The sequence below is a fragment of the Eucalyptus grandis genome, chromosome 2, assembly GCF_016545825.1.
Source record: "Eucalyptus grandis isolate ANBG69807.140 chromosome 2, ASM1654582v1, whole genome shotgun sequence".
NCBI lineage: Eukaryota > Viridiplantae > Streptophyta > Magnoliopsida > Myrtales > Myrtaceae > Eucalyptus > Eucalyptus grandis.
Genome location: NC_052613.1, coordinates 38,859,166 through 38,931,254, shown reverse-complemented (window position 1 = coordinate 38,931,254; position 72,089 = coordinate 38,859,166). Strand labels below are relative to the sequence as shown.

Genomic DNA, 72,089 nt, shown 5'->3' with positions numbered 1-72,089 from the left:
AATAGAGGCGATTACCCGTGTGAGTGGGCTAATCTTTTATCTGTCCGACATACTTCCTCAACTGAAAATAATACACTGAGTATTAAGATGCATAAAGATCATACAAAGATTCATAGGCATTAATAATGAAACAACACTAGTTCATAAATGTGAACAACTCAGGGAAATTACAATCCAGTACATCAGACTCTATGCAATCCTAGAGATTTTACATGACCACAAAACACATCTCTAGGTATTGGCTTTGTCATATGATCTGCTACCATTCTATGCGTAGATATGTACTGTAAGTTCACATCCTTTCGTGCAACCATATCTTTTACAAAGTTATACTTTGTATCTATATATTTGGTCTTGCCATGATACTTTGGATCTTTGGTGTATGCTATAACTGCTTGGCTATCACAGTTAACCAATAATTGATTTGCAGCTTTCTCAATAACACCTAAATGATCCAAGAATCTCTTAAGCCAAACTGCTTCTTGTACTGCTGCTGATAATGCCACGAACTCAGCTTCCATTGTGGATAAGGCTATGCACATTTGCTTCTTACTACTCCATGATATGGCACCATTGCTCAGTAAGAAAGCAAATCCTGAGGTAGATTTCCTTTCATCTAAATCTCCTCCCCAATCAGCATCTGAATATCCTTCAAGTCGTAGATCATTTCCTTGATAATTCAACTTGTAATCAGCAGTTCCCTTCAGATACCTCAGTATTCTCTTAACGGCCTTCCAATGTGCTGGACCTGGATTGGATTGGTATCTACTCACCATTCCAACTGCAAAACATATGTCGGGTCTTGTACACATCATAGCGTACATCAAGCTCCCAACAGCACTAGCATAAGGAACATGTTTCATTTGTTCCTTCTCTTGTGGAGTCCTTGGACACAATCTATGGCTCAATCCTTCACCTTTTGCAATAGGAGTGTCTATGGGTTTACAATCTTGCATATGAAATCGTTCAAGAACCTTATTTATATAAGTTTCTTGCTAAAGAGACAACGATCTCTTCGAACGATCTCTTGAAATCTTAACTCCAATAATGTATGCAGCCTCACCCATGTCATTCATCTCAAAGTTGGAAGACAACCAACTCTTGACAGTCTTAACAAACTCCATATTGCTTTCGGCAATTAGTATATCATCAACATATAATGATATGATCACAAATTGATCTTTGGATCTTTTGATATATACACAATGATCCTCATCAATCATTGTAAAATCATATGCCATTATGGCATTATGAAAACGTATATACCATTGTCTTGATGACTGCTTAAGACCATATATCGACCTCAAAAGTCGACATACTTTTTCTTCTTGGCCTTTCACTATGAAACCAGCAGGTTGTTCCATATATATTTATTCCTCTAATTCTCCATTGAGGAAAGCAGTCTTTACATCCATTTGATGTAACTCAAGATCCAGACTAGCCACTATTGCCGAATAATGCGAATCGAGGTAAATCTCACTACGGAAAAATGTATCTTCATAATCAATTCCTTCTTGTTGATTATACCCCTTCGCCACAAGGCGAGCCTTATGCCTTTCAATCGAGCCATCAGCCTTTCGCTTTATTTTGAGAACCCACTTGTTCCCAATAGCTCTGCGTCCTTTTGGAAGATCAACCAGTTCCCTGACTTAGTTTGATTTCATTGACTCCATTTCCTCTTCCATTGCATTAATCCATTTTTCCTTACTAGGGCAATTCGAGCCTCATTAATATTTCTTGGCTCATCCTCATCTTGTGGAGCAACCATAAAAGTTTCCCCTTCAATGTCAAAACGTCGACGGGGAATACTTTGGCGACTTGTTCGCCGTATGGGAGATTGTACACTTTGCACATCATTCCCCATCATGCTCCCACTTGGATTAGGCAATGATGATGTCATCTCATCATGTGGTTGCAATTGAGAATGAGTTGAATTCAATTCATCACTTCTCATATTACTCCCACTTGGACGAACTCCACTAACATCATTATCCTGATCCAAGGTCTCAAATAAGGAACAATCTTCTCATATTTCGTCCTTCTTAGGAAATTCATCCTCTAGGAATGTGACATCTCATGATTCAAACTCAGTTATACTCCCACTTTCCTGCTCACCTATGAACACATATCCTTTCAAGTGTTCTGAGTACCTTATGAAAATACTATTCTTTCCTCTGGGACCCAATTTCCCAAATTTGTTAGAGGACTCATGTGTATAGGCGGCACAACCCCATGGCTTAAGAAAACTTAAGTCCGGTTTTCTACCTGTCCATAACTCATATGGAGTGGAAGTAACTGATTTGGATGGCACATGGTTAAGTATATAGGCAGCAGTTAACAACGCATCACTCCAAAAGGTAATAGGTAAGTTAGCATGCGCCATCATGGACCTAACCATTTCCAGTAGGGTTCTGTTTCTTCTCTCCGCAACACCATTTTGTTGAGGAGTATATGGAATAGACAACTGTCTTTCTATTCCTTTTTCATCACATAATTTTCTGAACTCATCGATAAATATTCTCAACCTCGATCGGATCTCAATGCTTTTATTTTCTTGTCTAATTGATTCTCTACTAGGTTCATAAACCTTTTGAAACAACTTATTGCTTCAGATTTATGAGAAATCAAATAGACATATCCGAATCGAGTATAATCATCTATAAAGGTGATGAAATAAACAGCCCCATGCCTTCCTTTCACATTCATTGGACCACAGACATCAAAATGGATTAAATGCAGAGGAAATTCAGCTCTTTTACCTTTCCCAAATGGTTTCCTTGTCGTTTTCCCTTCTAGGCAATGCTTACATATGGGCAAATCGACTTTTTCAATGTTGCCTAACAGGCCCTCTTTGGCTAGCCTATTCATACGTTGTTGGCCAATGTGACCAAGTCTAACATGCCACACATTCACATCATTATCATATTTATTAGGAGACGTGAGAAGGGAATAACAAACATTAGCATTAACATAATCAATATCTAATACAATAAAACCATCCAGAAAATAACCACAACCATAGTAATTTGTATTCAAAAACAAATTCACACCTCTTTTATAGAAGTTCATATTAAAACCTAATTTAACCAACACTAATACAGACACTAAATTCCGACGAATCTCCGGAGCATACAACACATCATGTAGGAACAAAGTGCGTCCACCACGCATATTCAGTCGGCATGTGCCAATTCCTTTCACTTCAGCTCTGGAGTTGTTTCCCACATAGATCCACTTAGTTCCAATTGGTACTCGTCGAAATTCCACGAAGGATCCTCTATCCTTCGCTACATGGTCCGTCACTCCTGAATCCACAGTCCACAAAGGATTAGACTCAGTTAAGAACACAGAACTCAACACAAAAGTAAAGTTCTGAAAAGTACAAGGGGTGCATACCTTCTTTGGCTCACGATAGTCGCGAGCATAGTGACCCTTCTTGTCACAGTTGTAGCATTTCACCCTTGCAAGCTTCTTCATGCGAGGACGCTTTCCTCCTTCATATTGGTTAAACTTGGGTTTATTCCCTGAAGGACCTTCTTCCTTGCCTTTCCCTTTATCAAACCAGTTAGGACGCTTGCGCTTGGAGCTCGAAGCTCCATTTGAGCTAGAACTAGCATGATAGAGTTCAGCATCCGGCTTAGCCGCCAAGAGGCAGTCATCTTCCAGCTCAAGATAGCGCATTGCATCCTCGAAGGTTTTGATATTTTCATTATGAGTCGTGCACCTTCATATGCTCCCAACTCTGAGGCAAGGAACGAATCACTGCTTGCACCCGCTGCTCATCTGTGAGGACATGGCCAGCATCTTTTAGCTCATTTATCATGTTTGATATCTTTCTAAGATGTTGTTTCATGGTCTGACCATGAGGCTTCTTATAGGAGTCAAACCTAATAGTGAGCTGTCTCAGTCTGGTCACCGAAGTATGACCAAATCTAGCTGCCAATGCCTCCCACATTTCCTTGGCATTGTCAAAACGCCTAAACTCTCGCATGACGTCATTTTCCATGCTGCTCAGCAACGTGATGCGAGCTAGAGAGCTCTTTCTTTTCCACGCAGAAAAAGCTTCCTTGTCTCTTATGCTGTGCAGTGGTTCCCTCTTCAGGTTCTACCATGGTTAGGTTAAGAGCCTCAAGTGCTTCTTGCTCTTCCAACACATACTGGATTTTCATTTGCCAAATTTCATAGTTGTCACTATTGAGCTTTTCACCTTTGTTCAGCTCGGCAACTATGCTCTTTGTAGCTGAAGCCATTGATCTGAACACATCAGACAAATATGCACGAATTATTAATGCCTATCATTTATGCATCCCTATTTGCATAGACCCATCATATTAATAAATAATTTCAAGTAAGGCTTCAGAATCAAAAGGTCACTATGTTTCCAATCATCCTCCAAAAAATCCTAACTTAAAACTATCATTAATATGATTGTCTTATGCAAAATCAATTCTATGAAGTTACAAAAACTTCTAAAACTACCCACAGCCAATTACCCACAGCAACCAGCAATAACAGAAAGCAACATATAATAGACATCCAATAAAACAATAAGGCTTTCAATTAACACAATTAGGTAGTAAACAATACATAAGATGTCCATAAAGCACACTTAACTAAGATCAGCCAATACAACTAACACCAAGTCAGCACACGAACTAGGAAGGATCCTCTTTTGTTCAATTTCTTGATCTTTTCCCTTGTAACAATACAGTAATATTCATTTACAAAATCCATCACAATTTTCTTATATGAAGCAGCTCTGTTGACGTCCAATATGCGATTCAACACATCTTGCCATTCTGGTGGAAGAGTATTTATGAAAAATCACACCATCTCTGACTGTGACATAGGACGACCATTCCATATGACCAGTTGAATCATCCCATTGACCTTAAGGACATGATCAATTAAGTCTCCACTCTCCCATCGATGATCAGTCAGCTCAGCTATCAACTTAGACAGCCTATCCTTTTGTTCATCGGTAATTGCGCGAATAGGTGTGTGCAATCTCAGATGAGGCATTGTTCCTGCAACAAATGCAGAACAAATAAGGGATCACATTATAATCCACATAGACTTAATTGAAAAAGAAACACATTCTTTTCCTCTCTTTTTTTTGGGTCAACGGTCAATGGTCGTCGGTCGGGTCGTCGGTGGCCGGAGTGGTTGGACGAATCGACGGCACGTGCCGCACGCGTGCACGGGCTGACGTCACGCAGACGTCAGCCGTCATGTGCCGCCCGCATGCCAGGCGTCCACGGGTCGGTTCAGGTCGGGTCGTCGGTCGAGTCGCCGGCCGGTGACCGCCCGGCGAAACGTCATCGTGCTAACGTCATCGATGACGTCACCCTAGCGGTTACTGACCATTGGGTGACGTCATGCTGACGTCAGCACGCGTCGGTCCGTGGACCAGCGCGTGCCGGTTCGCCCGCCGGCGGCGAGCACGTGCCAGTTCGTCGACCGGCGCGTGTGTCGCACGCGCTGGGCGAGCCAGCGCTTCCGGGCGCGTGCGGCGTCTCCCGGCGGCGCTCGACGTATCGCCAGACTCGTCTCGACGTCGCCTTTCTTCCTATGCCATTAGAATTCGATTTTGACTTACGAAAACTCGGAAAAATGGCCGAACAGCGCTCGGGTGTCGGGATTTCTCGCCCCGATCCGTACGGCCGAATTGCTTTTGCGAAAAATCAATCAAAAAATGTCAAACAGGTCAGGAAAAAACGTGAACTAGGGCTCTGATACCAATGTTGGGAATAACGGATCCCCAAAAAACCGAATTCGACATTAAATCGAACCCCTAAATCAATGCGGAAGCAAAGCCCGGGAAAAACAACACGTATCACCGATCCTAAAGCACACCACGGATTCGAGCGTACCTTTTAACCCACAGATTAGACACCGACACCGATAGAGGAAGAGAAACTTGGTTCTGTTGATCCGGTGAAGCAAATTCGCCTTCGCGCCTCACTATTTGCCTTTTTGGGAGAGAAAGCGAGAGATAGAGAAAAAAAGAAAAGATGCGTACGTACGTTTTCTGTTTTTTTTTTTTTTCAACCAGTGTCTTCTCTCTCTCTTTCCTCCCTTTTATATGTCCCCCCATCCACGGGCCGTATTCTCGTGGGCCGGGCTTTTTGGGCCCAACTTGGGCGGACGGGCCTTGAGCCCATTACATATAAACCATCATTTCCAAATAATAGATTTATTAATATTATTAGTGTAAATTCATTGTAGGCTCTTTTTTAATTATTTATTTATTTATGAATTTGAATCAAATTAATTAAAAATAAAAATATTCATTTAATATACGACGTATCCCAACGTGTCGAAATTCTCTATTTTTGATAAATGACTTATCGACTTATCTTGTCGTGTCATGTCGTGTCGCGTGTCTCGTGTCGCCTGTCAATACTACTTAGGAAATGAGAAGCAAAAAATTTCTACTTCTCTATTTTTGGAATAGAAATAAAAAATAAAAACTCTTCTTATCACTCATCCTCGCTACTACCCAATCGCCTACTTACCGTTGCCACCTGCCGTCCGCCGCCCGCCGCCTGTTGACCGTTGCCCCTCACCCTTCGCCATTGAGGCAATCAATGGCTACCCCCACCATCCGCCGCTATCAAGGAGAGAGAAATTTTGTGTCATTATCAAATGAATTTCTATTCTGATAACAAAAATTTTGTGTCATTATCAAATGCACATTTTTGCTCAAAAAATCCTCCAGGAATAGAAATAAATCTATTTCTAGAAATCAATTTTTGATTAGAATGGTTATCATTCATGTCACAACTTGACCTTAGTTTGGACCATCTAGGATTTAGCTAATGGATTACTAAGTCTAAGCTCACTAATTCACAATTTAGGTTCAAGTTTTAGCATGCAAATGAATTTTATGTAAGAGTTGCCACTGATCAATTTATTGTAAGTCGATTAGACACTTAAGTAAAATAACGGAAGAATTATTTTATTCCTACGAATCAAAAAATTTGAGTACGGGAACTTGTTACACTAGATTTCTCCAATTTCCTTTTGATACTATTCTTTTCATGAAAAAAAAAAATGTTTATCTTGTATTCATTTTATTACTCCCTAACATGTGATGTAATCATGTGGGTGCACAATTCATCAATTTAACACCCAATAAAAAATAAATAAATTACAGGACTTACCTTATAGCAATAAAAGCTTCTACAATATTAACTCAAAATTCACACCAATATCCATACATATGATTTGTAATTGGCACGCAGTTACTCAATCTTTTAAGATTTTCTCTTATTTAATGAAACTCAATCTACATGCAATGCAATATGATGACATACAAAAATTTATCTATACTAACATGACAAGCAACCTACAACCTAACGGGTAAACTATATGTTATGCGACAAATTATATAATCTAATAATGACGGGTAAATATTAAATAAAACTATCATAATATGTCACATATTTAAATGATCCTAAAAATGTAATGACTAAATGGCATGCAAGAGATGGCCTAATTCTACATGACATGTGAATGATAATTTTATTTTTCTTTTATTTTAATTAAATTTCGAAATTAAAATTACCCAATGTTTAAAAATGGAATTTTAACTAAGAAAGAGGAAATCTAACATCCTAAAGCAATGTTTTTGGTATTTTTTTAAATTCTGAATAAAGAAATTACCTAATCTAAACATGCAATCTAGCATAAAACAAGCAATATTCTAGCGAGAATCAAATCCTACTCAAATATTTTATTTTATTTTTTGGGTTTTCTTTTTTGGGAGCAAAATTAATTCAAACAAAGGTATCAAGAGCATGGCAACAAATCAAACAAGATATCGTCCATGCCCATTTAATTTTGAAAATAAATTGACGAATCGCATCTCGGACATGAGATCGGATTGGGTAATTAAAGATATCAAGAACAACACGACAACAAATCAGACAAGATATCATCCATGCCCATTTAATTTTGAAAATAAATTGATAAATCCATCTCAGGCATGAGATCAGATTGGGTAATTTTTTCATGAAATTGCGAGTCATATCTCGCGAATGAGATTGTACTGATGATTTTCGATGCGATATTTCAAGCATGAAGTTGGATTGTCAATCATATGCACGTTACAAAAATTAGGGAATAATCCCTAATTCAAAAGGCTTTTCGGGGAACTTCATATAAGATGCATCATTCAAAGATTTGAATTTAATTGCAATATTAACGAATTAAGTAAGGAAATTACCAAATTAAATTCGGATAATATCTTTATCTATTTCGCGAATATCATGTTAGAATTTGGACTCATCGGATGGTGGCACCGGCAATGGCTAACGGTGACACTCGACAATGGCTCGTAACGTTCAATGGTGGTAAGTCGGGGTTGATGTGGCTGACTCACAATTCATGATCGAGAAGAGTGTGGCTCGGTGGTTGCGGCGGCTGCAAGTCAATGGACCTACAAAATAAAAACTTCGCAGGGATCGCTCGGTTCAAGGACGAGCTCGGTTGCAACTTAGCTCGGCGTCAACGTTGATTGGGTGGCTCAAGAGCGGTGGTTCACGGTGGGGAGAATAGGGAGTCTCGTGATGAGAGACGGCAACTCCAGCGTTTGTCGAGCAAACCGTGGGACTCGTGGTGATGAATCGCATGAAGGCAGCGAGCCTCAGTTTCGTTGGAGCTGCGTTGCTGAGACTTGACGCAGTGGCAGGCTGGCAGCTAGAGCATAAAGTGCAGTAATAGTCAATGATAAGGCGAAAGCTGCGAGCACAGAGGGAGAGTACGTTCTTCGCCCGTGTCATGCGAGGGACATGAAAATCCCCCAGGTAGGCGTCTAGAATTTGACCGCAAGGGAATGCTTGACCAAGTCAAACCATTCGTCACAAAAAGAACACAAACATCAATGTTGGATCGCCATAGCTGCCATGTCTCTCTCTCTCTCTCTCTCCAGTTTCTTTGCTCTCTCAATGGCTGTGTGCATCAATAGGTGTGGCCTCCTCTCTTTGTCGTGTAGTGAGTGGTTTTTATAGAGAAAGGGCTTGAACAAGGAAGGAAAGCCGGCAAATTTTATCTCCTCTATTTGACTCTCAAGATATTTGAAACATTCCTTTTTCCTCTCTTGCGCATCATGCATTTATGAGCTGATTTCTCTTTAATTCCTGTTTCTTTCCGTTCCGACTCACGCACGAAATCTCCCTTGACCATGCAATTTTTCTTGGCTCAATATATCCCCACGTGCAATACTTACTCTTATTATTTCGATATTTCATCCGAAATCTTTCAATTTGCCACAAAATATATCACTTGATCACTTGATGAATATATGAAAAATTACCAAATATTGGAAGAATTATACACACCTATTTTGAAATATATCAATCTTCTAACTCGTCATTCCTTTCAAGTCAATTCCTGGCTATCAAATTAAAGCTCATCCAACCAAAAATAAATAAATAAATAAAGCTCAACCACCACCGCTACAACATGATGCAATTAATTGAAAATATAAATTAAATAATAAATGCTTCTAAAATTATATGTTATGCAAATTAATTTCAATATTTTTGTTTAGAGGCTAAAAGTTGATCCCTAGTTTTTTATGTAACAAATGAATGATTGGTCCGCAAAATTTAGGTGTTATCAATTCATGCTTTTGATGTCTAAACTCTGATGTGGTCCACAGCTTTTGCAGCTGTTTTATGGAGCTGATACCGTCTTCAGACCAATAGCAGGGACATATAACTTAAGTCAGCAACATTAACGTAAAAAAATTGGCGTGGGTGAGCTGGACTTGATTTTATGGGTAAATGTGTTTTCCCATCAAAAGAAGGTGAAGATACGTCCTTGCATTATTCTGTATCTGAAAAAGAGAATCACTCAAAGTACAGGAAGTTCAGGGGTGTATGCAATGCATCTCCTGACTTGTGAGCTTCGTTCCATTGAATCCTCCTAAGAGCTCCAGATTTCTTCCTTCGGTATGCTACTCGTAGTTTTTATCTGTTTGTCATTGTAATTGCAGTTTTTGATTACTCTCCCCAGCAATTTGTTACAGTAGTTCTACGTTTCCTGTCACTGATTCTTCGCTTTATTTCCAACGTGGAGAGAAGCTAGATCACAACTGTAGAACGATTCGAATTTTCGTGTCCCATTCTGTTCATGCTTTTGAACTGGACGCCGTAAAATTATTCCTTTGTTTTTCGTTTATAAGTCCCCAGATCTCTGTAGGAATAAACTTGAATCATCCTAGACCCTAAGGGGATTCGATTACCTACGAAAAAGGTGAATTATATGCAGATGAAATCGTCTTACATGACGGTTAAAGTACAACGCCAGGCTTCTCACGAGCAGTCGCTTGATACTATACATCAGACACTCATTTGAGACGGCGAGCTTTTGTAGGATTCTGAGACAGAGATCACAATGGAGTTTAACTTCCCGGAATTCTCTTCCTCTGTTGACAGTTTCGAGGACAATAGCCTAACTCACCCAGCCATTTCATCCCATTCCCGAAATCTCTGTAATTCAGTCAAAATCGATGAACCTCCTGTTGTTTCCAACTCTGCAGAAATAACCTCTCCGCCGCACCGACCCGAACCCATGTATTATGTACCATCTGTTCCCATTAACCTCGATGCAGACCTGAATCTTCCATCAAGAGGTACAAGACCCAATTTAGAGATGCTTCGCCATTCGACAAGCTCCAGTGAAAGTGCGAATATAAGGGGGGGCTCTCTTTCCCTCTCAGATCACAGCAACTCAATGGATCCTGTTCTCAAATACGTAAGTCAGATTCTCATGGAAGAGAAAATGGAGGAGCAACCATGGGCGGTTCCCAATATCGTGGCTATACGGCACACAGAAAAGTCCTTGTATGATGCACTTGGCAAGAAATACCCAGATTCCCCCGAGCAAACTGAAGGGGTTGGTACCAATCAGGTCATTAACAGCTCAAGCTGGAATCCTTGGGGAAGAAGAAGTGATCAAGGCAGTAACGGCACTACCATAACCAGCTCCAACTCTTGCCATCCTCTGGATCCTAATTCACATGACGACCGAGAAGGAAACAATTATGCTTCCATTCATGCCAAAAGTCCTGGTGACGTGGTCTTGCAGTCGAAGGTGGATTGCAAATTTCAGTCCTCCGTCAATTCCGTAGACAGCTTGCCTAAGAATGGGGATAACTTTTGTTACTCGGGTCCAAGTGAGGTCTTAATTAGTCCAATCTTCAACAACAATGAGTCTGTCGTGCAATTTAATAAAGGGTTAGAGGAGGCCAGGAAGTTCATCCCTAGTGGCATTCATATAACTATCGGTCAGGAGAAAGATGGATTGGCTCCAACCATCAGAGACAAGGAAGAAATTGGCATCAAAGGGAGCCATCAGTCAGAGAATGGGTCCAGGGGAAGAAAGAATCATGAAAGCCATTCTGCAAGGTTCGAAGAAGGGCCGGCCAACAAGCAGTTGGCTTCGTACAACGAAGACCCCGAGCTTTCAGATTTGCTTGAAAAGTTGTTGCTCAGCAACAAAAATGGGGGGCTTCTATCATTAGAGTGCAAATCGGAGAAGTTAAGTGAAATCAAGGATCCTCAGGATCCTAATGGTACTGGGGATCATAGTTATAAGAAGGGAAACGAGAGCACATTGGATTTGAGGAGTCTTCTGATTCTTTGTGCACAAGCTGTCTCTACTAATGACTTCAAGACCGCTCGTGGACTGCTGAAGCAAATAAGACGAGATTCATCCCCCTCCGGTAATGGTTCCCAGAGGGTAGCCCATTACTTTGCCGATGCTCTGGAAGCACGCCTTGCAGGCAGTGCCGGTAGAAGTCAAGCATTTTACTATTCAGTTATCCAGAAGAGATCAGTAGCTGATAAGTTGAAAGCATACCAACTTTACTATTTAGCCTGTCCATTCCTGAAATTCCAGATCCTCTTCTCAAACTACATGATTTTGAAATCAGCAGAAACAGCAAAAGTGCTCCACATCATAGACTTTGGTATTGATTGCGGTTTCCAATGGCCAATCCTTATCCAAGAGCTCTCAAAGAGAACTGGAGGGGTTCCAAAGCTGTGAATCACGGGAATAGAACTTCCACAACCTGGATTTCGTCCCAGCGAAAAAATTGAGCAAACAGGTCACCGTTTGGCCAAGTATTGCAAGCGCTTTAATGTACCTTTCGAATTCCAAGCGGTAGCATCAGCGAACTGGGAATGTATTGAAGTTGCAGATCTCAAGATTCAAAGTGACGAGGTGGTTGCCGTGAATTGTCTTGCTCGACTTGAGAATCTCTACGATGAGACAGTTAAGATAAACTGTCAGCGGGATATGGTATTAAATCTGATCGGGAGTATGAAACCTCAAATCTTTATTCATGGTATAAAAAATGGATCCTACAATGCGCCATTTTTCATAACAAGATTCCGCGAGGCTCTTTTTCACCTCTCTGCGATTTATGATTTGCTTGACACTACCGTAGTTCATAACAATGTACAGAGGTCGGTTCTGGAGAGAGATGTCTATGGACGAGAGATAATGAATATTGTGGCATGTGAGGGTTTGGAGAGGGTTGAGAGGCCTGAAACATATAAGCAGTGGCAACTTCGTCTTACCAGGGTTGGTTTCCAGCAGCTTCCTCTGGATCAGGAGTTGATGAAGAAGACAAGGGCTAAGTTGAGTGGAAACTACCACAAGGATTTTGAGCTTGAAGAAGAAAACAACTGGATGCTACTTGGCTGGAGGGGCCGGATAATTTCCTGTTGCACTTGTTGGTTATCAACAATAGTGTAATAGGTTTAGAACTTTCTAGACAATTTTTCCTCAATTTGATATTAGGACCAGTTGTTGGAAGACACTGTTGCCAGTGGTTAATAGAGGAGAGTTATCCATGTAGTGCAGAGCCAACATGATAGGTCCTTTTGTTAGTGATATCATATACTTCAAGCAAAATGGGGTCGTATGTCTGATAATTCATTTCAATATCTAGGACTCTATTGCGATACTGGCAGATGTGCTAGTAATTCTCTTTTTATTTCTCTCTGAACGAAGGGAATTTTCTTTTAACTTCTCTGCAGCAGTGATACTGATATTAGCGATTTTGCAGTGTTATTTCCATTTGTTTTTTTTTAGCAATTTAGTCATTTCATTTTCTAGTTGGAGATGATTCGACTGGTTAGTGCTCTATCTTAACATCAGCTGAGGTTTTGAAAACTTCATCAATTTCCTTTTGGAAATCTTGAAACAATATAATTGATCCTGTGCATTTGTTTTAATTTTCCTCTCCAGTTGTTCACGTACAATAACTTTGAGTCAGGTTAACACATGTCCTCAACTATACTGAAGCAATCAAATTCTCTCTGGATAACCCTCACATCGTCTCAGTAAACTCAATCATCTCTACCAATAGTCAACGGAATGGAGATTCAAGCTATTGTTGGGTCCCAATATCTATTTCGGTGTATGATAAATGTGACTGCCCGTCGAGTGTGAAAGTGGGCTCTGATCCATGTTTGAACAAAGCTGGATCTGCGAAAGGAGTGTGATTCGACCCAAAAAAAAAAAAAAAAAATTGGGGGTGCAAGTCCAAGCACGCCCTTCTTCCTTTAGAAGTCCTCGAAGTGCATTTTAATTCGTCGACTTTGTGTACGTAGTTTGCCGTCATGGAGATAAAAGAGCACTGGTTCTTGGGGTATAAGGATTCAAAATGGATCAGAATACCTATTCTTACAAGGGGCAATAACATTTAAGAATGAAATGTCGCAAATTCCTTCCATTTTTCTTCGGATTATGTTAGCTTTAGAAGTCACAAGTGTCACATCCTGAATCCTAAGAGAAAAGAGGGTGACACAGCCCTCCTTTCACGAAAAGGACATGATCTCAATCCACCAAAATCCAACTTCCCAAAACTCCAGCAATAAGTTCTCGCTCTAATTTTCACTAACTAAAGAACCTGAAAAGATTAGGAAAGAAATGAATGAGTAATTATAGCTCAGTAAATAATATATTTTTTCTAAGTAAATTGAACAACTACTATGTATCCATACAAAGCGATACCAGAACTCATAATCCAAACTCGAGATGTAAAATACATATCGAATAACGTATGAGTTGTTTAATTTCAACTAAACTTTGTACAAGTCAAAGATACTCATTTCCATAGCAATATTAAAACAATTCAATCAATGGTCCAATCCATCGATCTATCTCAATAACTCACGTATCAATGGTCTATTATGTTGATTAATCTCATCAATTCACATGTTGATGGTTCTTTCCATTGACCAATCTGCACCTAGCAACAAAGTGATCAAGTTTTTACTTGGCAAGGTCTTCTCCCACAAAATCGGTAGCTCAGCTCAGAAAGATATCATAATCCCAGTATGTATACCCACAAGCCTCTTAATGGGTTCACAGCGATATTAAGTACCAAACCCACATCTTCCAATACCAATAATCAAATCTAGAATCATCATCACCAATTGAATTCACTAGCAACCTGCATAATCTTTCTCCATTTTGTTCGCATTTCACAATACATTTCTCAAATCATTTCAAAATTCATTTCATAAACCTTCGATATTTTGAAATGCTTTTTTTGAAGGTTTCTCAAATCATTATAAAACTCATTTCATAAACCAGTTAGTAACGCAACACAAATATGTATCCTTTCACAATATTTTTCTTAAAACTATTTGCAAATCATTCACAAGTTTTAACAGGTAGTAAATGCTCAATCTAACTTTTTATACAACAACAATACCATTTTGTAGCTTATACAATATATAATCCATAATAATTTTGGAAGATAAGTTTTACAAACTCAAAGCAGAAATAGTATCATTCGCCCAAGATGCCTAAAATCAAAGAATGCAAAGTTAAACGAGCCAACAATCTCGTAATCCTAGTCATTAAAGAAGAATCAACATTAAAACTAAGGAAAACACTACCTTAATTACGAAACAGTTCACCAATGCTTAAACACACACACACACACACACACACACACACACACACACACACACACACACACACACACACACACACACACACACACACACACACACACACTAACAAATCACACACCCAAAGTAATTATTCAAGCCGTTCGCAAAGCAAAATTTGTACGTAAAACCCTAAAATTCTCACTTTGACCAAACTATTGTTTCTAAATGACTCTCATCAAACCTCACGACTTCACAATGCCATTAATCACAATTTTTATGAAATCCCAAAGCTCAATATTTCAGAAATCGGGCCATGGTGGTGGAGTCATGTGCTAGCTTCCCCCCAGGTATAGTCACTGCGTTGGGTGGTCGGCTGTTGCCAGTTGATAGCCCGACGGCGCTAGGTGGTCGGCGAAGTCGATAGCCTGGTGTGCCACAATGGTTGGCGCTATTGATAGCCTGGCCGGTGGAGTCCTGGGTACCAATATATATATTTCAAAAATCAGATTTTGTGAGTCGAATTTCACGTAATTTTAAATTTAAGCCCTAAATGTGACATTTATTCCAATCGGAAAAACAATGGGCGTGAACTTTTTTCCAGGAGTCATGATACGCAGATGATTCCGCTTAGCAAGGTCCCCACAGCACAGGTGGACTCTCTCTTCTCCCTCTCTTTCTTTCCTTTCTTTTCCCTCGTTTCTTTTTCTTCCCGTCCTCACACGAGTTCTCCGTTTCCTTCATAGCTCTCGGTTGACCAAGTCCTCCTCTTCTTCTTTTTTTAATCAAGGAAGAGCTTTACTGTAACAACTCTTTTGATTCATAGTGAAATCCAGCCAGTGAGCTGTTAGTGCGGAAGAGTGGACGTAAGCTTGGATTAAGCCGAATCACTATAAACCCTGTGTTCTTATTCTCTTCCATACGCTCTTTTACTTTGATCGTAATTCATTTTGTCTACAAGAGTCTAAATTCCTTTTCATAATCTATTGTTGATTAGTATTGCACACTTCTCTCGGGAAATTTGTTTTTGCACCTATTCATCCCCCTCTAGGTGCTCGTACTAGCTTTCACAATTGGTATCAGAGCCTGTGTACTCACTTAAGTTGAAGTGTTTTACTTCAGAGTTAAAGATCTATGGCTAGTATGTTGGCTCCAGGTCTGGTTGAAGGGCAAAGGAATACCAGACCGCCTTATTTTGATGGAAATGAATACAACATATGGAAAAAACAAGATGAATGCATTCCTAAGATCAAAGGATCCTCTAGAATGGGATGTGGTAGACAAAGGAATCATTCCTAAAACTGCACCAGTCTTAGAAAGAGGAAAAGATGCTGTTGAATCTAGTGAAATGACTCAAGGAGAGATAACCAAGAGATAAGCTCTTGATACAAAAGTAATTTATTCTTTACATTGTGCATTATCTCCTACTGAATATAACAGAATATCTTCTTGTGAAACAGCTAAAGAAGTCTAGGATAGATTACACATCACATATAAAGGAACTGATCGAGTAAAAGAAACCAAAATCAACATTCTACTCGGTCAATATGAAGTATTCAAAATGAAATCAGGAGAATCTATCACTGACATGTTTAGTCGTTTTACAGAAATCATGAATGGTCTTGAATATCAAGATCAACCAATTTCTGGACCCATGAAGATAAATAAGCTACTGCGTGGACTGTCCAAGGATTGGAATCACATAAACCTCAATAAGGGAGACACAAAGCATCATGCTACTCTCTGTTGACGAATTGGTTGGGACTCTTCAATCTTATGAAATGGAGCAAATCAATGAAGATGAAGATCCTAAAGGTAAGAAATCCATTGCATTAAAATCTAATGATGATTCTGATGTCACAGATTCTGAAGACGATATGGATGATGAAGAGCTCGCTCTCGTGATAAGAAGATTCAGAAAACTAAACATAAATGGGAGAAGATTTAATCCAAAGAAACAAAGTTTTTAAAAGCAACAGACTAAGTCAGTTGAGGATGATGAATCCAATAAAGATGTAGTCTGCTTTGAATGCAAGAAAAAGGGACACATCAAACCCAACTGTTCCCTTCTGAAGAAAAAGAAAGGAAAAGTTGAGAAATATCGAAAGGCACTTAAAGTAGAAACTTGGAGTGATACAGAATGTGAGGAAAGTGATGATGATTATGCCAATATTTGTCTCATGGCACAATCAAACTCAGATTCAGACTCCGAGACAGACTCAGACTTAGACAGTGAAATCGAGGTAAGTAATTTGAAAATCCCTACTAAAGTTTCTAGTTACATTGATGAATTATGTTTTAGTCTCAAAACCTCTCTCAAAAGGATTTCCGAACTTAAAAAAAAAAGGAAATTCTGCACTGAAACAACAAGAAAATGTTTGGAAAGAAAAGGTCAAAATTTTAGACAAAAGTGTTACTACTTTGAAAGAAAATGCAGACAATCTTTTAAAAGAAAATGCATTATTAAAAAATGATATCTCAAGTATTTCTAAAAGATTTTCTATAGGATCTAAGAAACTTGAAAAAATTCTTTCAGCACAAAGACCTTACTTCAACAAATCAGGTTTAGGAATGACTGCTAAAACCATTCCTCTAATTAGTTTTCCTAAAGTAAATGAAAGAATTAAGCAAAGACCTACAAGAGATTCTTACAAAAATCATTTCCAAAAAGTTTTTGTAAAACCAGTAGGTCGTAATGCTCTTAAATGTTCTAAGTGCAATAGCTCAAATCATTTTGAGAAATAATGTCCTATGGTTTGGAAACTTGTTAAGAAGGTATGGGCAAAAATCGTATATTACACTAACACCGATGGACCCAAGAAAATATGGGTACCAAAGAAAGCTTGAGTCTCTTTTCTAAATGCAGGTCACTATCAAGAAAAATGTTAAATGATACTTGGATAGTGGATGCTCAAGACATATGACAGGAGACTCAAATTGCTTCATAAAACTTGTACAAGTTAGTGGTGGAAAAGTTTCTTTTGGAGGAAATAGCAAAGGAAGAATTGTGGGATACAGAACTGTAAAGATTGGAGCCTCACGATCAGTAATGTTTCCTTAGTAGAAGGACTCAACTACAACTTGCTGAGCATCAGTCAGCTGTGCGACGCTAGTTTCAAAATCAACTTTCAAGAAAGAATATGTTTAGGAACCAGTAAAGATTCATCTCAGTCTTTCACGGGGCGAAGACATTGGAATATCTACCTCTTGGATATCAAACCAAATGAAACCCAATGTCTAATCCCAATTGAAGAGGAAGCAAACTTATGGCACAGAAAACTTAGGCACATCAACATGAAGTAAATAGACAAAATCTCAGCAAATAAGTTTGTTCGTGGACTACCCAAACTGACTTACCAAAAGTCTGATCTATGCACACCATGCGTGTTGGGAAAACAGGTGAGAAACTCATTCAAACCAATAAATCAAGTATCCATTAATTGTGTGCTGCAGCTCTTGTACATGGATCTCTTTGGACCAACCAAAACTCAAAGCATTGGAAGTAAGAAATACTACCTAGTAATTGTGGATGACTATTCACGATTCACTTGGGTATATTTCCTGGCAAGTGTGAAACCTTTTCTTATTTTATAAAGTTTGCTAAAAAGGTCTAAAATGATAAAGGATATGTTATTTCAAGTATACGGACAAACCATGGAGGCGAATTTGAAAATCAAGACTTTGCAAAATTCTGTGATGAATCTAGTTTTCAGCATGTGTTCTCTTCACCATATACTCCAAAGCAAAATGGAGTCGTGGAAAGAAAGAATAGATCGCTGCAGGAAATGGCTAGAATCTTTTAATTGAAAGTAACATATCTTCTCGTTTTTTGGGCTGAAGCAGTTTCTACGGCGTGCTATATTATTAATAGTCTTTCTAAAGCCTATTCTGGAGAAAACTCCCTATGAGTTATTCAAAGGAAAAAAAACCAATTGTTTCATATTTTCATGTATTTGGATGTAAATGATTTATTTTGAAAAATGCAAATGATCGAGTTGGTAAGTTTGAAGAAAAATCAGATGAAAGTATCTTCCTTGGATATTCTATTACAAACAAAGCTTACAGAGTATACAACAAAAAGACTCAATCTGTGAAGGAATCGAATGTCAAATTTCATGACTTTATACAAAATGAATCGATTCAGACTCAACTTGAAGAATCTAAACCTGCTCCAGACTCTACAAAGTCTAAATCTCCATAAGTAGCTCAGACTTTAGAAGACTAGCAATAAATGATCATCAAAGATTCAAATGAGAAAAATGATCAATAATCTGACAAATCAATCAGCAACTAGAAGCATAAGTCCAATTATCCCAAAGATCTCATTATTTGTGATATTAATGAAGGAATTTGCATAAGATCCAAAAGGCGTGAAGAGTCTAGTGATGTGGCTCTTATTTTTGAAATAGAACCTAAAAGCATAGAAGAAACTCTAACTGATGAAAGCTGGATTGAAGCTATGCAAGAAGAACTCAGGCAATTCAATATCAATGATGTCTAGGAATTGACTCCTAAACCAAAAGGGAAATCCATCATTGGAGCTAAATGGGTTTTCAAGAACAAGATAAACGAGAAAGGAAAAGTCGTAAGAAACAAAGCAAGACTTGTGGCCAAGGGATATATGCAAGAAGAAGAGATGGACTATGATGAGATTTACACGCCAGTAGCAAGGTTAGAAGCAATTAGATTATTACTTACTTTTGCTTGTCATAAGAATTTCAGGTTATTACAAATGGACGTCAAAAGTGCTTTCCTAAATTGATTTATCCAAGAGGAAGTCTATATGGAACAACCACCCGATTTTGAAGACCCAAGGAAACCAGACTCTGTATTCAGACTGAAAAAGGCTTTATATGGTTTAAAGCAAGCACCTCGAGCTTGATACGACAAACTAAGTAAGTTTTTAATTCAAAATGGCCTTGTCAAAAGTAAAGTAGATACTAAATTGTTTATCAAAAGAGAAAGCAAAATTTTTTTACTTGTTCAAATTTATGTTGATGATATTATTTTGGGATCTTCTAAAGAAAATCTATACAAGAAATTCTCTAAGTCTATGCAGGATGAATTTGAAATGAGCATGATGGGTGAACTAACATTCTTTCTTGGGCTTCAAGTGAAACAACTGAAGGAGGGAACTTTTATTCATCAAGAAAAATATGCTAAAGAACTTGTCAAAAAGTTTGGACTAGAGAATTGCAAAAAGACTGATATACCAATGTCAAGTTCTTTGAAGCTGGACAAAGATGAAGGAGGAAAGAAAGTTGACCGAAGCTATACGGGAGTATTATTGGTTCACTTTTTTATCTTACTGCTTCTAGACCTGACATTTGGTTTAGTGTTTGTATTTGTGCCAAATTTCAATCAGACCCTAAAGAATCTCATTTAAGTGCTACAAAGCATATTATCAAATATATTGCCTCAACTTCAAATTTAGGTATTTGGTATCTTAAAGAATGAGACTTCACTCTTCTTGAATACTCAGACGCAAATATAGCAGAATGCAAAGTTGATAGAAAGAGCACCTCGGGCACCTGTCAACTACTTGGAAACAGGATGGTGTCTTGGTTTTCAAGGAAGCAAAGTACCGTAGCTCTTTCTACGGCAGAAGCAGAATATGTAGCTCTTGGAAGTTGTTGTTCACAAATTCTGTGGATAAAACAATAGCTAAGAGACTTTGGAATTGAAGATTCATGCACTGAGATCAAATGTGACAACACCAGCGCAATCAATCTCACCAACAATCCGATTCTTCACTCAAGAGCAAAATATATAGAGATTCGACATCATTTCATTAGAGATCTTGTTCAAAATGGAGAAGTTTCGATTCAGTTTATTGATTCAAAGAATCAACTGGCAGATATATTCACAAAGCCTTTGGAGAAAAATCAATTTGAAGTCATTCATTCCAAACTCAATATCTTAAAGTCTGAGAAAGTTCAGACTCAAGACTGAAAGTCTAAAGTCACTCCAACTCAGACGATCAAGATTTACGACTGTAAATTACTTTTATTTTAGAAAATTATCTCTCGGATCAAATCTCAAAAAGGTACGATCATCTATCCATAATTGATTGATGTTATTTCCCAATTTCTGTGATTATTGCAATCTTTCCTTTTCGAAAAAGAAGTCATTTTTGAAATAACAGTTATCTAATTTTTGAAAAGACGGTTATTTTTTAAAAAGGCATTTTTATATTTCCTTTTTACGGCGTTCCGTATGCCTCGCTTTGACTGTCTTATATATTGTTGGTTCTTCTTCATTTTACTCACAAAAACCTTAAGAGAGCACAGATCTTCCACTTCTGTCTCCTTCTCTTGTTTAATCCTCGAAAATTTTTCATCTTTCTTGCGAAACAAGCTTGAAATCTCTCAAAGACTGTGAAAAATGTCGTCCCAAAGAAAGTCTTCGAGGATCGCGAACAGGAGACCACAGCAAATGCGTGAGGGACCTACGCATTTTCATCTCATAGAGGAAGAAGAATCTCCTCAACAGCGGCAGAGCCCACAATATTCTCAACAGCGTCCATCTTCTCCTTCTAGACCTCAAAATATTGAACATCGGGAAGAGGAGGAAATCATCGAAGATGCAGAACCTATAAGAACTCAAAAGCCCGCTTTTACTTATAAGCTTTACCGTGCTTTGAAGAGGGGCGGTACTCCTTTGAACTACATTGATGAATTTTTGAAAGACGGGGTATAAAAAAGAAACCTACTTTTTACGCACAATGGAACGATTGGGAATTGCCCTGCGGGGTCAGCAGAAAAAGCATTTGCAAATATCCCAAGCGATCCACGTGTTGGAGGGCTGAGTCAACCTGATTGGAACGATGATGATAGGATGTACACTCAATTTAAACCTAGAATGGGTGTTACGGCGAAAATCCGAAGCAAGAGGACAGATTTGTTTCGTTCAGAGGAACACAAGCAACTGTACTCTAAGTTGCTAAAGCGTGGTGTGATTAACCCTAGAAGCGTGGATTTTGATTTTCTTAATTCTCTTAATGTCAAGCTGAGAGAGAAATTCAATCTTCTTCAACTAGAATGGTTTTGTTCTGAATTGACAGAGGCTTATGCTGAACTCACTGCTTACTTTTATTCAAATCTAAGTTTCTTGAATGCAAATAGATTCTCTTTCAGTGTTCGAGATCAAGACTATGTGGTTGACATGAATACATTGGCTAATGTGATTGGAGTTGACAAAGGGAGATACCAACCAATCAGTGTATCTATTGGTCCGGTGACGATAGAGCTTGTTCAGGATAGAATGACGGAAGAAAAGATTTCATATTCGAGGATCAATGCATCCAACATCTTGCTTCACAAGATAGTGATCAACTGCCTCAGACCAAAATCAACTTCAAAGACCGACGTTTCAAACTCGGAGGCAAAGCTAATGTATGCCATCAATGCTAGCAAAAAGTTCTCTCTTCCACACACTATTATGTTCCACATGTACAGAACAATGGTGAAGGACAAGGGTCAACTTCCTTACTCAGCACTTGTGGCCAAGTTATTCAGACATTTGAACATTCAGCCTCCCCGGATTCTTTGTGTTCGAACATGTAATCAAATGGTGGTGGGACTGAAGATGGTCTCTAAAATGCGTCTGAAGGAATTTAACAAGGCTTTGGAGCAATTCAAGGTTAAAACCCCTGTCAAGACTCACCCAGTCTCTTCGACTGCAAAGCGGAAAGGGAATGAGCCCATGGTTGCTCCATCCAAGAAAAGAAGAGCACTCATCTTGGAAGATGAAGAGGATAAGGATGATATCATTATTTATGCTGTTACGTTAAAGAACTTAAGTCATTTTGTTTCAAAGACAAAGGAGAGACAGGAACAAGACAAGGCTGAGATCGAACAGAGAACTGGAGAGAGAGAGAGAAGAAGAATTGGAGAAAGAAGTAGAGGAGGAAAGAATTGAGGAAGAAAAAGAAGAAATCAGAGAAGAACAAGAAGAAGCTGAGCATGAGGAGTACTTCTCACCGCCTGAAGGCATTGAAACAGCAGGAGATCCTGAGAAAAGAGGTACGTCCTCAATTGCTGCCACTAGTGAAGGAGTAAGTCGTTCTCCAGCAGATCCAGAGGACATCTATGCCTCTCAATTTCCTAAGGAAGGACATGAGGTTTCATCGCCCAATCTCCGTGATCGTGCTGACTTGCCATCATCTACCAATACACCATCTGATCGAGCAGAAGCCAATACTCAGACTGACAATTCAGCAGACTTTCGCAGAGTGCTTGATGTTCTCTTGGAGATGCGAGGCCAAATTTATGCTCTGGGATGCGAAGTACAGAACTTGCAAAATGCAGGACAAGCCTCTTCAGTTTCTTTGCATGATCAACTCCATGCCCTTGCTCTTCAAGTTCAAGCAAATGCCAATGGTGAAGATGTGGCTTAGCTAAAAGAGGATCTGAAAAAACTGGAAGGCATTGTCCAGTCAATGGGAGATTTCCAGCTTATTCTTGTTCCCAAGCAATCATAATTCCATTCTCTTTTCATCTCTACCTTTTTAATGCTGACAAAAAGGGGGAAAGATGTGTGCAAATTTGAGATTTAAAATTTTGTGACTTTTGTGTTTGATTGACTTCACTTTTGTGTTTGACTATTTGGATTTGGACTAGATTTGGATTTGACTGTTTAAACGTTTGTTTATCTTGAGCACTACTAGTATTTCATGGCAAAGATAGTTGCTCATTTACAGGACTAACCTACTTTCTATGAATGCATATTTTAATGTTATCTTTACTAAGCCAATTATCTTTTATGAGATATCCATGTTTGCAAGTCAAAATTATCCAAATCTGCAGGAAAGTTTTGTCACCATCAAAAATGGGGAGATTGTTGGAGAAAACTTCCTTGAGTGTTTTGAAGTTGACAAAACGTTTCCATCAGTCTAGTCTGAAGACTTGCAGACTCTTCCATCAAAATCTAAAGACCTTCGAACTGCCAGACTCAAGACTCAAAGTCTATCCTCATTGACAGTTTCTAGACCGTCAAAGAAGGCTTATCCAGAACTGAGTGTTTCGTTAAAGATTTGATTCTATCGACTGAAGAAGATCTCTTGGCTAGATACAGCATGTCGGAATCCATTATTCAAATTAAGATTGATTCAGGAATTTTGGATCCGTTGATTGACAAAGTATACTTGGAAGGTTCTACTTATAAAAACCTAGATCTTGATTATATGGGCGAGCAGGATTAGTGAGCTATCATCATATTCCTTAAATAATTCGAAATCTTCCTAATTGATTATATCCAATGGATAGATTGGAAGAAATTCTTTGGTAAGTGCCAACGAGTGTGATGGCATGAAGGAGTATATAAAGAAGACGTTCCAGTTGTTCGAGTGTGTGCGCGATAAAAGAATTCCAAAGTCTGAAACTCTTTATTCTTAGTCAATTAAATTGTTGAGCGAAATCTTGTACTCAGTAGAGAGTTTATATCTTTGTGAGAGCTTGAGAAAGTGTAGCAGAATCTCTACACTATGGAATCAAGAAAGAGCTTTACTGTAACAACTCTTTTGATTCATAATGAAATCCAGCCAGTGAGCTATTAGTGCGGAAGAGTGGACGTAGGCTTGGATTAAGCCGAACCACTATAAATCATGTGTTCTTATTCTCTTCCCTACACTCTTTTACTTTGATCGTAATTCATTTTGTCTACAAGAGTCTAAATTCCTTTTCATAATCTATTGTTGATTAGTGTTGCACACTTCTCTCAGGAAATTTGTTTTTGCACTTATTCACCCCCCTCTAGGTGCTCATACTAGCTTTCACTTAAAGCATTCAAGATGAAGCCATGAGAATCTATCACTAACATGTTTAGTCATTTTACAGAAATTGTAAATGGTCTAGAGTATCAGGGACAACCAATCTCAGGACCCATGAAGGTTAACAAATTGCTGCGCGGACTCTCCAAAAACTAGAATCACGTAAAGACTTCAATAAAGGAAACATGAAGAATCATGCCACTTTCTATAGATGAATTAATCGGCACACTTCAGTCCTATGAAGTGGAAAAAATCAACGAAGAAGAAGATTCCAAAGGTAAGAAGTTAATTGCTTTGAAATTTAACGATGATTCTGATGATACAGATTATAAAGATGATATGGATGATGAAGAGTTAGCTCTTATGATAAAGAGGTTTAGGAAACTTAACAAAAAGGGAAGATTCAATTGGAAGAAACAAAGTACTCAAAAGTTTCAAAACAAATCAACTGAAGATGATGAAGCCAATAAAGATGTGATTTGTTTTGAATGCAAGAAAAAGGGACACATCAAACCCAACTGTCCCGTATTGAAGAAAAAGAAAGGAAAAACTGAGAAATACAGGAAGGCTCTCAAGGCAGAGACGTTGAGTGATACTAAATGCAAAGAAAGTGATGAAGATTATGCCAATATTTGTTTAATTGCAAAATCAGAATCAGACTCAGACTCCGAAATAGATACAAACTCAGACTCAGATAGTGAAATTGAGGTAAGTAATTTAAAAATCCCTACTAAAGTCTCAAAATACATTGATGAACTTTGTCTTAGTCTCAAAACCTCTCTCAAGAGGATTTCTGAGCTAAAAATGGAGAATTCTACACTGAAGTAACAGGAAATTTTTTGGAAAGAAAAGTTTGAAAATTTAGATAAAAGTTTTGTTACTTTAAAAGAAAATGTAGACTCTCTTTCAAAAGAAAATACATTTTTGAAAAATAACTTTTCAAATATTTCAAAAAGGTTTTCAATATAATCTGAGAAGTTGAAAAAGATTCTTTCAGTACAAAGACCCTACTTTAACAAATTAGGCTTGAGAATGACTTCTGAAACTATTCCTCTAATTGATTTTCCAAAAGTGAAGAAAAGAATCAAACAAATGCCTACAAAAAATTTTTACATAAATCATTTTCAAAAAGTCTTTGTAAAACCCGTTGGCCGAAGTGCTCTCAAATGTTCTAAGTGCAACAGCACAGAACACTCTGAGAAAGAATGTCCTATGGTTTGGAGACATGTTAAGAAGGAATGGGCAAAGACTGTATATTGCACTAACTCCACTGGACCCAAGAAAATGTGGGTACCAAAGAAAGCTTGAATTTCTTTTTTAATTGCAAGTTACTATCAAGAAAAATGTTAAATGGTATTTGGATAGTGGCTGTTCAAGGCATATAACTAGAGATTCAAGTTGTTTTATAAAACTTATACAAATAAATGGTGGAAAAATCTTTTTTGATGGAAACAGTAAAGGAAAAATTGTTGGGTATGGAACTGTAAAAATTGGAAGTCTCACAATCAACAATGTTTTGTTGGTGGAAGGACTCAATTATAATTTGCTCAGCATTAGCCAATTGTGCGACACTATATTCAAAATCAATTTTCAAGAAGGAATATATTCGGGAACTAGTAAAGATCTTTCACAATCTTTTACTAGACGAAGACATGGGAACATCTATCTTCTAGATATTAAACCAGAAAAATCTCAATGTCTAATTTCAATTCAAGATGAAGCAAATATTTGGCGTCGAAAGCTTGGCCATGTCAATATGAAGCAGATTGCCAAGATCTCTTCTAAGAACCTTCTTCGAGGGCTACCCAACCTGAAGTTTCAAAAATCTAACTTATGCACACCATGTATATTGGGAAAATAGGTTAAAAGTTCTTTTAAACCAATAAATTAGGTTTCTACTAATCGTGTTTTGCTACTTCTGCATATAGATCTCTTTGGGCCAACTAGAACTAAAAGCATAGGCGGAAAAAGATATTGTCTAGTAATCATGAATGATTATTCACGATTTACTTTTGGACAAGTAAGTCTGAAACATTTTCTTACTTTTCAAAGTTTGCTAAGAAAGTTCAGAACGAGAAAGAATATGCTATTTCAAGCATACGGACAGACCATGGAGATGAGTTTGAAAATCAAGACTTTGTAAAATTTTGTGATGAATCAGGTTTTCAGCATGTTTTCTCCTCTCCATACACACCAGAACAGAATGGAGTTATGGAAAGAAATAATAGATCTTTGCAAGAGATGGCAAGAACTCTTTTACTAGAAAGTAGTATTTCCTCTCATTTTTGGGTTGAAGCAGTTTCTACAGCATGTTATATTATTAACAGTCTTTTTTTTTTTTTTTTTTTGGTAAGGTAAATGGTATTAAAGCTTTGAACAAATATACAAGAAAACTCGACCGACTCCTAATCTTGCACTCTCGATACAATGTAGGGAGAGTGGAAGGGAGCACAATCAAGAAACAGGAAAAGAAGAACAACACGGACTAAACAGAGCAAGGACCGAAGGTCCAGGAGAGACAACAAAGAGCTAAGATTAGCAAAGACCCTCCGCTGCCAGAAGGGAAGCCAACGCCCGGATACCGAAGAGGCAGGGTGTTGAAGGACGCCGATCTAAGCATGTTCCTGTCGATCGCTGAAGATAGCTGGGTGGAAGCCCCAACTCCACTAGAGACGTCTATTCCTCGAGATATCAGGGATATTAGAAAAACTTGCAGCTTTGTCCTTCACACTTTTGATAATGTGATTTTTTATTGAAGTAAGGACGACCGACTCTCCACGAAAGATAATGTCATTCCTTTTCTTCCAAATGATATAGCATATAGCAGCAAAAGAGTGCCGTGCTATAATGTGAAAAAAATCTTTGCCTTTGAGGAACCGCATAGCCCAAAGGAGGTTATCCTTCCAAGGCCTAGGACGCCAGGGAAGATTGCAACGAATGGCCCAAAAATAAGCGACAGAAGCCGTTAGATGGCAATCAAAAAATAAGTGGTCAGTGGAATCAGGGACCTCATTACAAAAAGCACAGGTGGTGTAGTCAATTCTACCATATGATAGAAGGAGTTGCTGCGTGGGTAGACGATTTTTAGCAATCAACCAGAGAATGAATTGGAACCAGGAGTAATGTCGCTGCCCAAATGAGAGAAGCCCAAGGAGCGGGGGTCTCTTCCTTCGAGGCGGTCCCATGCGGACCCAATGGTGAAGCGACCCGAAGGGTGCCATCTCCAGGAAAAGCAATCCGGAGAGGAGTTAGGCGCCGGAGAAGAGAGACCCCAGCTCAATAGAAGGAGGCGCGTGGAACAACCCAAGGGCGAAAGAAGATCCACCACCACTGCATTTCCTGAAAGCTCGGATCTCCGGATGATTGGTTCCGGTAATAGGATGTGGAGAGGCCCTTTTGGATGCCAGTGGTCATACCACAGGGAAACTGAGAGGCCATTCCCAATTTTCCAAAGGAAGGATAGGCGAGACTCGCTTCTTAATTGCAAAATCTTCTTCCAAGCCCAAGAACAAATCAGGAGTGGTGGCAATCCAAAAGTTTTGCCACTTTAAGAAGTTGGAATGAATCCAACGACACCACGAGAGATACCTTGTCCGTGAAAAGGATCCACATATACTTCATCATGGCTGCTTTGTTCCGTCTCTTAATTTTCGGATGCCGAGACCTCCTTCAGTTTTTGGCAGACAAATGTCTTCCCAAGAGACCTTTGCCCCTCCCTTACCGAGATCAGCACCTTTCCATAAGAATTGGCGCAACACTTGTTCAATGTCGTTTAGGACCGAGATTGGTAAGGTGAAAACACTCGACCAGAAAGCCCCGAATTGAATGTAGGACTGATCTGATTAGTTGAAGTCTTCCAGCATAGGAGAGAAGGCGATGGGCCCAAGACTTGGCTCTAGAAGTAATCCGCTCAATCAAGGCAATACAGTCAGTCTTCCAAAGCCTGGAGGAAATAATAGGTACTCCAAGGTAACGCACCGGGAGTGAACCTTCATGAAATCCAAAGGCTAGCAATATGTAGTTGCGGATAGACGGAGAGCCTCCTGAAATGAAGACTTCGCTCTTGTTCTTGTTTGGAAGTAATCCACTCCAAGAGGAGAATAAGTCGAGTCCTTTCTTCAGCAATGTGATCGAACCCCAATCTGCCTGGCTAAACAGGAAAACATCATCTGCGAAGAATAGGTGAGAAAGCCTAACTGGTTTGCATCGCCAGAAATACTTGAAATTTGCATGGGATGTGCGAGCACTCAATATTCCCAAAATACCTCCATTACTATGGTAAAGAGGTAAGGGGACATGGGGTCGCCCTAGCGAAGGCCCCTCTTGCTTGAGAAGAATCCGTGCAGCTCACCATTAATCGAGATTGAGTACTTGGGGGTCCGAACGCACACCATAATCAACTTGATCATAAACTGAGGGGATCCAAAGGCTAAGAGTGTCAGCTGAAGGAAGTCCCAATCGACAGTGTCGTAGGCCTTTTGAAAATCCACCTTAACAGCACATTTGGGGAGATAGGGTTGCAAGTGGAAGCCAGCAAAAAGTTCCTGGGCAATCAGAACCTTTTACAAAGGCATTCTGCGCCGGATCTACCACATCTCCCAAGACCGAGGCCAGGCGATTTGATAAGATTTTCGTGATGACCTTATAGATGGTATTGCAGCATGCGATTGGTCTGTAGTCCGTGACCGCACATGCATTTGGCACTTTTGGAACTAAGGTGAGGATAGTATTATTTACCTCCTTGAGGAGTTGCTTGGAGGAAAAAAAATTCCTTGACAGCGTCGAGGACAGATGGGCCAACTATGTCCCAATTACTCTTGAAGAATTCCACTGTGAACCCATCAGGACCTGGGGCTTTACCTCTCGGGAGATAGAAAAGCGTATCACGAATTTCCATATCAAGAACCGGCCTAGAAAGAGTACTGACCTAGTCCATAGTCAAAGGCCTTCGGATGTAATCTGTAACCTCCTGTAAGGAGGGCTTAGACAGGGCTAAGTGAGGAGCAAGCAAGTTAGTGAAGAAGGAAACAAAGACCTGCGGAACCATAATAGGGTCAGTGATCAATTCCCCCGCCACATTTGTAACTGATAAAATCCTATTATGGAGAGCTCTCTTCTTGACCGAGAGGTGGAAAAATCTTGTATTACTATCGCCTTCTTTAAGCCACCGAATTCTGGACTTTTGCCTGTAGAAGGATTCTTCATCACGGCGCAAGTCCACGAAGTTACAGCGTCGTGTCTGCTCGAGCTCAGCCAACTGTGGGTTATGCGGATCAAGGACCAGTTCAGTCTGTACCAACCGAAGGCTCTCCCTAGCTTCCTCCGCTCTAGCCGAGATATTGGAGAAAGTGTCCCGGTTGAGTTGCTTAAGTTTTCCCTTGAGCAATTTCAGCTTGAAAACTAGTATGTATATAAAAATGCTCTGTATGTGTGAATCCCAAACCTGTTGCACAATAGAGGTAAAGTTTGGATGCTCCGACCAAAAGTCAAAGTATTTGAAGGGTCTTCGCCTAGTCACAGGGTCAAGAATTCTGACCACCATGGGAGAGTGATCAGAAATGCCTGGATTGAGGAAGGATGCTTTAGAGAAAGAGAACTCAAAGTTCCATTTGGAATTTACCAAAACCCTATCGATTTTCCTCATTTTTCTAGCTTGGCCAGAAGACGTCGACCAAGTGAACCGAAGGCCTACAAATCTGAGATCCTCTAATTCTGACTAGGCCAGGCAATTGGCGAATTCATCAAAGTACGGGATCCAGGCATTAGAGCCCCCCATTCTGTCAGATTGATCCTTTATGGCATTAAAATCTCCAGCAACAAGCCAGGGTGAATCCTGCAAAAGATTACTCATATGTAGGAGGTTTGCCCAAAGAGGACGACGTCGTAAGAATGAGTGTTCACCATACACAACTGAAAGACAACAACACTTTCCAGAGAGATTGATGGTTACCCACCCATGGATAGCCTGGTCGGTGATGTCCATCAATTCAAATCTTATAAAGTCCGGGTTCCACCCAACCCATATCCGTCCCTTAGGAGAGTACTCATAATTTGCGACCCATTTCCAGCTAGTAAGCAAAGACGAGGACAAAGAATCGAAATCCGCTTCAGAGACTTTCGTCTCAACAAGACCAACAAAAGAAAGATTATATTTGGAAACTAACTTTCTAACTTCCACCCGCTTTAACGGGTCATGAAGGCCCCTAATGTTCCATATTCCTATATACATGAAGAAAGAGAGAATGTCACTTACCTCGTTTAGAGGCCTTTTTCTTCGCCGGCACGGACTTGGGATCCAAGGATGGGTCCGGGTCGAGGCGAAGTAACAGCAGCTTATCCTGGATAGTAGCCAAATCAGTCGCAGGAGAGGATGTTGGGGATGGGCACCCAACCGAAAGAAGGTCCTCATCTTCAATTCCAGTGTGCACGCTGGAGATTTCATCAGAGCATTCCGCTTGCTCATTTATGGCAGCCTGTTTCGGTCTTGCTACCGAGGAACCTGTACGCGTAATGGAAGGAGCAAGGGGGATACCAACCGGCTTACGGGGCATTGGAGGTGGGCCCGATTTCTGGGCAGTCCCTTTCAATTTCAACGAGCCATCTTCAGAATGCTGGGCCAGGTTGGAGGAGGCCGCCTCTTTTGGGATCTTCTTCTTCTTAGTCATGACCTGTTGCCACGATGAGTCCACAGCAGGGGTCGGAAGAAGAGATTGGGAGTGAAGGTCCTTCTCCTGGTGGGGAGGACAATCGGAGGCAGCAGGCGCAACTCCAGGTGAGTGAGCGGCCAACGGTGCGTCTAGAGGAGCTGGGCGCTCGTCCATCTGCATCAGCAAATCAGCAGGCCTAGTCGAGAATAATGGGTTGTCACGCGTCCTCTCTCCATTCTGAAGATGCTATGCAGGAGGGGAGCTAGGTCTAAGGGCGGAGGCGTTTCCATCATCTCGGGGGCTCTTGGGCAAAGGTTCAGCACTTGGCACCTTGCATTTGTGGCCGAAGACTCCGCATCCAACACAAGCCAACGGCTTCCACTCATATTCAACTTCAACGATGCATGATTCACCTTGCAGGACCACCTCAATGGAGTCACAGGGTCGTTGCCTCGCTGTGATCTCCACATAGACTCTTGCAAAAGCGAGCATATCTAGTTGCTCCGTTCTTAGGTCTACATAAAGGGGTTTCCCAACATAGCTCGCAACTTTACTAATTGCCTAAGCCAACCAAAAAGCGATTGGGAGGTTCTTCAACTTTACCCATACCGGAACCGAAGGAAGGGACTCTTTTCGGAAGTCCAAGTTTGGTCGCCATTACTGTAGCACGATGAGAATCCTCGAAACAGACAAAGGCGGCCCCTCAAGGACCTTGCGGCGAAACTCCCTATCCGGGAGGTGGAAGAAAAATAATCCCTTGCCATTGGCCATCACTTTGGCTAAATTCGGCCCCCAAGCTCTCTTGAAGGCAGCTTCGGTTACCTTAAAAGGTATACGTCGGCCTATGTAACAGCCCACGAGACATTCCTGGAGCAAAGGGTGCAAAGATCGATGTCTTCCTCGGTCATTTGAAGGACCGCTCGATCCTGGACATAAGTCGGGGGCGAAATCCAGATCATATCCCTTTGAGGCCGCCTTTGCAACCGCAACACTAGCCCAAGTCTGCAGGTTGGACTTCCCCGCCACCCCACGTTGAGGACGCTTGGAGCCGGACCTAGTCCTACCATGCGGTCCAACTATGGGATGATCATTGCGCATAAGGGATGAATCATCTTGTCCATCGGAGTTGGGCATCGGTCTCTTAGAAGCTGACCGCCAACGACTCCGGCCCCTCGACCAATTCGATCTGGATGAGAGGTCCTGCTGAGTTTGCTGCTTGTTCTTCAGACCAGCTGGGATCTGGTGAGTTTGATGCTTAGGAATCTAAGTATTAGGCTCAGAAGAAGAAGCTAATTGCCTCCTGGGCACCTCTGGCACGACTCCCACACCAAGGGAGTGGTCGGGCAGCTCCATGGAGGAGACAGGTAGAGGCCGACCTGCAGAATCTGTGTTCTGCCCCACAACAACAAATGGGGGCATTACATCAAACACCTGGACAGTACCATTCTTGGGTCAATTAGCTGGGCGAGAGCTGTAAGGAGGGTGATAAGAGGTGCTAACGCAATCACAGCCTCTGCAGATAAGGCACCGAACAAACGGAATCACTAGAACCCGCCCAAACAAGCTTAGGCCCTTACAGGAATATTGTCGAACAGTTTGTGTGCACGCCCAAACTAAGGCTCTTTAGCTGAAATCCTTCGGTGGGAATGATGAAATAGGTAGGAGGAAGCTTCCTTAAAACTATCAGCCCAATCCAACCGAAGCTGATCCAGTAAAGAAGTAGAGACCAGGCGAAGAACCCAGAAATTGATCTGCAGAAATCGAAACCTAGGTCGCTGGTTACCTCAAAATTTAGCCCATAGATTCCAAATCCGAACGGTGGAGTTGAAGAGGATGTTGCATAGAAGCTACACTCCAAAAATAAGTCCAATCGAACGGTTAGATCTCCTTGAAATGCAGAAAACCAGAAGCGAAATCCAGAACCAGAAAACTGCAGAGCCCGACCCCTAGGGCAGGGATAGCTCGAGCTGTAGTCCTCCTCTTGCAAATCCCTCCGGTGGGAATGTAGAGGGGATAGAAAGGGACCTTCCCTCCAAAATTCAAGCCAATCCAGCGGCTAGATCTTCGGGAATGAGCTTCACACCAAACCGATGAACAGTTACACGGGAATCAGTAGAGAGGATTCCGCATCTTGCTTAATACTTGTACGAATGTAATTTATTATTAACAGTCTTTTTAAGGAATATTCTAAAGAAAACTTCTTATGAGTTATTCAAAGGAAAAAAGCCAATTGTTTCTTACTTTCATGTATTTTGTTGCAAATGTTTTATTTTGAAAAATGCAAATGATTGAACTGGTAAGTTTGAAGAGAAATCAGACGAATGAATTTTCCTTGGATATTCAACCACCAGCAAAGCTTACAGAGTATTCAACAAAAAGACTCAGTCTGTGAAAGAATCTACGAATGTCAAATTCCAAGACTCTTTGCAGAATCAATTGATTCAGACTCAGCCTGAAGAATCTAAAGTTACTCTAGACTTTACAAAGCCTAACTCCCCTGAAGTAACTCAGATTTTTGGAGAAAATCAACGAACGGAAGTTGAAGAATCAACTGAAGTAAAAGAACAGTATTCTATCAGACCAACAAGTAACTGGAAGCACAAGTCTAGTCATCCCAAAGAACTCATCATCGGTAACATTGATGAAGGGATTCGCACCAGATCCAAAAGGTAACAAGAGTCTAGCGACGTGGCACTTATTTCTGAAATAGAACCCAAGAGCATAGAAGAAGTTTTAGCTTACGAAAGCTGGATTGAAGCAATGCAAGAAGAAATCAGACAATTCAGTATTAACGATGTATGGGAATTAACTCATAAACCAAAAGGTAAATCCATTATTGGAGCTAAATGGGTTTTCAAGAACAAGTTGGACGAAAAAGGAAAAGTGATCAGGAACAAAGCAAGACTTGTAGCCAAAGGATATACGCAAGAAGAATGGATAGATTATGATGAAACCTACGCACTAGTAGCCAGATTATAAGCAATTAGATTATTACTTGCTTTTGCCTATTATAAAAATTTCAAGTTATTCCAAATGAACGTCAAGAGTGCATTCCTAAATGGACTTATCCAAGAAGAAATTTATGTGGAACAACCTCCTGGATTTGAAGATCCAAAGAGACCAAACTCAGTTTTTAGATTGAAAAAGACTCTATATGATTTAAAGCAAGCATCTCAAGTATGGTACAATAGATTAAGTAATTTTTTAATGCAAAATGGTTTTGTCAAAGGAAAAGTGGATACTACCTTGTTTATTAAAAGGGAAGGTAAAAACTTTCTACTTGTTCAAATTTATGTTGATGATATTATATTTGGATCACCTAACGAAAACCTATGCAAAAAGTTTTCTAAGTCTATGCAGGATGAATTTGAGATGAGCATGATAGGTGAACTATCATTCTTTCTCGAATTACAAGTAAAACAATTGAAGGAAGGAATTTTCATTCACCAAGAATAATATGCGAAAAAACTTGTTAAAAAGTTCGAATTGGAGAATTGCAAAAAGATTAAGATACCAATGTCTAGTTCTTCGAAGCTGGATAAAGATGAAGGAGGAAAGAAAGTTGACCAAAAGCTTTACAGGAGTATTATTGGTTCACTTCTTTATTTTACTACTTCAAGACCTGATATTATGTTTAGTGTTTGTATTTGCGTTAGATTTCAATTTAATCTAAAAGAGTCTCATCCAAGTGCCGCAAAACGCATCATCAAATACATTGCAACTACTTCAAATTTAGGTATGTGATATCCCAAAGAATGAGACTTTACTTTCATTGGATATTTAGATGCAGATTTAGCATGTTGCAAAGTTGATAGAAAGAGTACATCTGGTACATGCCAATTGCTGGGAAACAAGACATTATCTTAGTTCTCAAGGAAGCAAAGTACTGTAGCTCTTTCAACAGCAGAAGCAGAGTATGTTGCTCTTGGAAGTTGCTGTTCTCAAATCTTATGGATAAAACAACAATTGAGAGAGTTTAGAATCGAAGACTCATGCATCGAAATCAAATGTGACAACACCAGCACAATTAATCTCACAAAGAATCCAATTCTTCATTCAAGAGCAAAGCATATAGAGATTCGACATCACTTTGTTAGAGATCATATTCAAAATGGAGAAGTTATGATTCAATTCATTGACTCAAAAAATGAACTGGCGGACATATTTACAAAGCCTCTGGAGAAAATCCTATTTGAGTCTATTCGCACCAGACTGAACATCATATCTTTTATCCAGTAAAGTCTGGAAGTGCTCAAGACTCAAAGGTAAAGTTTGAAGTTGTTCAGAATCAGAAAACCAAGAGTTACGACTGTAAGTTATTTATATTCCAGTATTTTAAAAATGTACGATTACTTATTAATTGCTAATTTAATTGCTAATTGACTGAAATTATCTTTCCAAGTTTTTCTTTTTCAAAAAGGCAGTTATTAATTTTGAAAAGACAGTTATTTTCAAAAAGAAAGTTATTTTTTTTCGAAAATGTATTTTTATTTTTCTTTTTATGTCGTTTCAGTTACCTCGCTTCAATTGCTTTATATACAACCGAGATTCGTCTTCTTCGTTTTTACACTAAAACCCTAGAATACAAAATTCCCACTTGCCTTCACTTTCACTCTCGATTTATTCAAAAGTTTTCACCTTTTTCGAGCAAGCTTGAGAATCTCTCTCTTGAAGCGACAATGTCTTCAAGAAAGTCTTTAAGGATTGCAAGCAAGGGACCACGACATATGCCCGAGGATCCTACGCATTTTGACTTGACCGAGGAAGAAGATTTTTCGCCACCACTGCATCTGAGTCAACAACAACCTTCTCAGCAACATCAGTCTTCTCCACCGACTCAACTAGACGAAGAAGTTATAGAAGAGGCTGAACCTATAAGAACGCTAACTCCCCAAGGTTGCTTTTAGACTTTACTCTAATTTGAAGAAATGAGGAACACTGATATCTTTGATCGATGAATTTTTAAGAGATAGAGCATACAAGAATGAAACCTTGTTCTTGTGAGAGTTGGAAAGGTTAGGAGTTGTAGAGAAAGGGACAGCTGAAAGGAATTTCGCAAATTTCCTGAGTGACCCTTTCTATGGTACTGCAAATCAACCTTAAAGTCTGGACGACAATGAACGGATGTTTACCCTTTTTCAGCCTAGAATGGGAGTGGCTACAAATATTGCTGATGGTTCCAATTTGTTTAGATCAAAGAACCACAAGAGGGTTTATTCGAATCTCCTAAAGAGAGGGGTTATGCACCCTAGGAACATCGATCTTGATTTCCTTGATTCGGTAAAAGTCAATCTGCAGAGAAGCTTGCTCTACTGCAATTAGAGCACTTTTGTTCTGAATCCACTGTTGCTTATCCTAAATTCACAGCTTATTTTTACTCGAACTTATCTTTTGAGGATGCAAACGGCTTTTCTTTCACAGTGAGAGATAAGGAGTTCTTTGTGAATATGGACATGTCGGCTGACATAATTGGAGTGGAAAGAACGAGTTTCTTACCAATTAGCGTGTCTATTGCTCATGCTACTCTTTCGTTAGTGAAAGATAGGGATGTTGAAGGAAAGATTTCCTACTCAAGAATGAATGCCTCTAACATCTTGTTGCACAAGATCGTAATCAACTGCATTCATCCCAAGTCGACATCCAAGACTAATGTCACTCGATTTGAAACAAAATTGATGTATGACATCAATGCTGGATTTAAATTCTCTCTGCCTCACACCATCTTGTTTCACATGTACCAATCAGTGGTGAAAGATAAGGGACAACTCCCTTGTTCTGCTCTTATCACACGTCTCTTTAGACATTTTAAAATTCACATCTCTACACCTTTATGTTCATCAACTATTTCCCCAATAGTGATTGGTTTTAAAATGGTCACAAAGATGTGTTTGAAAGAACTGAACAAGGTGTTGGAGCGTATGAAGGAGAAGTCTCCCGTCAAAGCAAAACAAGACTCTGCTGCAGTGAAGAGGAAAGGCAAGGAGCCCATGGCTGCTCCAGTAAAGAAGAAAAGAATTCTCATCTTGCTGGATGAAGAGAATGAGGATGAAATGACTCTTTCGGCCTTAAAAAATTTGAAGAGTTTTGTTAGCTTTCAAGAGACTCAAGAAGAGCCAGAATAAGGAGAAACGGAGAGAGAAGAGACAAAGAAGGAAGCTGAAGAACGAAGAATGACAAAGGAAAGAAGAGAAGAGAGAGAAGAAGAGGAAGAAGAGGAAAAAAGAGGAGAGGAAGAAGAAGCAGGAAGAAGAGAGAGATCGGGATCAAGATGACTCTTTTGAGCCAACTTTGGCTATCTCTTTGTCTAGTGAATCTAAAATGGCTGAAACTGGGATTGCTAGAGCACTTGACACAGCTAAACATCACTCTAAAGTTGAAGCTGCAGTTGAAGAAGTTGTTTCTACTCCTCTTAAAAGCAAACAAATAAGGGAAGTTGTTGAACAAAAAGGTACTTCTTCACCTTTATTTACTAGTGATGTAAGTCGCTCTGCTGCAGATCCAGAAGATGTATATGCTTCACATTATCCAAAAGATAGTCATGGTGGACAATTTGCTGAAGTTCCATACATTCTCAAAATCCCTTAAATTGACTCAGCTAGACCTAGTGCTGCGACAGAACAAACAGCAGACTTTTCGAGGCTGTTAGAGATTTTATTGGATGTAAGGAAGCAGCAATATGCTATGGGATATGAGATGTAGGACCTCAAAAATGCTTTCATGGCTACTTCAGTATCTTTGCACGATCAGTTGAACACCCTGAAGAATCAAGTGCAATCTACAATGTAGGGTGCAAATTTCTAGTCACTAAAGCAAAGTTTTGCAATGCTTGAGAAGACTGTGGATTCTATGGGAGAATTCGAGCTTGTTCGCCTTCCAAAACAGCCATGATTCTAACTCTATTTTCAACAACTTTTTTCTCCACTTTTTGATGTTGACAAAAAGGGGGAGAAGTTGATGCAGATTTAACGATTTTTTTTTTGGATTTTTTGACTTATCTTTTGTTTGGTTGTGGCGTGGACTAGTTGGACTGATGATGCTTGCAAGTAACTTAAACTATGTTATTGATTATGGTAAAGATAGTTGCATTTACAGGATTAACACGTTTTCTGTGATTACAGAATCACCACTATCCTTATCCTAATCTCTACTTATCTTTTATAAGAAATCTTAGTTTGCTTAAGTGTTGTTTTGCAAGTCAAAGTGTCCAAATCTGCGGAAAAGTTTTGTCACCATCAAAAAATGGGAGATTGTTGGAGAAAACTTCTTTATATGTTTTGAAGTTGACAAAACGTTTCCATCAGTCTAGTCTGAAGACTTGCAAACTCTATCGTCAAAGTCTGAAGACCTCCAGACTCAAGATTTAAAGTCTACCCTCACTAATAGTTTACAGACCGACAAAGAAAAAAAATTATCCAATGAAGAAGGCTTATCCAGATGCAAGTATATCTTTAAGGATTTGGTTCGTACGGTTGAAGAAGATCTCACAGCTTGAGATAACATCTCGTGATCAATTATTCTTATTGAAATCAATTTGAAAAATTAGATCTGTTGATTGACAAAGTATACTTGGAAGGTTCTACTTATCAAAACCTAGATCCTAATTGTACGGACGAGCGGGATTGGTGAGCTATTATCACATTCCTTAAATAACTCAAGATCTTTCTAATTGATTCTGTCCAATGGGTAGATTAGAAGAACTATTTTGGAATGTGCCAACGGTTATAATGGTATAGAGGAGTATATAAGGAGGACGCTCAAGTTATTCGAGTGTGTGCGTGAAAGAAAAGTCCCAAAGTCTAAGACTCTTAGTTCTTTGCTGTTTCAATTTATCGAGCTTAAACTGTACTCAAAAGAGAGATTAAATACTTGTGAGGCCTTGAGAAAGTGTAGTAAAGTCTCTACACTGTGGGATTAAGGACGTGAGACTGTAAAATCTCTTTTGGTTCTTAGTGGAATCCAGCCAGTGGGCTGTTAGTGCGGGAGAGTAGATGTAGGCTTGGTCTAAGCCGAACCACTATAAACCTTGTGTTTCAATTCTCTTTCCCTAAACTCTTTACTTTAATTCGCAATCTTATGTGACTGTTTATAGTCTTTTACATCTTCAGTCTACTGTTTTCATAAAAGTCGAATTAAGTTGTTAAGTCTTGCAAAAACTTCTTTAACACCTATTCACCCCCCCCCTCTAGGAGTTCATTCTAGCATTATCAGCAATAACATTTAAGAATGATATGTTGCAAATTCCTTCCATTTTTCTTCCGATTATGTTAGCTTTAGAAGTCACAAGTGTCACATCCTAAATCCTAAGAGAAAAGAGGGTGACACGACTGTCCTTTCACAAAAAGGACGCGGTCTCAATCCACCAAAATCCAACTTCCCAAAATTCCGGCAATAACGTTCTTACTCTGTCACTAACTAAAGAACCCGAAAAGATTAGGAAAGAAATGAATGAGTAATTATAGCTCAGTAAATAATATATTTTTCCTAAGTAGATCGAACAACTACTATGTATCCATACAAAGCAATACCAAAACTCATAATCCAAACTCAAGACGTAAAATACATATCGAATAACGTATGAGTTGTTTCATTTCAACTAAACTTTGTATAAATCAAAGATACTCATTTCCTTAGCAATATTAAAACAACTTTATCAATGGTCCAATCCATCTATCTATCTCAATAACTCACATATCAATGGTCTATTTTCTTGATTAATCTCATCAATTCATATGTTGATGGTCCAATCCATTGACTAATCTACACCTAGCAACAAAGTGAGTTCCCCCTTGACAAGGTCTTCACCCAAAAAATCAGTGGCTCGGCTCAGAAGGAATCAGAATCCCAGTATGTATACCCACAAGCCTCTTAATGGGCTCACAGCGGTATTAATACCAAACCCACATCTTCTAATACCAAGAATCAAATCTAGAATCATTATCACCAATTGAATTCACTAACAACATGCATAATATTTCTCCATTTTGTTCACATTTCACAAGACATTTCTCAAATTATTTCAAAATTCATTTTATAAACCTTAGACATTTCGAAATGCTTTTCTTGAAGGTTTCTCAAATCATTATAAAACTCATTTCATAAACCAGTTGGTAACACAACACAAATATGTATCCTTTCACAATATTTTTCTCAAAACCATTTGCAAATCATTCACAAGTTTTAACATGTAATAAATGCTCAATCTAACTTTTTATACAACAACAATGCCATTTTGTAACTCATACAATATATAATCCTTAGTAATTTTGGAATATAAGTGTTGCAACTTTCTCGAATGTGAATTACTCAAAGAAAGCTAATGGATTACTAAGAAATTAACCCATTTAAATATGTAATTATACTCAATTTGGAGCCACCACTAACCAATTAGGATTGATTAGAAACCCAAATAAAGTATTGAAGAACACTTTACTTTTGCGAACCAGAGATTCAATAGGTCTGGGGACATGATTACACTAGATTAATCTAACGCCCTTTTGGTACATTTTCATTTTAATTTCAAAAATATTTTGCAAGCAATCTTGATTAAGGGCCCGTTTGGTTCAGTATTTGGGGAATGCATTTGCCAAAATGCAAATACTTTTGGGTGAAGAAGGTTTTTCAAAATGCAAATATCGTTTGGTAAAATTTACATTAAAATATAACTTTGACCAAAATATTGTTTGGTAAAATTTGCATTTGTAAATGACTTTTATTAAATTAAAAAAAAAAAAAAAAAAATCTATTTTCTTTTTTTGAAGTCCAGCCACCGGATCCGGCGGCCAAATGGCCAGAAGCGGCCGCCCGGGTCGCATGACCCAGTAACGGTTGCCGGGTCGGGCGATCCCGGCGACGGCCGCCGGGTTCGAGCGATCCCGGCGATGACCACCGGGGTCGGGCGACCCCAGGCGACGGCCGCCTGAGGTCACGCAACACGACCTCAGGTGGTCGTTGCCTAGGGTCATGTGACCCAGGCGACTGTCGCTTGGGGTCACGCAACCCCGGCAATCATCACTTGAGGTCATGCAACCTCAGGCAGCCGCCTAGGTCGCACGACCCAGGCATCGCTCAAGGTCCGACGATGGTCGCCAAGGTCGGGTGACCCTTGGCCGGCGGTCGCCGACGCGCGCAATCCCTTGGCCGGCGATCGTCGGCCTCCAATCGACTTCTCTCTAGTGGAGATGAACAGTGATGAACAGTGGAAGTTGCATTCCGAAAATGCAACTTCCCAATGGACCTCTCCCCTCCATTCCCCAAAAAGCCTTTCAACCCCCTTGGAGATGCAATTGCATCTCCCTAAAGTCCTTAAAAAAATGAACCAAACACCACAGCATTTGGCCAAACTCCTTTAAAGCCCAAATGAGCATTCCAAATGCTGAACCAAACAGGGCCTAATTTTAACCTAAGCTACTAACATGCAAAGGGTGGTCATGGGGGTGCACAATCAATAAAATAACATTCGATAAATCGAAGTGATAGATTGTAAGAAATTATAACTAACATTAAACAGAATAAACTACAACCTTATTAAGGTTTACTTTCTAAAAAAAAAACTACAAAAATGTTGACTAAACATGCATGACCTAAACATGATTTTTAAATGACATGACACCCAAATTTTTTTATTTTTTAAAAATATTAATTATATGCAATCTTAATCTAAATTTAATATGCATGAGTTTTACTTTAATGACATGTGAGACGTAATTCATATGACATAACTTGAACCTGATAGAGCTAATAAGAACACATAGAGGGGGTGAATAGGTGTTAAAGAAGTTTTCGCAAGACTTAACAACTTAATTCGTCTTTTGAGAATAATAGACTGAAGATGTAAAAGACTGTAAACAGTTATATAAGATTACGAATTAAAGTAAAGAGTTTATGGAAAGAAAATTGAAACACAAAATTTATAGTGGTTCGGCTTAGACCAAGCTTACATCCACTCTCCCGCACTAACAGCCCACTGGCTAGATTCCACTAAGAACTAAAAGAGATTTTACAGTCTCATGTCCACTCTCTCGCACTAATAGCCCACTGGCTGGATTCCATTAAGAACTAAAATAGATTTTACAGTCTCACGTCATTGATTTCACAGTGTGGAAACTCTACTACACTTTCTCAAGGTCTCATAAGTATTTAATCTCTCTTTTGAGTACAACTTAAGCTCAGCAATTGAATCAACGAAGAATTGGGAGTTTCAGGCTTTGGAATTTTTCTTTCACGCACACTCTCGAATAACTTAAACGTCTTCCTTATATACTCCTCCATGCCATTATAAATGTTGGCACCTTCCAAATGAGTTCTTCCAATCTACCCGTTGGACAGAATCAATTAGGGAGATCTCGAGTTATTTAAGGAATGTGATGATAGCTCACCAATCCTGCTCGCCCATACAATCAGGATCTATGTTTCCATAAGTAAAACCTTCCAAGTATACTTCACTAATCAACAGATCTAATTATTCAAATTGATTTCAATAAGAATAATTGATCACGAGATGCTATCTCAAGCCGTGAGATCTTCTTCAATCGTACGAACCAAATCCTTAAAGATATACTCGCATCTGGATAAGTCTTCTTCATCGGATAAATCTTTTCTTCGTCGGTCTAAAAGCTATTAGTGATGGTAGACTTTAAATCTTGAGTTTGGAGGTCTTCAGATTTTGACGATAAAGTCTGCAAGTCTTCAGACTAGACTAATGGAAACGTTTTATCAACTTGAAAATAAATAATAAAGTTTTCTCCAACATAACCATCACGATATGTGTGCAATCTAATTTACATGCTGCTAAATATGCATGTGCTACATGATACAGAATGATGTGGTAATTCTATATGCATGTTCTTTTTATGATTTTTCTTTTTTTTAAAATAATGCAACTCCGTAAACTCTCTTCTCTTTTTAATATATATGCAACCTACACTAAATAATAATGACATGAAATGGGATTAATTATGAATTAACCTATTGACTAACCAAGCAAATGACCTTTGTGTTTTCCTTTTTTTTTTAATGACTTAATAATTTTTATTGAAAAGAAAGCAGCGCTAATCTTTTGGCATTTTTTTTTATTAAAAAAAAACTACATGATGGGAATACTAAGACATTAAATCTAAAACGTATGACTCACTAACTAAAGCGCAACATATGGTGTGCATATTATGAAATCTATGTGACATAAATAACATTTTTTTGTTTCTTTTTATTTTGTTTTATTAAAGGAAAATTATCATGATATTGTATAAATCTTAGAAATCAAGGTGTGTTGCTTTAAACAAGAAGGTTGCGTTTGGCAGTCAGGATAAAGTTCGGGATAGGATATGATTTATTCTATCCTATGTTTGATGGTCGCTCGGGACAGGATAAAGTTGGATAGAATGAGATATAGACAGCATAAAATTATCCTATGGAGGAGGTGGGATAAAGGTGAATATGATTTCTAATGTCCATAATAGAAAATTATTTTTCTCGAATAACAAACTTATTAAATTAACAAAATTGAAATTATATTTCAATATATATAATATTTGAATTCTAATTTAAGAAATTAAAAATAAAAAAAATAAAAATTTATGGATCTAAATTTTAGATATGACGTATGATGCATGATATGTGATGTGCACGTAACGATGATGCATCGAAATATATGTCCTATTGATAATCCATCAATACAAATCAATGACATATTATCTTAATACGAAACAATTACGCCAAGCAATTCGTAAATTTGCCATGAAAGATCGAAATAATCAAAAATCTAACCCGATATCTCACGGCTCAATATTTTTTATTATTATGACTTAATATGACAAATTTCCTAATTGGATAATGATAAAATAAATCAAAAGAAATCAAGTTAGAATCACAAACTAAGAAACCAAATATTTGATCTGAATTTAGTCTAAAGAGATTACCTAATCCAAGGCACGCTTTACACAAAGGGGGTGGATCACACGGTGGGGGCCCCTCGGGTCGTTAATTGACTTGCTGCAACGATTTTCCCCAATGACCGGCGTGGCTGGGCTAGAATAGTGATGAGAAAGCGCCAACAGACGGTGAGGTTGCTAAATCGTTGCTGGGAGAATGCTGAGATAAATTGCTGGTTCACCGTGAATTCACAAGCACGACAAAGCTCTTTGTTAAAGAACCTTGACCTTTGACCGTGTTATCTTGCTATGGCTACTCCCAGGGAAATTTTTGTCGCACGTCCTCCTGTTTGTCTATCGAAGTGGGCAATTGCTTTGTTGGGTGATGGTCAGCAAACTTCATCGATGAAGGCATGAGGGGATGAATCCGTTGGCCGCTCCGTCGGGCACAATTACGAGGCACCGAAAGGACATGATGAGCATGAGAGTTGCTGACCGTGAGCAAGAACGTTGGGCTCCGTTCATAACGCTAGATCTTCACTGGTGCAGGTCGGCTTTGAGGCAAGATGAAACGACCGGAGTGCTCGACGAGGGACAGCAACCGCGAGGAAGGGACTAGGCCTTGAACCTTCTCTAGATATTCTCCTTTCTTCTCAATGCGGCCGTGTCTATTGTGTGCAGCCCTCTCTCGCACTACAATTTCGTCCTCCGAAAATTGGTAATCTTCCCCCGCTGAAAGCCTCACCAGCAGTTTGCCAATTTTTCTCTCCCCTTTGAACGAAACCTTTTCAGCACTTTGCCCACTCCTTTTCCCCGTAAAATAAAACCTTTCACTCCCTATTTATAGACAAAAAAAAAAAAAAAAAAAAAGTTTGTTTCATAAGTGAAGATTTTCCAAGATAATTGCATATATTCACTCAATCGCCAACAATCATCTTTCAAAAAGAGGGATAGGCTCAACAAGAAAATGGTTCAAAAATCTAAAAAATTTTGTGAAGATTTTCCAAGATAATTCACTCAATCGTCGAAGATCATCTTCTGAAAATGCTCCATTATCCAGAATCTAAAATCTTTCTAAATCTCCCTTCAAAACCAAATGTTTTATTTTATAGATTATTTCTTATCCTCAATTTTTTTTTAAGATAAGTTTAAATATTATTGTTACCTAAATGTAAATGTTATGAAATGCTTAATATAGTTTTTTATATGACGAACAAGTAAATAAAATAGTCAAAATTTAGGTGTCAATAATAAATTTTACAAACTCAAAGAAAAAATAGTATTACTCATCTCAAATGCCTAAAATCAAAGAATGCAAAGTTAAATGAGCCAACGATCTCGTAATCCTAGTCATTAAACAAGAATCGACATTAAAACTAAGGAAAACACTACCTTAATTACGAAATAGTTCACCTATGCTTAAACACACATACACTAACAAATCACACACTTAAAGTAATTATTTAAGCCGTTCGCAAAGCAAAATTCGTACGTAAAATCCTAAAATTCTCACACTAACCAAACTATTGTTTCTAAATGACTCTCATCAAACCTCACCACTTCACAATGCCATTAATCACAATTTTAATGAAATCCCAAAGCTCAATATCTCAGAAATCGGATTTCGTGAGTCAAATTTCACGTAATTCTAAATTGAAGCCCTAAAGCTGAAATTTATTCCAATCGGACAAACAATGGATGTGAACACTTTCCGGGTGTCATGATACGCAGATGATTGCGCTTAGCAAGGTCCCCGCAGCACAGGCGGACTCTCTCTTCTCCCTCTCTTTCTTTCCTTTCTTTTCCCTCTTTTCTTTTACTTCCCGTCCTCACGCGAGTTCTCGGTTTCCTTCATAGCTCTCGGTTGACCAAGTCCTTCTCTTTTCTTTTCTTTATAATTTTTTTTAAGGTGGGTCCCACCACTTTTGAGTCGATCGACTAAAATGGCCAATATTACAACAAGGATTAAGTAACCGAAACCCTGGGAGAGATTGATAAGAAAGCTTTGTATTAAAACCAATAGAATTCGACCAAAAAAAAGAAACCAATAGAAAAATTATCCGTACAATGTTAGAGGGAAGCCAGATTGGAAGAATGTTTATCTAATTTTAGAATTGCAGTTATCTGGGACAAGCCCTTTAGTCTCATGGGCCCAAATTTGGACTCATATGTCTCTTTGACCGTTGGAAATCTTATCTCAACAAAAGCAGCCATTCACCTTATCAGAAAACGTCATCCTTTCAACAAATTGCTCTCGTTCGAGGGTAATGTCAAGCATTTATTAATGACTATAAGAATCCCATTTGAGGTATGCATGATAACTATTCTATTTTTGTTCTAAAATTATTTTTTGTTCTAAACTTATTTTTTAGAATAAAAATCTATTTGGTAACCAATTTCATTGTTCTATTTCTAAAACAAATTTTTAGTCTATAGATAAATTTAGAATAAAAATTAGAAGTAAAATTTTTCCACTTCTCTATTTCAGGAACGAAAATGAAAAATAAAAATTCTTCTCTTCTCTCATCCTCGCTACTAGCCGACCGCCTACTCACCATGGCCACCTATCATTCACCACGACCGCCCCCATCTGCCGCCGCCGCCCACCGGTTGCTACCCTCACCCTACATTGTTGAGGCAGTTAGTGGCTACCCCCATTATCCGCCACCACTTGAGAATGAGAAATTTTCCATCATTATCAAACAAATTTCTATTTTAGAAATATAAATTTTATATTGTTATCAAACGCATATTTTTGTTCAGAGACCCCTTTAGGAATAGAAATAGAAAAATTCATTTATGTTCCATAAATCAATTTCTAGTAAAATTGTTATTATCCGTGCTCTTTATGTCTCAACTCCGATGTGGTCCACAGCTTTTGCAGCTGTTTTATGGAACTGACGCCGTCTTCACACCAATAGCGGGGACATATAAGTCAACAACATTTAACATTAAAAATTGGCGTCAGTGCGCTGGACCTGAGCTTATGGGTAAATGTGTTTTCCCATCAAAAGAAGGTGAAGATACGCCCTTGCATTATTCTGTATCTGAAAACAGAGAATCACTCAAAGTACAGGAAGTTCATCGGTCTATGCAATGCATCTCGTGACTCGTGAGCTTCGTTCCATCGAATCCTCCTAAGAGCTCCACATTTCTTCCTTCGGTATGCTACTCGCAGTTTTTATCTGTTTGTCATTGTAATTGCAGCTTTTGATTACTCTTCCCAACAATTTGTTACAGTAGTTCTACGTTTCCTGTCACTGATTCTTTGCTTTATTTCCAACGTGTAGAGAAGCTAGATCACAATTGTAGAACGATTCGAATTTTCGTGTCCCATTCTGTTCATGCTTTTGAACTGGACGCCGTAAAATGATTCCTTTGTTTTTCGTTTATAAGTCCCCAGATCTCTGTAGGAATAGACTTGAATCATCCTAGACCCTAAGGGGATTCGACTATCTATGAAAAGGTGAATTATATGCAGATGAAATCGTCTTACATGACGGTTAAAGTACAACGCCAGGCTTCTCACGAGCAGTCGCTTGATACTATACATCAGACACTCATTTGAGACGGCGAGCTTTTGTAGGATTCTGAGACAGAGATCACAATGGAGTTCAACCTCCCGGAATTCTCTTCCTCTGTTGACGGTTTCGAGGACAATAGCCTCACTCACCCAGCCATTTCATATCATTCCCGAAATCTCTGTAATGCAGTCAAAATCGATGAACCTCCTGTTGTCTCCAACTCTGCAGAAATGACCTCTCTGCCGCACCAACCCCCAATAGCCTCACTCACCCAGAACCTCCATGTATTATGCAACATCTGTTCCCATTAACCTCGATGCAGACCTGAATCTTCCATCAAGAGATACAAGACCCAATTTAGAGATGCTTCGCCATTCGACAAGCTCCAGTGAAAGTGCGAATATAAGAGGGGACTCTCTTTCCCTCTCAGATCACAGCAACTCAATGGATCCTGTTCTCAAATACGTAAATCAGATTCTCATGGAAGAGAAAATGGAGCAACAACCATGGGTGGTTCCCAATATCGTGGCTCTACGGCACACAGAAAAGTCCTTGTATGATGCACTTGGTAAGAAATACCCAGATTCCCCCGAGCAAACCAAAGTGGTTGATACCAATCAGGTCAGTAACAGCTCATGCTGGAATCCTTGGGGAAGAAGTGATCGAGGCAGTAACAGCACTGCCATCACCAGCTCCAACTCTTGCCGTCCTCTGGATCCTAATTCACATGACGACCCGGAAGGAAACAATTATGCTTCCATTCATGCCAAAAGTCCTGGTAACGTGGTCTTGCAGTCGAACGTGGATTACAAATTTCAGTCCTTCGTCAATTCTGTAGACAGCTTGCCTAAGTATGGGGATAACTTTTGTTACTCGGTTCCAAGTGAGGTCTTAATTAGTCCAATCTTCAACAACAATGAGTCTGTTGTGCAATTTAACAAAGGGTTAGAGGAGGCCAGGAAGTTCATCCCCAGAGGCTTTCATATTACTATCGGTCAGGAGAAAGATGGATTGGCTCCAACCATCAGAGACAAGGAAGAAATTGGCATCAAAGGGAGCCACCAGTCAGAGAATGGGTCCAGGGGGAGAAAGAATCATGAAAGCCATTATGCAAGGTCCGAAGAAGGGCCGGCCAACAAGCAGTTGGCTTCGTACAACGAAGACCCTGAGCTTTCAGATTTGCTTGAAAAGTTGTTGCTCAGCAACAAAAATGGGGGGCTTCTATCATTAGAGTGCAAATCGGAGAAGTTAAGTGAAATCAAGGATCCTCAAGATCCTAATGGTACTGGGGATCAAAGTAATAAGAACGGAAACGAGAGCACATTGGATTTGAGGAGTCTTCTGATTCTCTGTGCACAACCTGTCTCTACTAATGACTTCAAGACCGCTTGTGGACTGCTTAGGCATATAAGACAAGATTCATCCCCCTCCGGTAATGGTTCCCAGAGGGTAGCCCATTACTTTGCCGATGCTCTGGAAGCACGCCTTGCAGGCAGTGCCGGTAGAAGTCAAGCCTTTTACTATTCAGTTATCCAGAAGAGATCAGTAGCTGATAAGTTGAAAGCATACCACCTTGAATATTCGGCCTGTCCATTCCCGAAATTCCAGATCCTCTTTTCAAACTACATGATTTTGAAATCAGCAGAAACAGCAAAAGTCCTCCATATCATAGACTTTGGTATTAATTATGGTTTCCAATGGCCAATCCTTATCCAAGAGCTCTCAAAGAGAACCGGAGGGGTTCCAAAGCTGCGCATCACAGGAATAGAACTTCCACAACCTGGATTTCGTCCCAGTGAAAAAATTGAGCAAACAGGTCACCGTTTGGCCAAGTATTGCAAGCGCTTTAATGTACCTTTCGAATTCCAAGCGGTAGCATCAGTGAGCTGGGAATGTATCGAAGTTGCAGATCTAAAGATTCAAAGTGACGAGGTGGTTGCCGTGAATTGTCTTGCTCGATTTGAGAATCTCTACGACGAGACAGTTGAGATAAACTGTCAGCGGGATATGGTATTAAACCTGATTGGGAGTATAAAACCTCAAATCTTTATCCATGGTATAAGAAATGGATCCTACAACATGCCATTTTTCATAACAAGATTCCGTGAGGCTCTTTTTCAACTCTCTGCGATTTATGATGTGTTTGACACTACCGTAGTTCATGACAATGTACAGAGGTTTGTTCTGGAGAAAGATGTCTTCGGACGAGAGGTAATGAATATTGTGGCATGTGAAGGTATGGAGAGGGTTGAGAGGCCCGAAACATATAAGCAGTGGCAACTTCGCCTTACCAGGGTTGGTTTCCAGCAGCTTCCTCTGGATCAGGAGTTGATAAAGAAGGCTAGGGCTAAGTTAAGTGGAAATTACCACAAGGATTTCAAGCTTGAAGAAGAAAACAACTGGATGCTACTTGGTTGGAGGGGCCGAATAATTTCCGGTTGCACCTGTTGGTTATCGGCATAGGTTATTCCGAAAGCATGTTCTCTATCATAATAAGCCATAACAAGAAAGATTCTTCCTGAATTGCCAGGTAAGCATCATGCACGAGAGACACTGAGGTGCTGCTCATTTACCTATCTCATCTATATATGCTTGCTTTACATTTCCGTGCATCAGCATGTTAGCTTCTGTTTGTATAATGATTTGATTCTTCCTTGCAGATCATAAGAAGAAGCCAACACAGTAGAGTCAAATCTTTTGAAGGTCAAGTGTAATTGCCATAAATCATCTCAACAGAGGATGTTCCAGGACAAGGATCTCAGCCCAGTGCTGTTTGGGGGCAGAACTACGATAGATAAAACTTATTTAGCAGGAGGATTTCAGTCAAAGAGTTGGGGTTATTTCGTGGAAGACGTCTTTATCAGTCTCTGTTATACATGTAGTGCAGTGCCAACTCCATAAGTTCATATCTTGCAGAGGCATATAACCTCTGCTTCTTGCTTGTGGTTTGGGTGAAAGAAGTTCGATGCAATTTTTGCTTACTTCTCTGAATAAATGGAATCGTTTCTTGGCTCTTCCATAGCACAGCATTGGCATTAGATTAAACAATTTCCATTATTTTTGCTAGTTTTTTTTTTGTCAGTCATGTATCTTCGCTATGAGTTCAGCTGTTTCATTTTTTTAGGCTGACTTGATTGCCTTTATCTTGAAGTAAAATGTAAGTCTTTGATTTACTTTCACAACCTGACCTCCTAATGTTATGGACAGCCTTTTCTTGGAACTTTTGGAATCATGTACTTCATCTCCTCCGTGTTTAAATCATTTTGACCGATTCTTGTAACTGGAGCGAACCTCTTACTGGTTCAACGTGTCTTTCCGCTCATTTGGGTTTCAAGAAAATCATATTTTACAGCTGCCCTTGAGTTCGATTGTCACATGTCCCTGTCCATCCTTAAGTAAGCAACTGCTTCCAATCATCACTTTCACAGAAACTCAGACGCAATCATCTTTGACAAGGCTAAGTACCAAAGAAAGATAATGGAGCTTTGACCTAGAGTCGGTCCTTATATCGGATTAACTAATGGAAGATACGACCTCATACGGTTAGATCCACTGGGTCAAGTTCCAACGTAAGTAGGCTGCAGTCCATGATTTCAGCATAACGGGGTAGGTGCCTTCAATTTCACTACCCAAAGCACAACCCAGAAAAATGAGATTCAGTCAGTGAGGGAGAAGTCTATACTAGTGCAAGAATCAATGCCATTTCAGATTCCAGATTTCTTGAAGTGCTGATCTGTTTCTCGTTGACTGGATTAATGAAGTTTGCAGTCCCCAAGGGTATGTTGGTCATAACTACTTGTGAGACATGGATGCACTGCAAACAAGACTCCGAAAATGCCAATTCTGATAAGGGCCAACAGGATTTCCAATTGAAATGTCACGTGTGAGGGCACTGGTAAAATCCGAAAAGCAAATTCAAGGTTCTCGCATGTATCAAGAACATCTCAATAAGTAGGACGTAGTAATTATTCCAATGAGGCACACATTCAGTACGCTTAAAAAGAACGATTCAGCCAAAATGATTACTCATCAGTTGCCTGGTCCCAAGATTTTCTGCAGATGAGACGTTCCTAGAAGCGAGCTTAGTGTGCTGCAAGATTTGCAATTTCCTACTGATTGTTCGACAAAGTCAATCTCATCTTGCTGGTACAATTTCTAATCGACTTCCCCCTCCTGTTATTGCTGGTTTTGAGAACCATAAGAGTTAAACATCATAAAAACATCAAGAATGAGATACGAAGGCAACCTAGTAAGCATAAAATGTACTGCAAGATAACAGTCATTTCAGAAAGGATGAATTGAATATGGGTGGATCGTCTATTAACTTACGAAAACCTTTTAGGCCTCAAAATAGCAGCCATTCACTGAATTGGGAAAAATTATCCCTTTGGAATATTTTCCTCTTTGGAGGCTATCATCAAATGAATACTAGTAATCACAACGATTTGACATTTTGGCCAAAAAAAAAAAAAAACAGTTCCACATCCGACATGGTCTAAATGCGGTGCATCTGTTTATGCATATGGTCCTCACTTGACACCAACATTAGAGATCAACTTGCTGACAAATTTTGTAAATCCCTACTTCAGTTAATGACAATATATGAAAATAATGGAATTTACTAACATGGAACCATTGACAGTCTGAAAATTTAAGACCATTGCGGTAAATTTATCGATAAGAAAAATTATATGGGACAAGATAATGAATGATGGAGCTGAGCACGTGCCTTTCCTTAATAAAAGACAGGAACATATCATTTCCTGTTGAAGCCAAAGTGGATTAGGGAAGAGGCATTTTCAAATCCCGTTTGGCCCTCCATCAATTATGCAAAAATGCTACAAAAAGATGTTGCCATTCCACGCTGCGACAAACCAGATGCTACGGAGCCATTTCTCAATTTAGCAACAAGGAGCAATAATTGCCCGGCCAAAAAATAAAGAGCAATAATTGTTATTAGCCAACGTTTGATTGGATATTTATCATTCCAATTCCGAAAGCGACGCGATAGCTTTGCTCTTTGCTTGTAACTCGACACCGGCGGCTCCCGGTTACTCTTTAACAAAAAAAATGGAAAATAGCGTGTGCAGGGCTGGTCCAAGAGGATGGGTCAGACAGCAAGACCGTGAGAATAAAACCCTAATTGATGGTTGAAAGACAAACAACTTTTTGCCATTTTCAAGTTCAGGTGTGGAAAAAAAAAAGGACAGGGTGGGAAGATCAAGAAAATCTCTCTGACCGAGGGTGCATGTGCAGGCGGAATCAAGAAGATGCTCATAGGTCATCAAAGACCAAAAGGAAAGGCAAAACACAGACCAATTAAATAAAGAGAGGGAAAAGCATAGATCTGCACAGTAGATTGTCAACATCAATGACCCCCCACTATCTTCAAAAGTTCTCTGAATTGGGTCTGAAAAGCCTCAGGATTTGCTTATCCAATCTTGCTCATTAAGTTTCAGATTAAATTAATCATAGTTGAGATGTGACGAAGCAAGTGGGTGAAAGGGAAAGCCATGAAATTATGGAGCAGTAGCAGGAAGAATTATTATCTTTTGATATCTACCTATGACCCCTCCTTTACTTACCTAAGTTTCCAGAGCATCTCACGGTGCGTTCACACTTGAACAATAATTGGTCAAATATCTTGATCGTCAAGAAACTTTTCTCTCTCTCTCGGTCGCGCGTACAGGTATTTCGCACACCGATACATAGAAAATTCAAGACAGTCTCCCAAGACAAAAGTCAATTGTTTTATTCATATCCCCACACAAAAACATCAGGGTCACCAATCACTGACTGGCTTATATCGCCGAGGGCAAAAACCTGTGAGCATGGAGAGGTGGCGGCTTTCTTTGTCTCACTTTTGAGATGTTTCCTTGAAGCTTCTGTACAACTTGGGGTGGCTTTCTGTCGTTATTGTCTTCCCTCCCTCGTTTCCTCTATCTACCTCGTGAGGGGTATATAACTCAAAATCAAGTCTTTCACATTAGTCAATAGGCTTCACTTTGTCCTTTCAGTTTCAGCACGGTATATTCTCTTGCTTTCTCAAGGTATTCCTCTCTCTCTCTCTCTCTCTCTCTCTCTCTCTCTCTCTGTTTTTTTTTTTTTTTTTTTTTTTATGATGAAAGTTTTAACGTTCCTGTTCCTCCGTTTTCTTCTTTTTCGGGGGAGTTGATCTAAATCTGCGGGTTTTGTGTGGCGTGCTGGCAATATTATGTGATGTCTGATTCACTTGGATTGCTTGAATTTGTCTGCTTTTACTCTTCTGCTTAGTGTTGGTGTAGGCGTTGTTGACTTGGCTTCACTTGCCGTGTTTTTGCTTCTGTGTAGATACTGAGTTTTTCCCTTGTTTAACCAAACATTCAGGGGACGATTTTGCAAAGCTGACCCCCGAAAATTTGGAACGTTGATTGCAGGGAGAGAGAAAGAGGAAAAAAGGGGGGGGCCTTCGATTCGCTTTTTTTCTTGCCCTTCTTCTTTTTCTCAATCATTTGCAAGCCATCGTCTTCTGGGTTTTTCTGGGTTAGGTTACTATGGAATCCCTTCTCACAGAACATTCTAGTTCGTTGAATGGGTTTAAGTTTGACCACAGATCGATTTCGATCCACCCAAATTGTAATCTCATTAATGGGTTCAAACATGATGCCGAACCCAATAACCCCGTTTCCAGTGCATCTAGCTTGGAGGTGGAATCCCCAGAAGATAGTGATACCTCCAATTCGATTCTCAAGTTCATAGGGGAGATGCTCATGGAGGAGGACTTGGAGGAGAAAAACTGCATGTTGCAGGATTGCTTGGCCGCCCTCCAGGCCGAAGAAAAAAATTGGCGTGATGTCCTCTACCAGAAGGATTCCCCGTCATCAGAACATTCATCCCCTTCCGTTAATCAAAACTTCATGAGTAGATATTATTATTATTCCCCTGAAAATAGCAATTCCGATGGTTGTTACAACTGTGCGGCTGTATCAAACCATGTTAAGTTCAATGGTGCTCATGAGCAGGGTAATTGCAATGCCTCTTGTGCTGCTGTGATTGATTCTCCTTCTAGCTCCTATCTGGATCTTGACTCATATAGTGGAATACAAGCAGCTAATGAGCTCCTTTTAAGTCGGACTACTGATATACTTGGTGTGGGGAGTAATCGGACAGTGTTTCCTGAACCAAAAGAAGTAGTTGATCATACTGGGTCAGAGGGTGAGGGAAGTCAATGTTCTCCCAACAGGGAAAAGAAAAGTCACGGACGGGAAGATGAAGAGTACCAACAAGGAGGACGAAGTAACAAACAGTCAGCAATTTTCGTGGAAGAAGAGTTTGATGAACAAACAGCTTTGTTTGACAAGGTCTTGCTTTGTCAAGGTGGAATAGGTGACCAATTATACCCTCTTTACGATAACCCAGAAAAGCAAGAAAATGAAGAGTTGCCGCGGAATGTTCCTGCAAAAGGATCCAGCAGCAGCAGCAGTAGCAGTAGCGGCAACAGCAGTGGCAAAACGTCACGAAGGAGGAAAAAGGGGAGTGGTGGGGATATGGTGGATCTGTGGACCCTTTTGACTCAATGTGCACAATCTGTGGCAAGCAATGATCATCGAAGTTCACATGAACTGCTCAAACAAATCAGACAGCATTCTTCTCCCTATGGCGATGGCACCCAGAGGCTGGCCTATTATTTCGCCAATGGCCTTGAAGCACGTTTAGTAGGCACAGAGACGCCATCCTATTCGGCGCTCATAGGTAATGGTGCATCTGCTGCCGAAATCCTCAAATCCTACCAGGTCTTCGTCCAAGCGTGCCCCTTTAAAAGGATGTCAAATTTCTTTGCAAACAGGACAATCATGAAAAGGGCTGAGCAAGCACGCAGGCTTCACATTATTGATTTTGGCATTCTCTATGGCTTCCAATGGCCCTGCCTTATTCAACGTATCTCGAGAAGACAAGGTGGCCCTCCCAAGATCCGCATGACGGGTATCGAGTTCCCACAACCTGGGTTTAGACCCTCGGAGAGGGTCGAGGAAACTGGGCGACGATTAGAGAAGTATGCCAAGAGATTCAACGTGGACTTTGAGTACCAGGTGATTGCGAAAAAGTGGGAAACCATCCAATTAGAGGATCTGAAGCTTGAAGGAGACGAGATGACTGTGGTCAATTGCTTGCACAGGTTGAAGAACCTGGCTGATGAATCAGTGCTGATGAACAGTCCAAGGGATGCAGTTTTGAATCTGATAAGAAGGATTAACCCGGATATATTCGTCCATGGGGTGGTCAACGGCTCCTATAATGCTCCTTTCTTTGTCACGAGGTTCCGGGAAGCGCTGTTTCATTTCTCTTCGCTGTTTGATATGTTTGATGTGAGTTTGACTCGAGAGGATCCACAGAGGATGCTCTTTGAGAAAGAGGTATTTGCCAGAGATGCGATGAATGCCATCGCATGTGAAGGTTTTGCCAGGGTCGAGAGGCCCGAGACATACAAGCAATGGCAGATTAGAAATATGAGAGCAGGCTTTAGGCAGATTCCGTTGGATGATGAGATATTTAGGAAAGTAAAGAAAACAGTAAAGGTACAGTACCACAGGGATTTCATCGTAGATCAGGATGGATGTTGGATGCTCCAGGGATGGAAAGGGAGAGTGATCCATGCACTCTCGTGCTGGGTACCCGCTTAGGGATTGGGCTAGAATAGTGTGTGCTTTTAAAGTATATTTGTATCTATTCTTTATAGATAGTGTTTTTGCTACAAAAAATGATGCCATGTAAATCCTAGTTCCTTATTGCTGGGCCTATTGAAGAATATTTGAGCAGATATAATGTAAAATAGCTTCTTCATTTTCATTTCAAGCTAAGGACAAGACTATCATGATCTTTTGTTCTCCTAACATGTGATTCAGGATATATTTCATGTTTTCGTCAGGTTTTTGGCTTCGACCCTTTCATTCTCCTCACGACATTAGCTCACCTAGACAGTATAACGAACGGGAAGGAAGATGGGATTGGTCTAATGGATCTTTGCTTCATTTTAAGAGCCCTCAATAAAGCCAATCGAAGGAACGTTTTCGAGGCCTTCTCATTCGTCCATACTAAGCCCAAATCTGGTAGAAGTACATAAAGCAAATGATCGGGTCACGGTGCTTTAACGACATACCCCGCATACCACATCTCGAATAAAGTCAATAGCTTAGCCAATATCCACAATTTAAGTATTTTGAGGGAAGACAGAGATGCTTAATTCTCTGCATTTGATTGACCTCTCTCTCTGTTTCAGAAAACCATGATAGAATTACAGAACAATAGGGCAAAGAAATTCTATAAAGTAGAGATTTGACATTACACCCTGCGCAAACAAAAGGTTCTCGATTCTCTTTTGGCCACATAGACGGTTCTGTTCAAAAGCATCCAGGGGGTGTTTGTCTGTGGGTGAAGAGAGAGAGTGGCCCAAAACAAAAGGTTCTCGATTCTCTTTTGGCCACACTTTAATTCTATAAAGACGATTCTCTTTTTGGGTTTCACAATGCTTACGACTATGACAAGAATACAACTGCACTTTAATTCTATCAATCAAGAGACAGAGACGGGGGAACAACAAAATCAATGAGCATCATAAGACAATACTTCATATATTCTTATTTTTCTTCTTGACCCTTAGATCGTCTCAGAATATTCCAATCTAGCTTTTCTCGTTTTGGCTGCTTGTGAGAACTTCGACTACCGGCAGGCGATGGCTGTTGATCACTTTGCATAGTTCTTGGTGATTTGCTGGGATACGGAGTGTCTGCTACGACTTCAGATTGCTTTCTTTTAAAGTCTTCATTCCCTTCAGAATCCTGTTTATTAAAGCTAACAGGTTCTTCGCCATTCATTGCAGACCCATTATCCCTGAGGCATTTAGAAGAGATATTGGATGTCAATGTACATTCTACAAGGTCTTCTCAAACACAAACTTTACTCTTGATTCTGAGACAGCATTTTCCCCATTGGCTCACACGAGTATTTCTGAAACTCGGAACCAAGTGGCATCACCAAAATTGCATCTTGCTAGCAAACCTACTTTAAAGACAAATTCTAGCCCGAGTGTCCCCTCATCCACAACGCTAGTACGTCTTGATGAGATATGCACCATCAGTATCAGATCTAGAAAGAAAAGGGGGAGGGGGCAAAGCTTTCTCAAACTAAAGTTTGCATAATTTGCAATATGTATGGGGAGAAAAGAATAACAGGAGCAGGGGAAATCAAGTTTTTTACGAAGCAGTTTGTGAATTCTACAAAAAGTCTCCCTTCTTGGATTTTGCCTTAGATCGTCAATCTTGTTTGAAACCCTAAGACGGAAATGTTTCAGCTCATCCACACAAAACACCCTAAATGGAAAACATGTACTAGGTCGGATCCACGTGCTTTGTAATAGCAGCAAGAATGACGAAGCAACCTCATGAAAAGACTGCAAAACATGCATAAGAATTCTCTGATATGCTGGACAACTTTGTGAAGAATTGACAAAGAAAAAATGAACAATATCCAGATCTAGTACACAATCCTCATACCTGAAAGAAGATCCTTCACTTTGAGGACCAGAAGATGTCACTGGAGCATCTGGCTGATGAGGATTTGCTGCCTCTTCATTCATTTTCTAAGGACAAGACACTTTGACATGAACAAGAAACCAAGGACTAGAACTACAACTCATCAGGCTATTCAGATTCACTACTTACATCTACAGAAGGATTAAAACACTGGAAAGACATTCGTCCAATGACTGCTCCAGGATGAGGATCACCTTCCATTATGACAACGCTGCACCATTTATAAGAATCAGAACCAATTAAGCAAGTAAACAAAGGAGTCAAAACATAATTCATCGCCACAGCAAGGAAGAGGTGCTCAATAGACCTAATGTGATATCACACCTTATTTGCATCACACCTCTAGAACAACCGTAAACATAGAGAGATGATCAGAATCAAACAGAAAGGCCACATTGCACCCACACAATTCCATCAGCAGCCTTTTAGATGCCTGCAGTTATACTAGGAAAAAAATGATCATAGCATATTGAAAGACTATGAGAAATGGTGATAGACATTTTCATGATAAACACCATATATGTCTGAGGCAGTCCTGATGGACACGGAGTAGTAAACTTGATAGTTGTAGATCTCTTATAGCCATGAATGTCACAATTCTTGAGATCTGCCTTACAATTCAGTCAAAGTTATCTTTATAATAATTCTTAAGTTTTGAAGAAAACATTTGGATGAGTCAGTTACCTAATGTCTTATAGATACTGCACAAAATACCCAAGCATCTGCAGCCGAGGTAAGACATTAAACCCTCCTAAAAGCAGGTTCAATAGGTTTATGAATTTCTCGGTCATCCTTGTAGAAGCATCGCTCTACCAAATTGAAAGCATAAAAGTAATTGATCATACTACTATACAAAATCGGCTATCAAAGTTGTGCTATGTTGATACAGGCTGGTGGGTTTGGTAAAGAGTTCATCTTTTTTAATTCTATTTTCTTTGTTTCCTTCACTTTCTTTTGTTTTCCATAAATCCATTTATTTCCTTTCACGTAAGAAAGTTCTATGGCTTTTGGTATATCCTGGGACAAGCCCCATTTGGGCCATGGTCGGTTAGACAAATTTCTTTGTTTGAGAAAATGCCATGGTTCATTCTTTTATTGTTTTTTATCCTTTCATTAAATGTTCTTTTAAGCATGGAACCAAATGTTTAGCTAAGCTTACTTTTTTCTTCAATTATTCTCATCTACTTCTTCGGTTGGCACAATCCATAGTGGGGAGCATCACACATCCTCGCAACCAAAAGGTGTAGGTAAAGACACACATGCTTTATATACACGATTTAATTATGAATAATTAGCTTACACGATTTAACATTAAAATCAATGATCGAAGCCACCAAAATGTGAATAAAAACTTGTGAATGAAAGGGTGCGATGATCCTGGCGGCAAAATAATCAAACAAAACTTATCGGAAGAAGATATCAGCCACAATGCGCCGGTTTTTTTACTACTTAGCATATCAGTTAAGGGTTTGGAGAGACCCATAAATAAAAATGTCGAATCTAAGAAGTGAATATGTCTGAAAAAATTGTCATATCTAGGAAACTAGTGTAACCCAAAGGAATCCTCTACAGGCGGCATTCGAACAATTCAAGTTCAACATCGTCTTAACAATACAACAGGTCAAGCAGTGCAAATAAGCCTAACAAGAATTCCAACATATGAATGGATGACTGCAATCAATTAAGCCAATTCGTCCACTAAACGTTATCAACAATCAATCAGAGCAATTCCTCGGACGTACCATTTCTTCCGAACTGAAGCAGAGGAAAGGAAGTCCCCATTAGCTTCCGCTTCAACCTCCTTCTTGGGTTTCTCCTCTCTCGCGGCCGCCCTTTGCATGAACTGCCCAAGAAATAAACCCGTGAACAGCAAGAACCGACATTTATTAGCCAAGCCAACCGCGCGGCCATAACCCCGACTGGGTTTTCCCGGGACGGGCCTCGCGCACTCGAGAAGCTTGAGCTCGGGGATCGTTACCTTCAAATTCTTCAAGGTGCTCGAGAGCTCGCGTTTCGCCATCCCGGCTACGACCTTGCCCAGATTCACTCGCGAAAAGAGGCCGAGAAAACGGGGGAAGAGCCGAAGCGACGCCGCAAAAGGGTTTCTTCTGAGGGCGACGTCGTGTCGAGAGCCGGCCGGAATCTCGTCGGAGCGGCGGACGATCTATCGGAAAAGGGAGGGAAGCCTTCTGTCTCCTTCGGGAGCCGCGGAGAAGACGAAGCAAAGGGCGCTCCAACCCTCGCTGGCGGCTGGTCGTGCGGGCTGGCCGGGTTTTGGTTTGGTGGACTTGGCCCATTTTTCACGGCCCAACCCTAGATGGGCCCTATTTAGTTTTAGTTTTCTGCAAATTTGTATTTATTGGATCTAGCTGGATTGACCAAGACCATCTTCCGACATTGATATACAGAGTGATTTGTCAACTTTTTGTTGGGTTTCATACGCGATCCCATTTCTATAATAACTACTTGAAGATTTCCACTTCAATTTTCTTTCACTTCCGGTCTTTAACGGATCGAGGATGGATTGAAATTAGGATCAAGTGCGCGTACGATTAAAAAATGTCAAATTTTTTTCTAGAGAACTTATCAAGTTTGGGCTGGCTTAATTGGGAAAGCAAAGCCCGAAAAGTAAATAAGCAATGTCTACACCTGTCCGTTGGCATCTTGGGTAAGGACTAAAACTTGCCCGGTGTAAAGGTGATGCCACAGAGCCACCGGGCCATCGGGCATCGTCTGATCGAATTGCGACTTTGTTAGTGAGCTTAAAAAATTCCTTCAATTGCCGGCGTGATCAATGCATGTCAATTCCATCATAATGAAGAAATTTATTTGAAGATGCTAATTTTTGAGTCCATCAGACTAAAAAACAGAAAAATGGCTCCTGCTTACAGTTACAGCTGCCTTTACACTTGGAACTTTTGCCGGTTACTATAAAATAGATTCGGCTTATTTATCAAGACATCTTTGCTTTTCAATCATTTATTGCAAACTTATAATGTGAACACTGTAAATGTCATAACTTTTGTACGGAGCTTACTTAAGAACCATAACTTTTTTTCCATCACTTAATGTCACATTAATTAAAGTCATTCATTTAAGTGTCTTGTTTGGTCGGGAAATTTGACGTAACATTAATTTAATACGAATCGTCCGACATGATTAGTCAGCAAAATGAAGTGAGTAAGTGAATGCACATATGGCGTTGTACGGCCCATCTGCTTGCCACAAATTAACGAATTGGGACAAAATTAGTAATTTTGTTCGAACCCTAATCTCGATTGAGGAAATTGGTCAAAATTACTGTAAGAGTTAGGCTTGGAAACTTAAAACAAAAAGAAAGAAAGCATAAGACCCCCAGTCCAAATAAATCAGAAAGTGTCTCCTTCTTCTCCACCCTGAAGTGCTTGTGAAGTGAGAGAGGAGAAAATAGAGAACGCGAGCCACGTAAAGAAGAAGTGCAAGGCTACGACGAGTCAAATTACTTTCCTTTTTTAGGGTCCGATAAGGATTCTAACCCTTTGTTGATCCAATCCAAGGAATTTTCGGAGTTAAAACATATATTTGGAACTGCGTGAATTTTGAATTGAGATATTTAATTTAGGAGTTATTAAACTATGATGGTTTGGGGTATTATAGAGCCACGAGATTCATAAAAGTCGATTCCAAATTACGGTTTGGTTGAAGCGAATTTCTAAAATTTCATGCACGAGCTATACAGAGCGAACGACAATAAGTGAGTGCTATAGACAAATGTATCATTAGCACCTAAGAATCATTTTAACAGATATTAAGCCTAGTTAAGTTGAGTTGTAATTAAGGTAGCATTTTACTTTACTTTAATATCGTTTTCATTTAATTGATAGGATGACGAGTTTGTCGTTTTAGGTGGCTTTTGTTGTTTGGTTCTGCAACCCCAACTAAGTGGAACTTATCACTTATTTGAACTTGTAAACTTGTGTCTTAAAAGTGATAGAGACTTGATATATTATGAATTATGAAATATCATTTTTGTTGTATTAAATTTGAATGGGACATTTAACTACTCCTTGGTTGGGATAAGAGCACCACAAACATTTCATGCAATGTTCACTTGATTATCATGACTTTTTTTTCATGCACTTGCACCCCATAACTTCTAAAAACCATTCACTTGAGTGCTATGTGCTATAACATTTTATGAATGGTTACCAAAGTACTGAAATTCGATATGAAGGCACTCAAGTAATCAATTGAAAAGTTGTATACCACTCTAAGTAATTAAAAATAAAAATAAAAAAAGTTATGACAATCAAGTGAGTAACTTATATAAATTATGTATTCAATGGATCAAAATAATTATTATAGCACTCAAGCAACATTTGGTTTTTTTGTAAATGATTTGAAAAACGACTTATGAAATGTATTGTGAAAGGTTTTATACATACATACATACATATATATATATATATATATATAAAATACAAATTTGATTTATGAAATGAATTCTAGAAGAATTTGAGAAATTCTTTTACAAAGATATTTTGACCGATAAACCAAGTTGCGAAAAGTTATCTGTTTTAGTTTGTGAAATTAATTTATAATTTGGATTCTGGATTGGCTATGTGGATTAGTAGAGAATATTTTAGTAGAGTTGATAGTCATTGTCGCTATTTAACAATTACATCGAATGATGGGAAAGAAGCAGTGGACTCTCTTTTATTTTCCTTTTATTTTCCTTACAAAGATAAGTGGTTAGAGCCTAGAGGTACATCGGCAAAAGTAAGGGAGGCGTGTACAGGATAAAAGTACAGGTCTTAATATCGTCCATCGTTCATTTCGCTCCAACTAGGCTTCCACTGATGTCTCAATTGCAACCTCCCCTGAATACTTAACGCATTCAGAATTCTTGTCAGCTTCCCAGAGCTCTGGCAGTGCCTCCCGGATATTATGGATGCTCTCCAATGCGTAGTCAACCCCCTTGGTTCGGTGAGCGGTGCCAACCTACATACATCGATGTTATGCAGACAGAAAATTTTGAGGGTTTTTCTTTATGGTGATCATCAATGATAATCCAGGCAAAAATCTTTATGCTATCAGCAAGGAATGACAAGCAATGACTCGGATTTTCCATCGATAGCCTACCAGCACCGTATGAAGTCCCAATTGTTTCCCAGTCTGTAAGTTGCGGACGCTATCATCAAAGAACACCTGAAATGAGAGAGAACTGCAATGTTATAAAATGATTTTGCAAGGTTTGTAACGGAGCAAATCACGGTGATTCAGACCTCGTCAGATACTATAAGCCATCCAAAATTCAAAATGAGAATAACAGATCTGAAGAACCCAGCTTTGTAAGTAAAGACCACATTTGACAAGGGAGACAAGTGAAATGAGTTGTTTAGAAAGGTATAGTCATGTCTCTTACCGTTCGCTGAGGGTTTATGTTAAGAATCTTAAAAGCTTGCTCAAATGCCTCCTCAAATGGCTTGCAAACAACTGGAGTTTTAGGAAGCATCACACCCGCATCAACATCGATAGAGCAAGCACCAAAAAGAGAGGCTTCATCGCGGGAAACAGACCTCGTTTGCAGGCATGTCAAATTACTGTCTTTCTCATCAGGTGAAGCAGTACTTTTATCAGTAGGATTTAGAGTCTCAAAGCATACAATCCCATCAAAGCAGTCCTCCAATCCAAGCCTCGCAAGAGCTCTAGCAGCGTGAGCTTTGTCTGCGTTGGTAAATATCTAAAGAAACAACCAAATTCACAAGGAAAAGGCTCTGATCAGCAAACAACCCGGTAATAGAATCCTTCTTCCTAGAGATTTTAGTACGAGAGCACAGAACTTACACACTTGCGGATGGGAAGGCTCTGTAAAAGATGTCTTAATACAGGGTCAGGCTTCAATATATCGTATGGCAATGTCCCGTGAACAAAACTGTGAAAATTGCATAATATAATGACTTTACTGCACAAACCAAAGAAATACAGCTAAAAGGTAGCCCAAGAACAAGGAAAGGGAAAAGTTAGTACCCATGACAGTCATCGTAGTCAAAATTATATCCAAGTGCCTGTAATCAATTAAAGCCCAGAATAAATCACTCGTTAGCATAATTCACTGAGAAGTACACAAAGATGACAGTTCGATGAAACTAAAAGGTCAGGCGCAAACCTTCAGACCAGCCATAGTCGTCCCATAATCCTTGTAAAGTGATAGACACAATTCTGGAACTTTACTCTCCTCCATATGAAGCTTGTGCAACATATATTCTACAGACAAGAAAATTTAAGGAAAAACATTTGTGAGGAACGCATATTAACTCAAAGCAAATTCGAGAATTTCAATCACTGAATATGTTACCTTGAATGTTCTTGGTAATCAGCGCTGACAGTCCAGAACTAAATGGATACAAAGTGTCATCCAGATCTGTAATTTGAGTAATCATCAACATGTTAAATTTCTGGCATCGGCCAAGTCTTTGCAACTTGGCTAGAAGCAAATCAAAGATGGAATTAGAGAGTTTAAGGAAGAAAGCATCAAACCCCTGATAAAAGAAAACTCACCAAATAACAAGCACTCGTATTTGGGTTCTGGAGCCTGCTGGTACTTGTTTTCGAAATCCATGTTCTGAAAATACAGAACCCACGGATGCTGAAAGCCAAAGCCCAGCGTATGGGTTGTCTTCCTAGAAACTGGGTTGGTAGAACCTCTTGCTGTATATGATCACACTCTCTGCATTGAAAAAAAAAAAAATCGAATCAGACAACCGCGCAATCGGAGTTTAGGTAACTGCCGAAAAGCAAAGATTAATAGCTATGTTTAAATTGGACATTCCATGAGATTATCCTCTCTGCATATAAATTCAAACCCCCAAAAACAAAAGAATAAATAAAAGCTCGCACAAGATCGTCCATTTTGCCTTGAAGATCACGGAAAAAGAAAACGCTCAAAGTTTCATTGAAGACTAACGGACAAAGTAGAGAGAGGACGAGCACAAATTTTTAGTATGAAGGCGAACTGATTACTGGGCTGCAGTCTCTCGACCGTTACAATAACCAGCAGATCTAAATCTCGAGGGTATCTCACAAAAACCGCGACAAGAAAGCACAATGTAGCCACTACAAAGAACAGATCTCCTCCGACAAAAACAGAAAGCACGGTGTCACATACGAGAGTTCCCGAAAAAAGCAGCCTAAAACCCACGCGACATGACCAGGAGCGAGCGCTACCTCAGAAAAAATCGCGGAGGACACGAAGGGATGCTTCGGAACAGAGAAACGCAGAGGGAGAGAGAAACGTGACTTGACCACAACGAAGGAGAGTGCTTTAATGGACGGAGGGGCCAAGGAGAGGATGATAGGGAGGAGAGGGGCTCGTTTAAATAGACCAGACGTGACGCCTGGCGAAAAGGTACCTGGAAAGAAACAAAATTCGTAAATGGCTCAATAAGAGGAAGCATCTAAAAAATTCAATCCAGCGAAAAGTAGGAGAGACGTTCCCATTGACCGTGCGAAACGCATTAAAAAACGACGCGTTCCGAGTTGAAAGGGAGTCACTTCTGCGGGCCGACTTCAGTTTGAAACAGAGACGTTCGGACGCGTGTCGCTGTTGGGATGGCTGTGTCTTGGGGAGTGTGAACATGGAGGAGGGGGACATCACGCGCCCGCTTCGCGGCGTACGTGCGTACTTACGTAGTTTTTTTTTTTTTCAAAGTACTTAACAACGAAGAAACACTTCCGAGATAAGCCACGAAATATGTCCAGTCATATCATATCTCAACCTGAAAATTATATTTCTTAAGAAATCTTTTTAATAAAGATTAACATCAAGAAAAATTTAACCCATCCATAGGTAATCGTGATGATTGAGCTTTACTACCTTCTTGTAAAGGGAATGAGTTCGAATCTCCAAATACTCGCCACTTATGTGAGGACTCAGGAATAATTTACTAAGCCAACCTCAAAGTTTACGTCTAAATAGCGATTTGCGGCAAGGCACCGATAGCTTGCGGCGAGGCCTCATCGGTGCCATCGAGCACCGAAGGATCGTGTAATTCCCGAAAATGATCTCCAGCAGTTCCTTAGTCAAAAAAAAAAAAACATCAAGAAAAATTTCAAATTAATATAATTTGAAAAAATTTATTCTAAATTAATTTTTTTGCCATTTAAAATTTCGAACTAGTACATTTATTAGAAATTTATCATCCATTAAATTTTGACAAATTTTATTGCCAAATTACTGAATTGAACATGAAAATTGATAAATATATCAATTTGATATTCTATTATTAGTTTATCATATATGTACCAATTTATGATTTTTTATATTAATTTAATTTAACAAAAACTTGTTATAATATAAAAATCTAAATTTTGAAAATTAAATTGATGAGAGATCAAGTCTTTACCCAAAAAAAAAAAAAAAAATTAATGAGAGATCAAGTTTCGGAAATTTGGTTTCTGTATTGGAGTTTTCAACCACCAAAGTTGGAAAGACCAACATGTAGTTAAAATTGGACCAAATTGTGAATATTTTTTTATGGTGGGATTTCATTCTTGGTCCTTATTTTTCGATGGACTTCACAGCTTGAAACAAGAAACTCCAGCGTTGGAGATAAAGGTTAAAGTTGAAAAGTTAACTCTAGATTTTGAGTTGGACATTGACTCGATCAACTCTTAGGCACATATAAATATACTGTAGCCCAGCGGCTACTGTTGATGTGCACTAGAGTTATTCGTGGCTTCGAAGAGGGAAATTCATGATAATTACATCTTGGCCGTAATTCTTCGTGCGTGGAATCGAAGAAGAATTTAAATGTTTGTAACCACTTAAATTTTTGTTGTAGTAATTTATGTATAATTTTTTCGTGAGATTGATAAATTATTTAGTGAGGAATTGTATGGCAAAACTTACCAAGCAAAGGCTACCAACCCAGTCCCTTCTCATGTCCTATGGCAGGATTGAAGCTGCCTTCTGTCCATTTTGTAATGAGGTGCTAGACTCGATTAATCATTTATTTTTTGGATGCCATGTTACCTCGGGTGTTGCCTCCTTTTGGGCGACTCGGTGTGGTCTTCCACGGAGAAACAAGACTTGGGAGGACAACCTTACCTGGGCCTCAACCTTACTTTCGAGTAAGGACTATCATAGTTGTATCGGCCGGTTCTCTTTTGGCGCTCTTTGCCACACTGTGTGGAAGAATAAGAATGATATGCTCTTCAGGGGGGTGCAGAACTCTACATCCGGCATGAAGAAGCATCTTATGAAGGTAGTCCAAGACAAGACTTGCACCTTCAAGAATGTGGAAGATTCCCCAAAGAATAGGAGATTGCAACAATCCTGGGAGTTAGACCCTTCTATTTTTGTCTAGGGTTGGTGTCGAGGGCGTTGCGTCTGGGCATTGTTACTTTACTCCGCCTGGTTTTTTGTACAGCTTCCTTCCACTCTTTTGAGCTTGTTCATTAGAGTGTAAGTTTTTTTGAAGCCGGTTCCTTGTACTTTTTGACCTCCCCTTATAATACTTACCTTTTCACCAAAATATATATATATATATGGCAAAACATTGTGTGCATTAGTAGATGTATTTGGGGCTTGAAAAAATTGAAAGTTTTTGAGTAACTCAAATATGGTTATAATCATTATTATATTGCTTCATCTCTAATGGAATTCATTGCTACTATGACTAAGTTACGTAAATACATTGTCCGATAAATACATAAATATATCGTCCGATATAATTTCTTACTTGGTTTATTTTAGTGTTTGATTGCTTGCTTTCACAACAATTAGTATCAAAGTTAGGCTTAGCTAAGTTGAAGAAAATCGATGACAACAGAAGAAAGAAGAGTGAAAATCGACAAATTTGATGGGAAGATTTTGGTTTTTGAAAGATGCATATTGAGGATTATCTCTATTAAATGAAATTGCACTTACCCCTATCGGGGAAGAAGCCAGAGACGATGAAGCAACCTAATTGGGAATTGCTAGATAGACGAACTTTGGGTATTCGGCCAACATTGGCTTGTGACATTGGATTTAACATTAAGAAAGAGAATAGCATTGCGTTTGACGAAAACCTTATCAAATATATACGAGAAGCCCTTTACAATTAACAAAATTTATTTGATGCGATGTGTATTCAACTTAAAAATAAGTCATTTGAAAATCATATCAATGAATTAAATATGACTGTTAGCAATGAAGCACGGACACATTCCGAGAGTTTTCGCGCCACGTCGAGCACCCCGACACATATTCGACACACTCAGATAGACGGTCAACACAAGTTGGAAAATCCAACATATGGTCAACTCTTCCCAACATGCGTGTTCGGAATTGCAGGATGGTGGGTTTCTCGGGCAGGTCTGCAAGTGCTAAGGAAGAGAGAATTGTTATAAAAAAAAAAAAGGCAATGGAGGGTGGAGACGAGGCTGCGAGTGATAATGAGGTTGCGACTACAAGGGAGGGCTAAAGAAAGAATAGAGACCAAGGCGATCAAGAGTGTATCAATTGTGATGCCGTGATGGAGGACTGTGATGCTACGATGAAAGGTCGGAGGTGAGGCTAAGACTACAAAGGAGGAAGGGCCGAAGGTGAGGCGACGAGTGACTACAATGAGGTGATTGAGATGGAGCAGAGATCGAGCAAGGAGAAGAAGGAGGCAACGGCAAGGGTTTTTGGGTAGCTACTTTACCCGGGTTCTTTTTTAATTAGGAAGAAGAGTAGAAAAAAAGAATTAAAAATGGGATGCGGGGGGAAAAATGAGATGGTGAAATAAATTGATATTTTTCTTTTTTTTTTTTCTTTTTTGGAGAAAGGGGAGGGTGGAGGGTGATTTCAACTTTCAAGAAATGAAGTGACAGGCGGTGGGTGGTGCGGGGAAGAAATGAGAGGATGAAATCAATCCTACTGTCATAACCACTGTTGAGGCCAACAATATCTCCGTTGGTGGGACTCCTCTTGCTCTTGAAGCAGCAAATACATCCTTAGATGTCTATGATTTCTTTGAGGGCCTCTGATTACTTTGATGAGGCATCAGATTGATGGATGATAATTTGAACTTCGAATTTTATGTTGTTTCTCTTTAAATGTATTGTTTTTTACTATTCTTTAATATGGTTATGAAATGCTTATGAACCTTATATAATATTTATTTTGAAATTTTATTCGACTATATAACTAATATGCAACTTTTATAATACTTGACACCTAAAGTTATCAATATAAATGCAAATGGAAAATATCGAGAAAAATGAAGATGTTCGTTTGCTTGATAGTGCAACAACACATACTATATTTCGTAATGGACACTTTTTCTCGAGTATGACATTGCATAAGGCACAAATCTGTACAATATTAGGTCATATTCCGATTATTGATGGTTTTGGGAATGTCACAATTATTTTGCCAAATGGCATAGTCCTGCATATTGAGAATGCATTTCTAAGCATTAGATCAAAAGGGAATCTACTCAGTTTCAAAGATGTACGCCATAATGGGTACCATATTGAGACTATTTATGAGCAAGATAAGGAATATATTGGCATTTCCTCTTATAAGATGGGCCTGAAGACCATCCATGAAAAGCTAGAAGCTTCTTCTATAGGTTTGTATTGTGTCATGATTAAGGCTGTTGAAACCTATGCCACCACATCCTGGAGATTAGTAAACCCTCATTAGTTTGAACTGTGGCCTGGCGCTTCAATGATGCGTAGGATAATTCAAAATATAAAAGGCACCCTTTAAAGGATATAAAGGTATTGTTGTCCAAAGATTATAATTGTGAGGCTTGCTCACAAAGAAAACTCATTATCAAACTTTTTATAACAAATGTTAATCTTGAATCTCTTTATTCTTGCAAAGAATTCAAGGTGATATTTGTGGACCAATACAACCACCAAGTAGACAATTTCGATATTTTATGGTATTAGTGGACGCATCCTGTAGATGGTCTCATGTTTATCTATTATCTACGCGCAATATCACATTTGCACGTTTACTTGTGCAGATTATAAAGCTCTAGGCACAATTCCCTAATTATCCAATTAAGAGCATAATGATAAATAATGCTGGTGAATTTACATCAAAGAGTTTTAATATATATTATGCTTCACTCGAAATCGAGGTTGAGCACCCGGTTGCATATGTTCATACTCAAAATGGATTGACAGAATCCTTGATTAAACGTATCCAAATCATTGCTCGCACTCTATTATTGAGAACGAATCTCAACGACACAGCATGGGGTCATGCAATTTTGCATGCGGCAGCTCTAATAAGATTACGCCCCACTGCTAATCTTTTACAATCTCCCCTTCAAATGGTTCTTGGTTATGAACCAGATATTTCACATCTACGCACATTTGGTTGTACAGTACAAATGCCTGTAGCACCGCTAAAAAGGATGAAAATGGGTCCCCAACGCCGTTGGGCATTTATGTTAGGTTTAATTCACCATCTATCATTAGGTTCTTGGAACCAACTATTGGTGATATTTTTACTGTCATATTTACAGATTGTCATTTCGATGAGACTAGGTTTCTATCGATTGGGATACCTATAACTTCCATGACTGCAAAACAAAAACCAGTTAAGGTTTTTTCCTAGAATGAGAAAAATTTATCTTAATTAGATCCAAGGACTCCTGAATGTGAAAATGAGGTGCATCGCATAATCCATTTATAGGTTATGGCCAATAGACTTCCTGATGCATTTAATGATACTACTAAGGTAACGAAGTCTCATGTTCTAGCTGCAAATGCTCCAACTAGGATAGCTGTTCTCGAATGACAGGCTAAAATGGATCAAAATCTCTCACCCTTGAAGCGTGGTAGACCGATTGGATCAAAAGATACTGCTCCTCGAAAACGAAGGGGAAAGAATCAGGAATCCACTCCAGAAGAGCCTGGCGTTGTGCTTGCTCCCAAAAAACTTATTGCCCCTGAAGAGGCGCTAACCCATGAAAGGAACACTAGCCCCGAAAATATAGAGAATTCCATTACATATTGTAATGAGATTTAGGATCGAAATAAAATCATCATTAATGATATTTTTGCATTCTCAGTTGCTCATAAAATTATGGATGATGATTGTGAGCCACAATCTATTATTGAATGTCATCAAAGGCAGGATTGGCCTAAGTGAGAAGAAGCAATTAAAGCTGAATTAGCTTCCCTAACTAAACGAGAGGTTTTTAAACTTGTAACTCGTATCCCCGATAATGTAAAACCCGTTGGATATAAATGGGTATTTATCTGAAAACGAAATGAGAAAAACGAGATTGTCAAGTATAAAGCCCGACTCGTTGCCTAAGGATTTTCTCAAAGACCTGAGATTGATTATAATGAGACATATTCACCTATGATAGATATGATTACATTTCATTTTCTCATTAGCTTAACAATCTTTGAAAGATTGAAAATGCGTCTTGTGAACATTGTAACGGCATATTTATATGGCTCATTAGACTATGATATTTATATGAAAATTCCCAAGAGATTCAAAATGCTTGAAGCATGCACTCCCCGTAATTTATTCTTAATAAAATTGCAAAGATCCTTGTATGGTTTAAAGCAATCCGGTCACATGTGGTATCAACGCCTAAGTGAGTACCTAATTAAGGAAAGATACAAGAATGATCATATCTATCCATGCGTGTTTATTAAGAAATCAGACACCGGATTTGCTATTATAGCAGTTTATGTCGACAATATAAATTTAATTGGAACTCCAGAAGAGTTAGCTAAAACTGCTAAGTATTTGAAAATGAAATTTGAAGTTAAAGATTTGGGTAAAAACAAACTTTGTCTTGGTCTAGA

The 72,089-nt window shown here is 39.3% G+C and overlaps 4 protein-coding genes and 1 pseudogene across 6 annotated transcripts; 3 read left to right on the top strand and 2 right to left on the bottom strand.

The window, feature by feature from the left end:
- The first annotated feature begins 10,404 nt into the window (after window positions 1-10,404).
- Window positions 10,405-12,771, top strand: LOC104435313 (annotated as a pseudogene).
- A 35,238-nt stretch (window positions 12,772-48,009) lies between these two features.
- On the top strand, window positions 48,010-50,909 carry LOC104432713 (scarecrow-like protein 14). Its single transcript, XM_018868745.2, has 2 exons — window positions 48,010-50,285; window positions 50,388-50,909. Exon 1 carries the CDS (start codon window positions 48,010-48,012, stop codon window positions 50,188-50,190), a length of 2,181 nt encoding a protein of 726 aa, XP_018724290.2. The 3' UTR covers window positions 50,191-50,285; window positions 50,388-50,909.
- Window positions 50,910-53,485: 2,576 nt separating this feature from the next.
- LOC104432712 (scarecrow-like protein 30) lies at window positions 53,486-56,581 on the top strand. 3 transcript variants are annotated; one of them, XM_010045217.3, is made up of 2 exons: window positions 53,486-53,777; window positions 54,144-56,581. In XM_010045217.3, the coding sequence occupies exon 2, from the start codon at window positions 54,261-54,263 to the stop codon at window positions 56,385-56,387; it is 2,127 nt and encodes a 708-aa protein (XP_010043519.2). In that variant the 5' UTR covers window positions 53,486-53,777; window positions 54,144-54,260; the 3' UTR covers window positions 56,388-56,581. The 3 variants fall into 3 exon arrangements, with proteins under 3 accessions (XP_010043519.2, XP_010043518.2, XP_010043517.2); XM_010045216.3 differs by having other exon boundaries at window positions 54,094-56,581; XM_010045215.3 differs by having other exon boundaries at window positions 54,058-56,581.
- A 441-nt stretch (window positions 56,582-57,022) lies between these two features.
- On the bottom strand, window positions 57,023-60,544 carry LOC104432711. The gene is made up of 5 exons (XM_010045214.3): window positions 60,274-60,544; window positions 60,038-60,138; window positions 58,425-58,506; window positions 58,257-58,342; window positions 57,023-57,594 (listed from the first exon to the last, which is right to left on the bottom strand). The coding sequence occupies exons 1-5, from the start codon at window positions 60,313-60,315 to the stop codon at window positions 57,342-57,344; spliced, it is 564 nt and encodes a 187-aa protein (XP_010043516.2). The 5' UTR covers window positions 60,316-60,544; the 3' UTR covers window positions 57,023-57,341.
- A 2,418-nt stretch (window positions 60,545-62,962) lies between these two features.
- Window positions 62,963-64,917, bottom strand: LOC104432710 (suppressor of disruption of TFIIS). Its single transcript, XM_039306057.1, has 8 exons — window positions 64,836-64,917; window positions 64,633-64,698; window positions 64,444-64,541; window positions 64,305-64,342; window positions 64,122-64,209; window positions 63,700-64,017; window positions 63,417-63,482; window positions 62,963-63,275 (listed from the first exon to the last, which is right to left on the bottom strand). Exons 1-8 carry the CDS (start codon window positions 64,894-64,896, stop codon window positions 63,120-63,122), a joined length of 891 nt encoding a protein of 296 aa, XP_039161991.1. The 5' UTR covers window positions 64,897-64,917; the 3' UTR covers window positions 62,963-63,119.
- Window positions 64,918-72,089: the final 7,172 nt, after the last annotated feature.

Excerpts from the sequence above, each read along its gene's own strand:
- LOC104432711 (XM_010045214.3), bottom strand. The coding sequence starts at position 60,315 with ATGGCGAAACGCGAGCTCTCGAGCACCTTGAAGAATTTGAAG. Across the intron at positions 58,507-60,037 it reads GCTTCAGTTCGGAAGAAATG|CGTTGTCATAATGGAAGGTG; the intron begins GTACGTCCGAGG and ends TAAATGGTGCAG. Across the intron at positions 57,595-58,256 it reads AGTGAAGGATCTTCTTTCAG|GGATAATGGGTCTGCAATGA; the intron begins GTATGAGGATTG and ends TAAATGCCTCAG.
- LOC104432712 (XM_010045217.3), top strand. The coding sequence starts at position 54,261 with ATGGAATCCCTTCTCACAGAACATTCTAGTTCGTTGAATGGGTTTAAG.
- LOC104432710 (XM_039306057.1), bottom strand. The coding sequence starts at position 64,896 with ATGGATTTCGAAAACAAGTACCAGCAGGCTCCAGAACCCAAATACGAG. Across the intron at positions 64,699-64,835 it reads ATACGAGTGCTTGTTATTTG|ATCTGGATGACACTTTGTAT; the intron begins GTGAGTTTTCTT and ends CTCAAATTACAG. Across the intron at positions 64,343-64,443 it reads CGACTATGGCTGGTCTGAAG|GCACTTGGATATAATTTTGA; the intron begins GTTTGCGCCTGA and ends AATTGATTACAG.
- LOC104432713 (XM_018868745.2), top strand. The coding sequence starts at position 48,010 with ATGTATTATGCAACATCTGTTCCCATTAACCTCGATGCAGACCTGAAT.